General features: G+C 40.9%; 2 protein-coding genes across 2 annotated transcripts; both read right to left on the bottom strand.

Annotated features, from left to right (window-relative positions):
* Positions 1-26,181: 26,181 nt before the first annotated feature.
* LOC107806384 (LIM domain-containing protein WLIM1) lies at positions 26,182-27,537 on the bottom strand. The gene is made up of 5 exons (XM_016630528.2): positions 27,250-27,537; positions 26,961-27,057; positions 26,847-26,881; positions 26,671-26,760; positions 26,182-26,573 (listed from the first exon to the last, which is right to left on the bottom strand). The coding sequence occupies exons 1-5, from the start codon at positions 27,382-27,384 to the stop codon at positions 26,367-26,369; spliced, it is 564 nt and encodes a 187-aa protein (XP_016486014.1). The 5' UTR covers positions 27,385-27,537; the 3' UTR covers positions 26,182-26,366.
* A 20,311-nt stretch (positions 27,538-47,848) lies between these two features.
* On the bottom strand, positions 47,849-48,373 carry LOC107816845 (uncharacterized). The gene has a single exon (XM_016642591.1). The coding sequence runs from the start codon at positions 48,371-48,373 to the stop codon at positions 47,849-47,851; it is 525 nt and encodes a 174-aa protein (XP_016498077.1).
* Positions 48,374-72,089: the final 23,716 nt, after the last annotated feature.

The following is a 72,089-nucleotide window of genomic DNA, read 5'->3' as shown; positions in this document are numbered from 1 at the left end:
TTAAACTCTGCGCGCCATGCATCTCTAAGACTCTGAGGAACATACTCCCTTAAGAACAAAAATTGAGCCCAAGTGAGTGTAGATGCCTTAGCGAGACTATCCAACTTATATGCCCGCCACCACTGGTAGGCTGCTCCTCTAAACTGGAATACCGTGAAAGAAACCCCACTAAAATCCACAATACCCATAGTACGAAAGATACGGTAACATTCCTCTAGAAAACCCTGAGCATCCTCTGAAGCTAAACCGCTAAAAGTAGGAGGGTGGTACTTTTTGTACCTTCTGAGCCTGAGTTGCTCCCCCTCTGAAACTGCTGTCCTAATCTCAGGCCGAACTGGGACAACTAGCTGCATTGGTATAACCTCTGGGCATGGTCAACTTGGTCCCGTGGCTCTGGAGTACGGGCGGCGGGAGTCTGTTCTCCTCCCCCGGCCTAAGATGTGGCAGGAGCAAGTGGAATTAACCCTGCCTGAGCTAGAGTGCCAAACATGCTCAAAAACTGGGCAAGAGTCTCCTGAAGTGCAGGAGTAGTAACATGCGTCTCAGGTGCCTGTTCTCCAACTGGATCGTGCAGGTGCTCTGGATGCATCACGTTGTCTTCCCCGGCCTTTGGCTCAGCCTCTGCCCCGACCCCGGCCTCTTGCGGCTCCAACAGAGGGCGTGGGTGTCTGATCATCTGATCCAGTTGTGCGTGTCCTCGCCATCTGTAAGAGAATAAAAAGATAATGGTTTAGAATATTTCAAGCTAAATCAATGTCGCATGATAAGGAATCAAAGAAGTGAATATTTTCCTAACAGTTCCATAGCCTCCTGAAGATAAGTACAGACGTCTCCGTACCGATCCACAAGACTCTACGAAACCTGCTTGTGACTCATAACATCTATGAATCTAGAGCTCTGATACCAACTTGTCACGACCCCAAATTCCCTCCGTAGGAGGTCATGATGGCACCTAGTCTCTAAGACTAGGTAAGCCTATCAATACGGAATAATAATAAATATCTGAAATAAATAAACTACATTCAAACTATTACAACTCCCAAAATCTGGTAGATTTCGGAGTCTGCGGTCGCTGGCAGATATAACTCGAAGTCTCCGTACACAGGTAACTCACTGAAGTCTGGGTTGGCAAGATGTACCTGGATCTACACAAAAAGATGTGCAGAAGCGTAGTATGAGTACACCACAGCGGTACCCAGTAAGTGCCAAGCCTAACCTCGGTAGAGTAGTGACGAGGTGAGGTCAGGCCCTACTGGAAAATAAATAATGACATGGTAAAATGTTTAACAATATAATACGATAAAATGACAATGGAAATGAATTAACTAGTATGTCACCATTTAATTACACCAAATAATGGCAATTAATACCTCGTGAAAATAAAACAGAATTCTTTTCAAGTTTCAAGAAAATCACAACAATAATCAAAGGCAACTGAGGCCATAAATCAATTTCAGCAAGGGCATTCCCAAGGTACCGCCTCGTAGTCCAAATCATAAATAAATTTACAATATCTCATTTTCTTATATCACCGCGGGAGACTTCAAAATTTATTTTAAAGAAAATATTTTTTCCGAAATAGCATCCTGTGTTTTAGCCATCCTTATCACACCGCATGACTTCTAGTAGTTTTCTCTACTAGCCACGCGTATCAAGCCATCCTTATCTCACCGCATGCGTTTCAACACCCAAACCTTATACCACTGCATGCGTATCAATATCACAATATATCACAATTTACACCTCAAGTGCCCAAATATTTTAATTTGCCAAAATAAATCAACAACAATATTTTTCCACAATAAAGAGCTCACGGCTCCATCACAATGAGTACGAAAATCTCACCAAAAATATTCGGGAATAAATAACTCAACAAAATAATATTTCAAAATTTTAATACGTTGCTTCAATACTAAATTTAAAATGTCAGATAATTATATTAATAATATTTAATTTAAAGAAAATCAACCTTCAAATAATGCCCCGAATAAAAAAACCAAGTTTCAATTAAACAGGTAAAACAATTAGTAGGAAAAGGTCAAGCAAATTTAAAGTATAAACATTTAAATCAATGATGAAGAATATAACAAGGTAAAATTATTTAAATGATATGCAACAACGATCTAAACAATTTAAAGACATAATCTTTCATATTTAGCCCGTGTACACACTCGTCACCTCGTGTACACGACTTTCAATATATTTCAATTTATCACTTCAATACCAATCCTTGGGAAAATTTTCTCCACACAAGGTTAGACAAGTCACTTATCTCGACTTGCTCCAATTTAATCACGTAATATGTCTTTTCCTCGATTTTCCGACTCCGATCGACTCGTATCTAGTCATAATTAATTCGATACTCTCTGCAAGCCTACGTGATCGCGAGCCTTCTCACGCGATCGCGAAGCATTAAGTGTGTGGCCCAATTTTTGCTCGCGAACGCGGTCTTAGCCACGCGTTCGCATAGCACAGCTTGCCAAACCTACGCGATTGCGGACTCGCCCACACGCTCACATAGCACAAAATTTCAGCTTCCCAATTAACCTTACGCGATCGCATACCTTCTCACGCGATCGCGTAGAAGGAAACCAGAACCTGCAGAAACCAGAACTTCAGCTATCAAGCCAAGTCCAAAAATGATTCGTTAAGCATCCGAATTCACCTGAGCCCTTCGGGACCTCAACCAAATATACCAACAAGTCCTAATACATCATACGAACTTAGTTGAGTCCTCAAATCACATCCAACAACACTAAAAAAATGAATCACACGTAGATTCAAGCCTAATGAATTTGAAACTTTCAATTTCTACAAACGACGCCGGAACCTATCAAATCAAGTTCGATTGACCTCAAATTTTGCATGCAAGTCATAAATGACATAACGAAGCTATGAAAATTTACGAAACTGGATTCCGACTCCGGTATCAAAAAGTCAACTCCTCGGTCAAACTTCCAAACTTAAATTCCCATTTTAGCCATTTCAAGCCTAATTTAACTACGGACTTTCAAATAAAATTTCGAACACGCTCCTAAGTCCAAAATTACCAAACAGAGCTGTTGGAATCATCAGAATTCTATTCTGGGGTCGTTTTCTCAAAATGTTGACCGAAATCAAACTTAACATTTTAAGGCCAACTTAAGGAACCTAGTGTTCCGTTTTCAACCCGAACACTTCCAAATCACGAACCAACCATCCCCGTAAGTCATAAATTTATAAAAGCACATAAGGAGAATTTCATTTTGGGGAACGGAGGTCATTACAGTCTATCAACTAAGGGTCAATTGTCACTAACCATTTTCACAGACAAGATTATATATAGAGTGATAATGGAGTTTCTAAGTTAAAAGCATATTGTAACTCATACGTTACAATCTCTTGGTGTGGCCAAAATAATGAGAAAAAAAATTAATGAAACACATTTAAGGAAGAGATAAATAAGGTATTTTTATTTTTCTGCAGTTTTTTTAAGGGAAACTAAGAGAAAAAGGTCAAAAAAAAGAAGAGAGAATAGATAAATAGGAATCATAGCAATAGAGTGCCACATCACTTTTTCTATTCTCTCTCTTTATATATATATATATATATATATATATATATATATATATATATATATATATATATATATATATATATACTCCCTCCATTCATATTTACTTGTCCACTATTCTAAAAATAGATTTTCACTTTTACTTGTCACTTTTAGCATATCAAGAGAAGATAATTATTTTTTTCTGTTATACCCATAGTATTAATTACTCATCTCAAATCATTTTCTCAAATTCATTAAAAATATACATCAATTAATATGAATATCATGATAAATCATACACTTTATTTATTATTTTTTAAGGATGAAGTATATAGATAGAATATTTCAAAATCCGTGTCTTCAAAATTTTCGTTGTCTTCACTCGAGCGTTTTATATTCATGTGAAAAAGAATTAATGCGATGCACATTTTACCACCTTTTTTAAAATTAATTTTGCATTGTATTCATCGATTTTACCACATGAAGTCACGGCCTTAGAGTTGCTTTATGCTTGTTTTATACTGAGACAGGCGTTTGGAGTCCAAGATTTCTTATACTATGTTTGTCCTTCTTGAGATATAGTAATTCATGAAGGTAGAATTTGCCAAATAGTGCTGATAGATGAAGAAAGACAAAGACTACCAATCTTTTGAGATAAAACAACCAATTCACAATTACGTTAATACCAAATTCATTATCTAATTAGTAGAAACCAGATGAAGGTGGAGTTTTTGGGCATTTCTGAGTACTAAAACGTGAAAATAGTACGGGCTAACCAGTTTTCGGACTAATAATTAAAAAATAATCAGTGTTTATAAGGTCATTAAAAAATAGTCATTGTTTTGCTTAAATACGGAAAGTTCCAGCATAATATGGTGGATTATGAAGCTCATACGTATAAACTTCTAACATAGCTCATTATGAAATTTAAGCATATTATTTTCAGCATATTATGCTAGAATCTACATGTAAAAAATTCAACTTTAACATATTTATACTGGAATTTTTTTGGATTTTTAAGGGTATTTTTGTTTAACTTTTATCTTTATATGAAAAATAATTAAATTTCGATTATTTTTGAAACTATGACTATTTTTCAATTCTCAGTTATAAATCTGACTATTTTCCCCCCTACTAAAACAACTATAGTTTCCTTCTTTTCCTTTTTTTTTTTTTTTTTTCAAATTCTGCTCTATGCAGCCACCTAATGTAAGCTGCCGTGATACTTACTACTTAATTGAAAACTGATTTTATGATTTTTAAGATTTGCCCTTTATACGGGGGAAGGAATCGGAGGGGAAGAGGATAGTGAGAATTGGTGACGAAAATTAATTTTGTTATTTTTATCCAATAAGTGTTGTCAATTTAGGGTTCGTGTCATGATGGATAAGGAATTTGGGCTCAAAGAAATTATTGGGCCAACTAGGAGAAGCAGAAGAACTAAACGATCACCACAAAGGCTTTTGGGCTATATCTGAGATCCGGGTTGACGAGTCGAATACGTTGTAATGAATAATTAAATAGGGGAATAGTAGCAATAGTATAATTAAGCTGAATATTGTATAAACTTCCCCACTCTCTGATTTTTTTTCCCCACGTCTAGTTCTCTCTGTTGCTCTGTCTTCCCCTACTTTCTTTCTGTTCCTATCCTAATGTCGTTAATGTCTATCATGTTGTTTACTATTTCCATGTACTGAGTGTTGCTATTAATCAATATTAATAGTTGTTTGAGAGGTTCATAACAGTTCGTTCGAACATTAGTAAAACTCTAAATCTACGAGTTTAAAATTCTGTATCAACCCCGGGCTCTATCACTATTGGAGCAAAGCTCACTAACTTTGATCTGTGTATATTTATTTATGTGGACAAATCAAAAATTAAGCTGAGTTTAGAGCATCATTATTGATAAGTTATGTGCCTTTTTGTGTTTTCATGATCTAACAAACTTTATGATAAGAACTAGATCGAGAACCTGTTACACATCCTCAAAGTGCTCAAGAACAACAAGTCTCAAGTCGGGCACAAATTCCAACAACTAGAGTAAAAAAACAACAAAGGGAACATATGGACATCAATTCCCTTACTGACTGTACCGGTCAACTCCCCACAGCTGTAAAGTCGTTGCGACTGTTCCTCTGCACACACGCAACAGTGTAACAATCACTTTATGGGGAATGCCTTGTACCAGATATTTGCTTGCATCATCCAAGTGACATCACTTGGATACTATTAACATGAAGCAAAGGAAAAACACACATTTACACATATGAAAATTAAGTGAGTTTCCTCTCAAGTGTGTTTCCATCTTGCAAATGACTTCCAGGCCTCAAGAACAAAGAACAAACAGAATGAAGGACCAGTTTCCAACACTGTATTATTATATGTCCTTAGTTGTGTTGTACTTTTGTTAAAATGATCCACTTGTAATTCCAACTTAGCTTAGTTAGAAGCATTGTGTAGGAAACTATTTGTAAAACCATAAACCTTGTGTTTGTGTCTTGGCTAGAGTTAGTCGAGTTGTGAGCTTTGTAATAGAGTTATTACAAAAAGGCTTGTAATAGAGTTATTACAAGTGACTGAGAGATTAAGAGTTTAAATCCTAGGTTACAATAGGTTGTAATCTGAAGTTGCTCGGTTAGTGAAGTTGAAATCTTATGAGTGTAGGTCATGATTTTTAATTCCGTGAGCTGGGAGTTTTTCACGTAAAACTCTGATGTGTCAGTTACTTATCTATTATTGTGTGTGTTAGTGAGAACTGAACAGAATTCTCGACCTCGACTATTGACTCCACTGTTTGGCGTGTAAAAATGAATGTTTTGAAGTATTTTTGTTGGGTTTTGGGTGATGAATTACTGAATTTTTCAAGGGAAAGACGAAAAAAGAATGACACGAGTAGAAATTTTCTTAGCGTAGAAGAAAAAAAAAACTCTCAATTCCCTCCTTTTATTTTTATTTTTTTTAAGATACTGCATGCAGAAGGTTGCCAAACGCCCTTATCATGGGGACTTCAAACATTTTCAAAGATTGATCAGAAGTTCCTAACAGGGAAAAGGCGAATAGAACCTTGAACTGAATTACAACTTTTGGAACTGTTTTTACAGAAAAAAAACGTAAAATAAAACAAAATTCTGCCCCAGTTTTAGAGTATTGAGAATATAGATTTTTTTATTGTGATGGGACCGAACCTAGGGTAAGGTTGCCTACGTATCTTTTCAGAATCAGGTTGGACGTAGTTCATTGACTCAAAAGATTTGTTGTTTAATTTTTCTCTTCTTTTTTTTTCTTTTTTTTTTCTTTTTCATTTTTGCTTTTACAAGTACACGGGTTCCAAAAAGAGGGAAAACAAAGACGACAAATACAACTCAAAAAGGGTTAACAAAAGGGTGACACCTATTTGAAATAATGAGCAGTGATAGCCTTCGTCATCTCGATCTGAGAAAATCATGCGTGAAAGTTCCGTGGTGGGTATATATCGAACATAATATCTTTTGACTGCATCTGCATTAATAGTCATGTCTGGTACCAGTCCTTCTTTATCTACCAAGTGCAAAGCCCCTTTTGGTAACATCTTTCTTGATGATGTAGGGTCCTTGCCAGTTCGGGGCGAACTTTCCTTTAGCTTCTACCTGGTGTGGAAGGATGCATTTTAAAATGAGCTGGCCTACCTCAAAGTTCCTTGGGCGCACTTTCTTGTTATAAGCGCGTGTCATTCTTTGCTGGTATAACTGGCCAAAACACACTGCTGCTAGCCGTTTTTCATCAATCAGCAGTAACTGTTCTAATCGGGTCTTGACCCACTCAGTGTCTTCAATCTCCGATTCCACAATGATTCGGAGAGAGGGAATTTCGACTTCAGCTGGTATTACAACTTCAGTTTCATATACCAGTAGATAAGGAATTGCACCCACTGATGTGCGAGCAGTCGTGCGGTATCCAAAAAGAGCAAAAGGCAACTTTTCATGCCATTGCCTGGACCCTTGGATCATCTTCCTAAGAATCTTCTTGATGTTCTTGTTAGCCGCTTCAACGGCTCCATTAGCTTTTGGCCGGTAAGGGGTAGAAAGGCGATGCACAATTTTAAATTGCTTGCATACCTCCTTCATTAGATGACTATTTAGATTGGCTAAATTGTCAGTGATAATGGTCTTTGGGATACCAAAACGATAGATGATGCTGGAATGAACGAAGTCTACCACTGCTTTCTTGGTGACTGCTTTGAAAGTAACTGCCTCCACCCACTTGGTGAAGTAGTCAATGGCGACCAGAATGAATCTATGCTCATTTGAAGCCTTTGGCTCGATTGGACCAATCATATCCATTCCCCAAGCAACGAAAGGCCAAGGAGAGGACATGGGATGAAATTCCAATGGGGGCGAGTGAATCAGGTCGCCATGAATCTGGCATTGGTGACACTTGCGAACAAAACTGAAGCAATCTCGCTCCATAGTAAGCCAATAATACCCTGCCCGCAGAATCTTCTTTGCCAAAACATATACATTCATGTGAGACCCACATACACCCGAATGCACTTCACTCATGATTCGTTCAGCTTCTATGGAATCTATGCATCTCAACAAGTTTAAATATGGGGTCCTTTTGTATAAAATTTCCCCATTCAGTAAGAAACCACCAGCGAGCCGCCTTTTAGTTCTTTTTTGATCTCCCTTTGCATCCTTTGGGTACTCCCTTATTTTTAAGAATCGTTTTATGTCATGATACCATCTGGTTCACCATCTGGTTCTGGTTCTGGCTCAATTGTATTGCAGTAACCGTGTTGATTCTGAACTTGGATTTATAGTGGATCGATATGAGTGTTGCCTGGATAAGGGAGCATCGAGGCTAAGGTAGCCAAGGCGTCAGCTAGCTCGTTGTGAAACATGGGAATGTACCTGAATTCGATGGATTTGAAACTTTTGCCCAGGTCTTGTAAACATTATCTGTATGGAATAAGCTTGATGTCTCGAGTCTACCATTCGCCTTGGGCTTGCCGGATAAGCAAGTCGGAATCTCCCATTAAACATAGTTCATGCACCTCCAGATCGAGGGCCATTTTCAGACCCACGATACAAGCTTCATATTCTACCGTATTATTGGTACAGAAGAACCGAAGTCGGGCTGTTGCAGGGTAATGATGTCCAATAGGTGAGACGATGATTGCCCCGATCCCAACTCCTTTGATATTGACAGCCCCATCAAAATACATTTTACATACATGGTTGTCGTCCGGAACTACTTCACAAATTGAGTTGACCTCTTCGTCTGGGAAGTATATGCTAAGTGGCTTGTACTCATCATCAACTGGATTCTCTGCCAAATGATCTCCCCAATGGTATCTCTCGCTAAGCCATCAAAAGCCTGGATGCGAACATTGCTGGGTCGGATTCTGTTTGTATTGATCTTTATGCTTTGTAAGGTAGATAGAGGGCATACATCTACACTCGAGCCTCTATCAACCATGACTCGCTTTACATAATGCCCCTCACATTTGACAATCAGGTGCAAAACCCTATTGTGTTCGGGTCCCTCACCTCAAAAACTCTGTTGGCCATCTTCTCTAACTGATTCAGTGTGGTATTCTCTGAGACATATGCCTCATTCAGGATCTTGATTAGTACACGAGCATGCTCCTTTGAATGTATGAGCAGAGATAGTAGAGAGATTTGGGCAGGAGTCTTTCTCAACTGGTCAATGATTAGGTAATCCTGAACTTTCATCCTTTTCAAAAACTCTTCCGCCTCTTCTTCAGTGACTGGTTTTTTTATTGGCATTTGGCTTTCTCTGATTTGCTTGGCCTTCCTCAACTCTTCTGGAGAGTAACACCTCCCTGATCAAGTCAAACCTCCAGTTTTCCCCACTTCTTCTATGATTTCCTTACCTTTGTAAGTCATCACAGTTTTGTTGTATTTCCAAGGAATGGTTTTCGTGTTTGTCATAGGGGTTGCACGATAGGTTTGATTATGATCGACTCTGTTATACCCTTGGGCTTGGAACATTGGAGTGAACTTCCAACCTTGAGTTGGGAGCAAATAAAATTGCCTTTTCTGAGCTCGGGGCGCCTTTCACAATCAACGACACATCTCAGCTTGGACTTACTTCTAGTTTGGTTCCCTCTTGAATCGTTCCCGCTGTCATTTCTACTCGGCCAACCAGCTTGTATTCTTGATCTCGGCCAATCATTCCCACAAAATGAACATCATTGTGTACTGGCAAGTGGTTATTGCTCACATTAGGAGGGTCCTCGCCATTTGTCACTAGAATCAATTTTTCAGCAATGAGTCTTTCTATGGCTCTTTTCAGAGTCCAACAGTCATTAGTGTTGTGCCTCGAGGCACCTGAATGATATTCACATCTAGAGTTTGCTTGAAATCCATGTAAATCAGGATGCGTATGGTGGGGAGCGATGGGTCCAATCACGCCCATCTACTTCAACTTCTGGAACAGACTAGAGTATGATTCAACCAATGGAGTGAATTTTCCACCGGCCTCTGCTCTCAACCATAATCCTGCCCGGGACGAGCATTGTAGGCAGAGGCGGATCTAGTATATAATGTACGGGTTCAACTGAACCCATAACTTTTGACGCGGAGTAAAAATTTATATGTAAAAATTCATTAAAATTACAAAATAGTAGATATGAACCCATAACTTTAAAAATATAATGGGTTCAATGTTAAAAACCTTAAAATTGAACCCATAAGATTTAAATCCTGGATCTGCCTCTGATTGTAGGGTGTCGAAAATTTTGCTACTAAGGTTAGGGGATCCTTGGAGCTGGTTCCCGTACCTGTTGATTGGGAGGCCGGCCATATGATTGAGCATTAAACACTGTATATTATGGTGGGCCCACAGAGTATTGAGGAACTGGCGGGGGAAAATAATGTTAAGGGTAGCTGGATTGCTCCTGCTGAACTTGCACATTAGGGTATGATGCCCCTCTTTGAACATCCCTGGATCCCGAGGTCATCATGTACCCTTCTTCTCTCTTTTTTCTATTTGCCAAACTTCCCGACCCATTTTGGATTGCTTGGGTAGTGGCTTTGAGAGCAGCTTGACTTACAATTTTGTCAGTCTTGAGGCCATTTTCGACCATTTCCCCTATTTTAATTGCTTCTGCAAAAAGGTCTACCCATACTCACTAAAGCTTTCAGTCGGGTTTTTCTTCATACTGGACAGGGAATTGTGATATGGTGCAATATCAATGTTGTACTGGATTTGTTTGACGAAGGCCTGGGCCATGTCATCCTAGACATGCCAGTGAGAGATATCTTGGTCAATGAACCATTCAGAGGCTACCCCTACAAGACTTTCCCCAAAATAAGCCATCGGCAATTCTTCTTTTCCACCTGCACACCTCAGCTGGTTGCAGTACCTTTTCAAGTGGGCAATAGGGTCCCGTGCTCACCATATTTCTCAAATTTTGGGGTCTTGAACCCTCGTGGCAAATGGATGTGAGGGAACATGCATATATTACTGAATGAAACACTTTTGTGACCCATAGACTTTGTATGTTCTGTTCAAGACTTTTAATTTTCCTGTCCATCTCATCCGACTCAACCATCTTGGCAGGCTTTTCATTTTCCACTGGTGACTCGTACTGAGGAGTTTGATTGTATGGAGTTGAGACCCTAAAAGCCATATTTGGAGAGTAGTAGTGGCCATCATAAGCATGAGATGGTGGCTCGTTGTTTGGCCTCGTCATATGAGGTAGTGGTGGGATTGTATATACCGGTGCGCCAGACACGACGAGAGGAGTATTCTTGACCGATACGACAGGAGGTCGCACATTAAAGGTACCAGGGGCAACATAGAGGCTGTAGTTTGGCACATACCCTGGTGGTAGAATGTGATCGCTCATTGCATGGAGCTGTGGTTGAGTAGCTAGGGGTACGGTGGAAGTTCCCTCTGAGGGACCCTGGGGTGGAGGCTGACCGAAAACCCTAGCTTGATATACATCAGACAATTGCTGTCTTAATTTTCTTATTTCCTCTGACTCTTGCTCAACTGATTGACCCTGGGGGGTCGTCACTGATCAGCTCGATCTTATCATTGTTAGCCATTACTACCTTTCCCTTAGATCTGGTGATGTAATGATGTGTTGCTAGTTTCACCACAAACCAACCACCTTAAGCTTACTTTAAAAGAGGCAACAAACGTGTTAGGGTTAAGCATTTTACATATACAAATCACACATAAATATGATATGCTCCTATAATTATCACCATCTCTAACATGCGTTTGGAAGGCTTCATGTTTCATTCCGGCTTATAAGGTTGCTGCTTATTGACGTTCTTATTTCCTTCTTGTTTTTCTTTTTTTTTCTTCAAATTTTCCAATAAGCAAACACACACACTTTGTTTTTGGTTTACAACATTTTTCAAATTAAAAACTTTTTGGATTTTCAATATATAATTTTTTGTTTTGATTTTGTTTTTGGTACAAGACGTTGAAATGAAAATGCGCAAAGAAAACTACAACAGACTCGACCGAACTAAAACAGATTCCATAAAACTAAAGTCACAAACAGACTCCCTATAGACTCAAACTAAAAATACACATACTAAAACATCTTAGAAAGTGAATGTAATAGAGAAACTCAAAATTTACAGACTATCCTCTTGAAATCATCTCGGTTGGGGGCGATTTGGTTGGACATATCTTTGTACAGGGCCTCCAGGTCTGTAGCAATGTGGAGACCGAGGTTGATTGTGGATTCGATAAACATTTTCTTTTCCATTTTGTCATAATCTGCACACCCTAGAGCGGTGTACTCGGCTATCTCAAGTATCCTCCTGGAACGCAAACATTCCATCGATCTGCCGCCTACAGTCGTCGTCCAAGTCCAGTGCATCTACCTCACGGTCCAATGCTGAGTTCCTTTGTTTCGTGGCTTCTGTGAAGTCATTTTGCTTCCGGCCTATTACCTCATTGAGATAGTGATATTTCTCCATCTCGAATTTGGCTAGTTGGTGATTCTTACTTGACTCAAATTTCTCCCTTTAGAGATCAAACTCCATTTTTTGCTAGTGCATTGCATCCTCAACAATGCTCAGGTCTTCTTGTAGCTTGTGTATTTTAGAGAGTTGACCTCTCTCAGCTTCTTTAGGGCTGACTTGACCCTGTATGCCAATTGTTCCTCCAAACATGCCAGATTCATATGAGCGGTCTTTAAGTCCTCATCCCTAACCTGTAGGGAGGCCCAATAGTCTTTCTTAACCTCTGATCGGATCTGAATTATGTTGGCCTGATATTGGGCTTGTTGTTGAAATATGGTTTCTCTGGCTTGCTCCAGTTCTTGCTTTAACATTTGTACGACAAGGTGGTCACTTCTTCTGTTGGACCATTCTGGCCTATCTGCCAATGATGAAGTGTCGTGAAACCGCAAGGTACCCGGAGACCACATCCCCTATGTCGCGATCTTCTACCATATCACGGAAGTCAAAAATTTCGCTCCCGAACTAACTATTCATGACTTCCTTGTCATCGACTGGCTCTTTCGGAGAAATGTCATAAGCGAACTTGCTCATGTCCCTTGTTGGTGGTATTTCTTGCCGTCAGCCTAACTGGCACAATACCCGAAGCGGAGCATAAGGTTGGACGCCGTTGAGCCCCATTAATATCAGAAAAGGTTGATGAGAGGATTCATAAATAACGTATTTTGCAGAAGACCAATGGTAATTCCAAGTGTCTCGGTCTGCAGTCAGGGTGAGAAATAACTCTTTCCAAGCTCCAATTCCTTCAGGAAACTCACATGTTTCTATCCACTCTTCATGATTTTGAACAAAATTAGACCAATGCGGGTCGAAGTTCTCGATGACAAGATGACGGTATAAGTGTTCCAAAATCCACATCTGCAGCAATATGTTGCAGGCTTCGAAATACTTTTGTCCCTCTCGGCACTTGGTCAAAGCCCGGAACGTACTCGAAAGAATCATAGGGACAAGAGTGGGTTTTTCCATAGTAGTCAAAGCTTGCACTACCCCAGCTAATACGCCCTTCTACATCTGGAAAAACCATACGGCCCAAAAATATGACCATATAGGCAAAGCGCATGTGCACCTTCCATGTTTCTATGTCCCGCCGTTTTTGAGTTGACCCAAGTTGTTTTCAAAAGCATCTCTATCACTATATCTGTCAAACAGAAATTTAAATGTGACCCATCAATCGGATAATCCCTGATACTTTCCATGATTGATCTTCAAGAGTTCCAGAAATTTGTGTGCCCGTACTCTCTTTGGTACTATAGGCCTATCACGGGGAAGATATTGGCCTTTTCTCATGAAGCGTGCGACCTCTTCTAGGGTGGGCATCATTTCACAATCATTAAAGCGAAATACATTGTTATCCGGGTCCCAACAGGGAATTAGAGCTTTTATCAGATCATTTCTTGGTTTAATCTCTATCATGTGAACAAGATATCCCAAGTAGCGTTTTATTTGTTTTTGTTCATGACCATATATATCATTCCTCCAAATTGATTGAAGTTTGGGTACTTCATTGACAACAAAAAATTATGGTATCTCCTCGTCCATAGGTCTCTTTTCAGATTGTTCACTCGTTGTACTCATGTTGTACCTAGACAGGGAGAGAACGGGGTTAGGGCCTATCTAGATAAAAATAATATTACTTTTGGACTGCTTTGATATTGTTTGAACTGTATATATAAATTGTCTTCTCTCACACCCATTTGAGTCTTCTAACCACCTCCACAAAATTTTATGTCTGAGATAAAGCCAGTGTGCAGACCTGCTCCTGGTGAAGGATTTAATCACACATGTTTAGGCGGGGAGAACCACCAGTAAAGCCAGAACCGTTCTATGGCCGGTACGCTGATGCTCCTCGGCTTGGGTTGTCCGCCCGAGTAAGTCAGGTCTAGATACCTTCTCCTATAATATTTAAAAGCCTAGAAGAACAAGCCACATTCTTGGTTATCCCTAGTAGGATCGTTTTGTTGCATCATTCGACTTAGCGAAGCTCGACACAGGGGTCGGGCTCGTATAGGACAAATATCCTTTTTGAGACCATCATGTTCATTTATGTGCTACTTGCTACATCATTTGGAAGGCTTATTGCATTATTGACCGACTTTAGGAAAATTAGAGCGGAGTTGGAAATAAAAAAAATCATTTCCCCCGGTTCAGTACAGATACCCAATTGTTACTAACATTTTCAAAGTGGTTCGGTGGAAGTTTTTTTAAAAAATAAATAAATAAATAAAACCTTCCTAGGATGTGCTGAAGGGTTGTTTACGTTAAAATAACCATTTTGTTTCATTTTTTAAGGCCCCTCATGTCACGTTGTTTTACCAAAACCTTCCTAGAGTAGATGTTTGCTTTCAAATATTATTTGCGCAAACTGCATGTACATATGTTTCGCCTTTGAGGTTGGGCACGTAGGTAACCTGTCTAGGGCTCATTTCTTCTCCGTCTTAATTGGACGGTCCAGTCAATACTAATCATTTGACTCATAGTTGACCGGTATTTGAAATAGGGTCATCCCAAAGTGGGATTTGCGTGCCAATTAGGTCTAGATAGGATTTAACCTCGTTCTCTCCTTGTCTAGATACAACATGAGTACAACGAGTGAATAATCTAAAATGAGACCTAAGGATGAGGAGATACCACAATTGTTTGTCGTCGATGAAGTACCCACACTTCTATCAATTTGATGGAATGAATAAAGACAAATAAAATGCTACTTGGGACATCTGGTTCACAATATAGAGATTAAACCAAGAAATGATGTGATAGAAGCTCTAATTCCCTGTTAGGACCCGGATAACAACATATTTCACTTTAATGATTGTGAAATAACGCCCACACTAGAAGAGGTCGTGAGCTTCATGGGAAAAGGACAATATCTTCCCCGTGATAGGCCTATAGTACCAAAGAGATAACGGGCACGCAAATTTCTGGAACTCGTGAAGATTAATCAAGGAAAGTATCATGGGTTATCCGATCGATAGGTCACCTTGAAATTTTTGTTTGATAGATATAGCGATAGAGATGCTTTTGAAAATAACTTGGGTCAACTCAAAAATGGCGGGACATAGAAACATGGAAGGTACACATGCGCTTTACCTATATGGTTGCATTTTTGGGCCGTATGGTTTTTCCAGATGTAGAGGGGTGTATCGAGATCCGATTAGCTGGGGTAGTTCAAGCTTTGACTACCATGGAAAAATCCATTCTTGTCCCTATGATTCTTTCGAGTAAGTTCTGGGCTTTGACCAAGTGCCGAGAGGGACATAAAGTTTTCGAGGGCTGCAATATATTGCTGCAAATGTGAATTTTGGAACACTTCTACCGTCATTCTGTCATTAAGAACTTCGACCCGCATTAGTCCAATTTTGTTCAAAATCATGAAGAGAGGATCGAAACATGTGAGTTTCCCGAAGGAATTGGAGATTGGAAAGTGTTATTTCTCACCCTAACTGCAGACCGAGTCACTTGCAATTACCATTGGTCTTATGCAAAAGACTTTATTTGTGAGTCCTCTCATCAACCTTTTCTGATATTAATGGGGCTCAACGACGTCCAACCTTATGCTCCGCTTCGGGTAATGCGCCAGTTAGGCCGACGCCAAGAAATACCACCAACAAGGGACATGAGCAAGTTCGCATATAACATTTCTCCGAAGCCAGTCGATGACTAGGAAGTCATAATAGTTGGTTCGGGAGAGAAATTTCTGAGTTCCGTGATATGGTAGAAGAACGCGACAGAGGGGATATGGTCCTCGGGTACCTTGCTTGGTTTCAAGACCCTTCATCATTGTCAGATAGGCCAGAAGGGTCCAACAGAAGAAGAAGTGACCACCTTGTCGTACAAATGTTGAAGCAAGAACTGGAGCAAGCCAGAGAAACCATATTTCAACAACAAGCCCAATATCAGGCCAACATCATTCAGATCCGGTCAGAGGTTAAGAAAGATTGTTGCGCCTCCCTACAGGTTAGGGATGAGGACATAAAGACCTCTCGTATGAACCTGGCATGTTTGGAGGAACAGTTGGTCGGCCCTAAAGAAAGCTGAGAGGGGCCGACTCTCTATAATACACAAGCTACAATAAGACCTGAGCATTGTCGAGGAAGCAAATCACCAGCAACAAATGGAGTTTGTTCTCTAGAGGGAGAAATTTGAGTCAAGTAAGAATCATCAACTAGCCGAATTCGAGATGGAGAAATGTCACTATCATGAGGTAATAGGCCGACTACAAAATGACTTGACAGAAGCTATAAAACAAAGGAACTCAGTAGACCGCGAGGTAGATGCACTGAACTTGGCCGACGACCGCGGGCAGCAAATTGATGGCATGTTTGCATTCCATGAGAATATCAAGAGGAGAATACTTGAGATAGTCGAGTACACCGCTCGAGGTTGTGCAGATGGTGACAAAATGTAAAAGAATCTGCAGTCAACCTCGGTCGCCATATTGCTATAGACCTGGAGGCCCTGTACAGTGATATGTCCAACCAATTGGGGCAGGGATCGCCCCAACCGAGATGATTTCAAGCGGATAGTCTGCAAATTTGGAGTTCCTCTGTTACATTCACTTTCTAAGATGTTTTAGTTTGAGTCTATAGGGAGTTTGTTTGTGATTTTAGTTTTGTGGAATACATTTCAGTCCGGTCGAGTCTGTTGTAGTTTTCTTTGCGCATTTTTTGTTTCAACTTCTTGTACCAAAAAAAATAAAAAATATTATATATTGAAAATCCAAAAAGTTTTTAATTTGAAAAATATAGTAAACCAAAAAGAAAAGCGAAAGGAAATAAGAACGTCAATAAGCATAAACCTTATAAGCCGAAATGAAACATGAAGCCTTCCAAAAGCATGTTAGAGATGGTGATAATTTTAGGAGCATAACATATTTACGTGTGATTTGTATATGTAAAATGCTTAACCCTAACACGTTTGTTGCCTTTTTTAAAGTAAGCTTAAGGTGGTTGGTTTGTAGTGAAACTGGCAACACATCATTACTTCACCAGATCTAAGGGAAAGGTAGCAATGTCTAACAATGATGAGATCGAGCTGGTAAGTGATGACCCCCAGGGTCAGTCAATTGAGCAAGAGTCGGATGAAATAAGAAAATGGAGACATCAATTGTCTGATGTATATCAAGCTTGGGTTTCTAGTCAGCTTCCACCCTGGTGTCCCTCAGAGGGAACTTCCACCGTACCCCTGGCTACTCAACCACAACTCCATGCAATGAACGATCACATTCTACCACCAGGGTATGTGCCAAACTACAGCCTCCATGCTGCCCCTGGTACCTCTAATGTGCGATCTCCAGTCGCATCGGTCAGAAATATTCCTTTCGTCGTGTCTGGCGCACCGGTATGTACAATCCCGCCACCACCTCCTGTGACGAGGCCAAACAACGAGCCACCATATCATTCTTATGATGGCCAATATTACTCTCCAAATTTGGCTTTCACGGTCTCGACTCCATACAATCAGACTCCTTAGTATGAGTCACCAGTGGAAAATGAAAAGCCTGCCAAGACGGTTTAGTCAGATGAGATGGCCTGGAAAATGAAAAGTCTTGAACAGAACATAAAGAACATACAAGGGCTAGGTGGTCACAAAAGTGTTTCATTCAGTAATCTATGCATGTTCCCTCACATCCATTTTCCTCCAGGGTTCAAGACCCTAAAATTTGAGAAATACGATGGATACGACGACCTTATCCCCCACTTAAAAAGGTACTGCGATCAGCTGAGGGGTGCAGGTGGAAAAGAAGAATTGTTGATGGCATATTTTGGTGAAAGTCTTGTGGGGGTGGCCTCCGAATAGTTCATTGACCAGGATATCTCTCACTGGCATGTCTGGGATGACATGGACAGGCCTTCGTCAAATAATTCCAATACAATATTGATTTTGCACCAGATCGTAATTCCCTGTCCAATATGAAGAAAAAGCCGACTGAAAGCTTTAGGGAGTATGCCATCAAGTGGAGGGAGCAAGCGGCTAGAGTTAAGCCACTCATGGATAACCACAGGCTGATCACTGTTTTTTGAAGGCTCAAAAGCCTGATTACTTTCAGAACATGATGTCCGCGATGGGTAGACCTTTTATAGAAGTTATTAAAATAGGGGAGATGATCGAAAATAGCCTTAAGACTGGCAGAATTGTAAGTCAAGCTGCTTTCAAATCCACCACCCAAGGAATCCAAAATGGGTCGGGAAGTTTGGCAAATAGAAAGAAGAGACAAGAAGGGTACATGATGACCTCGGGATCCAGGGAAGTTCAAAGAGGGGCATCGCACCCTTATGTGCAAGTTCAGCAGGGGCAATCTAGATACCCTCAACATTATTATCCCTCGCCAATTCCTCAGTACTCTGTGGGCCCACCACACTATACAGTGTTTAATGCTCAATCATATGCTCGACCTATCAATCAAAAGGTACGGGCACCAGCTCCAAGGTTACCCCGACCTCAGCAACAAAATTTTCGGGCACCCTACAATGCTCGTCCCATGTAGGATTATTGTTGAGAGCAGAGGCCAGTGGAAAAATTCACTCCATTCGCTAAACCATACTCTAGTCTATTCCAGAAGTTGAAGCAGATGGGCGTGATTGGACCCATCGCTCCCCACCATACGCATCCCGATTCACATAGATTTCAAGCAAATGCTGGATGTGAATATCATTCAGGTTCCCCGGGGCATAGCACTGATGACTGCTGGACTCTGAAAAGAGCCATAGAAAGACTCATTGTTGAAAAATTGATTGTAGTGACAAATGGCGAGGACCCTCCTAATGTGAGCAACAACCCGTTGCTAGTACATAATGATGTTCATTTTGTAGGAGTGATTGGCCGAGATCAATAATACAAGCTGGTTGGTCGAGCATAAATGATAGCGGGAACGATTCAAGAGGGAACCAAACTGGAAGTAAGTCCAAGCTGAGATGTGTCGTTAATTGTGAAAGGCGCCCCAAGATCACAAAAGGCAACTTTATTTGCTCCCAAGGTCTCAAGGTTGGAAGTTTCCTCCAATGTTCCAAGCCCAAGGTTGTATGTCCTTGGAGGCCACCCTATCACAAGGCAGAATCCGGGCGGTATGAAGGATATAGCAGAGCCGATCATAATCAAACCTGTCGTGCCTGTGACAAACACGAAAACCATTCCTTGGAACTACAACAAAATTGTGATGACTTACAAAGGCAAGGAAATCATAGAAGAAGTGGGGAAAACTTGAGGTTTGACTCAATAGGGGAGGTGTTACTCTCCAGAAGAGTTGAGGAAGGCTAAGCAAATGAGAGAAAGCCAAATGCCAATAGAAAAAACCAGTCACTGAAGAAAAAGCGGAAGAGATTTTGAAAAAGATGAAAGTTCAGGATTACTTAATCATTGACCACCTGAGAAAGACTCCTACCCAGATCTCTCTACTATCTCTGCTCATACATTCAAATGTGCATGCTCGTGTACTAATCAAGATCCCGAATGAGGCACATGTCTCAGAGAAGACCACACTGAATCAGTTAGAGAAGATGGCCAACATATTTTTTGAGTTGAACAGAATCTTCTTTACTGATGATGAACTTCCCCAAGAAGGAGCCGAGCACAAAAGTGCTTTGCACCTGATTGTCAAATGTGAGGGGCATTATGTAAAGCGAGTCATGGTTGATGGAGGCTCGAGTGTAGATGTATGCCCTCTCTCTCCTTTGCAAAGCATGAAGATCAATACAGACAGAATCCGACCCAACAATGTTAGCATCCATGATTTTGATAGCTTAGCGAGAGATACCATTGGGGAGATCAACCTCACCATGACAATTGGGCCGGTTAATTTTGAAATTGTTTTCCAAGTAGTGGACATGGAAACTTCTTATAACTTTATTCTTGGAAGGCCATGGATCCATACGACTTGAGCTGTGCCATCCACTTTGCATCAGATGCTCAAATTCTAACACGACAGGAAATAAATTATTATTCACGGAGAAGACGAGTCATCCATTTATAAAGACTCGTTAATCCCGTGTATTGAGGCCAAGGAAGGATGTGAGTCTATTGTCTATCAGGCTTTCAAAGTGGTTGTTGTGGACCGTGTTGAGGAAGGAAAGCCCATTCTGCATCCTCGTCTCTCCGCCACATCTCTAATAGTGGTTGCACGTATGCTGAGACAAGGTTATGAGTAAGGAAAAGGCTTGGGGGCATCATTGCAAGGTATTTCGAAACCCATTTCTCCGTTCAGTAATAAGAGTACTTTTGGTTTAGGCTTCAGGCCAACACAAGCAGACGAAGACAAAACCAAGCATCGCAAATAGCATGGGTGGGTCTTGCAACAACCTATCCCTCACATTTTCTACACTTTTGTCAAGCCACGACTCCAAGAGGGCAAAATTCCTCAGCGCAGGCAAACATTGATGAAATCTGCCATGGCCTCAGCCATATATTTTCTGAAGTGAATATGATCCAGGCTGGTGAAGGCACTAGTTCTACCGATATGCAACTAATTGGCCCAGACACCATGCTCAACAACTGGGAAACAACTCCTCTCTCCATAAGGAACGAGTCTTGGTAGTTTGCTTTTGCATTTTGTTTTTGTACTTTGGGTTACTTTCAAGGTTGTAATCCAAACATCTCAGTATAATTATTTTATTTTGATGTTAACCCTTCTATCCTTTCAACTTCAATGAAATACAATTTAGTTTCGTATTAAGTTTTGTATCTTTTCCTTTTCCTAATTCTTGTCATTTTGTTTCCATTTCAGTTTTGTTAATGTCGGCTTTAATAACATGACACGCATGCGGAATTCACACCCAGATCTTAGAAAGCTGTCTAAATTCGAAATAATACATCAAGAGGTTGAATATAACACATCAAAAGCTTCCCACGTATCCTGATTTTCCACCAGTCAAACAAAAGCAACGTAAATTTAAAACGGACATGAGTGACAAAATCAAAGTGGAAATAATGAAGCAACTGAGCGCCAATGTGGTCAGAGCTGTCCGATACACCACCTGGGTGGCAAATGTTGTACATGTGCCAAAGAAGGATGGAAAAACAAGAATCTGTATTGACTACAGGGACCTGAACAAAGCAAGTCCAAAGGATAATTTTCCTTTACCAAATATCCACATTCTTGTAGATAATTGCGCAAAGCATGAGATACAATCATTCGTGGATTGCTATGTTAGGTACCACCAGATTCTAATAGATGAGGATGATGCAGAAAAGACCGTTTTCACCACTACATGAGGTACTTATTGTTACAGGGTCATGTCATTCGGTCTGAAGAATGCAGGGGAAACTTACATGAGGGCCATGACTATCATTTTTCACGACATGATGCACAAAGAGATTGAAGTATATGTCGTTGATGTCATCATAAAATCAAAGACATAGGCTGATCACATGCGCGATTTGAAAAAGTTCTTCGAACGGCTTCGAAGGCATGACCTTAAACTCAATCCAGCCAAGTGTCCATTTGGGGTTCCTTCTGGGAAACTCCTCGATTTTATAGTCTGTCGGAAAGGCATCGAATTGGATCCATCTAAGATAAAGTCCATTAGAGATCTGCCACCCCCGAAGAACAAAACGAAGGTCATGAGTTTGCTCGGGAGGTTGAACTACATCAGTAGGTTCATTGCTCAGCTCATAACCACATGCGAGCCCATCTTTAAGTTGCTGAAAAAGGATACGGATACCAAGTGGACAGACGATTGCCAAAAAGCTTTGACAAGATCAAAGATTATCTATCAAAACCCCTTGTATTGGTCCCACCTGAACCTGGTGGGCCTTTGTTTTTATATCTATCAGTGATGGATAATTTCTTTGGATGCGTTCTGGGGCAACATGATGCGACATGCAAAAAGGAACATGCTATCTATTATTTGAGAAAGAAGTTCACCAATTATGAGGTTAATTACACCCTTTTAGAAAGGACATATTGTGCCTTGACTTGGGTCGCTCAGAAGCTGGGGCATTATCTTTTGGCCTATACTACTTACCTCATATCCAGAATGGATCCTTTGAAGGAAATCTTTTGGCAGGCTTGCAAAATGGCAAATCCTGCTCACAGAGTTCGACATCGTCTATGTCACTCGCACCGCAATGAAAGCACAAGCTTTGGCAGATCATTTGGCAGAGAATCCAGTTGATGATGATTACAAGCCACTTAGCACATACGTCCCAGACGAAGAGGTCAACTGAATAGAGGAAGTAGTTCCGGACGACAACCATGTATAGAAAGTGTATTTTGATGGGGTTGTCAATATCAAAGGAGTTGGGATCAGGGCAATCCTCGTCTCACTTATTGGACAGCATTACCCTGCAACGACCCGACTTCGGTTCTTCTGTACTAATAATACGACAGAATACAAAGCTTATATCCTGGGTCTTAAAATGGCCCTCGATCTGGAGGTGCATGAACTATTGGTTATGGGAGATTTCGACTTGCTTATCCGGCAAGCCCAAGGCAAATGGGAGACTCGAGATATCAAGCTTATTCCATACATACAATGTGTAAAGACCTGAGCAAAAGATTAAAATCCATCGAATTCAGGTACATTCCTAGGTTTCACAACGAGCTAGCCGACGCCTTGGCTACCTTAGCCTCGATGCTCCCTTATCCAAGCAACACTCATATTGATCCATTGCAAATCCAAGTTCGGAATCAGCATGGTTACTGCAATACAATTGAGGCAGAACCAGATGGTGAACCATGGTATCATGACATAAAACGATTCTTGAAAACAAAGGAGTACCCAGAGCATGCCAAGGGAGATAAAAAAAGAACTATAAGGCGGCTCGCTAGTAGTTTCTTCCTGAATGGGGAAATTTTGTACAAAAGACCCCAAATTTAAACTTATTGAGATGCATAGACTCCATAGAAGCTGAACGGATCATTTGGGGGGTATGTGGGCCTCACATGAATGGATACGGTTTGGCGAAGAAGATTCTGCGGGCAGGGTATTATTGGCTTACTATGGAGCGAAATTGCTTCAGTTTTGTTCACAAGTATCACCAATGCCAGATTCATGGCGACCTGATTCACTTGCCTCCATCAGTGTTTCATCTTATGTCCTCTCCTTGGCCTTTCGTTGCTTGGGGAATGGATATTATTGGTCCAATCGAGACAAAGGCTTCAAATGGTACACAGATTCATTCTAGTTGCCATTGACTACTTCACCAAGTGGGTGGAGTCAGTTACTTTCAAAGCAGTCACCAAGAAAATAGTGGTATACTTCGTTCATTCCAGCATCATCTGTCATTTTGGTTTCCCAAAGATCATTATCACTGACAATGCGGCCAATCTAAATAGTCATCTGGTGAAGAAGGTATGCAAGCAATTTAAAATTATGCATCGCCATTCTACCACTTACCGGCCAAAAGTCAATAGAGTCGTTGAAGCGGCTAACAAGAACATCAAGAAGATTCTTAGGAAGATGATCCAAGGGTCCAGGCAATGGCATGAAAAGTTGCCTTTTGCTCTTTTGGGATACCGCACGACTGCTCATACATCAGTGGGTGCAACTCCTTATCTGTTGGTATATGGAACTGAAGCTGTAATACCAGTTGAAGTCAAAATTCCCTCTCTCTGAATCATTGTGGAATTGGAGATTAAAGACATTGAGTAGGTCAAGACCCGATTAGAACATCTAATGTTGATTGATGAAAAATGGCTATCAGCAGTGTGTTTTGGCCAGTTATACCAGCAAAGAATGGCACGCGCTTATAACAAGAAAGTGTGCCCAAGGCACTTAGAGGTAGGCCAGCTCGTTTTGAAATGCATCCTTTTACACTAGGTAGAAACTAAAGAAAAGTCCGCCCCGAGCTGGCAAGGACCCTACATCATCAACAAAGTATTACCATAAGGGGCTTTGCACTTGGTAGATGAAGAAGGACTGGTATCAGACATGACTATTAATCCAGATGCAGTCAAAAGATATTACGTTTGATATATACCTACTGCGAAACTTTCACGCATGATTTTCTCAGATCGAGATGACGAAGGATATCACTGCTCATTATCTAAAATATGTGTCACACTTTTGAGCTGTATTTGTCATCTTTGTTTTCCCCTTTTTTGGAACTTATGTAACTTGTAAAAGCAAAAATGAAAAGGAAAAAAAGGAAGAGAAAAATCAAACAACAAATCTTTTGAGTAAATGAACTATGTCTGATCTGATTCCGAAAGGATACATAGGCAGTCTTACCTTGGGTTCAGTCCCATCACAACAAAAAATTCATATTCCCAATACTCCAAAGTTGAGGCAAAAGTTTGTTTTATTTTACAGTTTTTTTTCCTGTAAAAACAGTTCCAAAAGTTGTAATTCAGTTCAAGGTTCTTTTCGCCTTTTCCCTGTTAGAAACTTCTAATCGATCTTTGAGAATGTTTGAAGTCCCCATGACAAGGGCGTATGACAACCTTCCGCATGCAGTATCTTCAAAAACAAATGAGAGTCTTATCGGTGAAAACCTGTATGGCCACTATAAGGCGATAGAGAGCAGAGAAATGAGAGAGTTTTATTGGTGAAAACCCAGATGGGCACCATAAGGCGACGATGGTTAGAGAAATGAGAGAGGTCAGTTAGCGAAAAGCCGCAAAGGGCGTTATTAGCCGAATGAGAGTCTTCGATACTCGGGCATAAGCACAACCAAGACAATTTCAAAATGAACATTTGTGACGAATTTTGAGAATTAGACAGCTCAGACGGATCAGGAGTCTAGTCCAAAATGCATGTCATGATTCATTGAAGTGGGCACACCTCCAGATAAGTCTCCCTATCCTTCTCCCTAAAAGGGTCACCTTTTGTTTAGACACAATTTCTTTTTTTTACTTTCAATTGCTCTTATGTTTTTCCCATAAATATTTTTTGAGTCCCTTTCGGTCTAATCTTGCATCAAAAGTGAAGCAAAGAAATGGCTGCAAAACTGGCTACAGTTTTCTCGTAATACTGAGCACAATTTGGGGCATATACAACATTAATAAAGGCACGAATCCGTCTGTGATCTCTTTTGCTAAGCCGAACAAAGTGTCTCAAAGAAACTGAAAAGGTCACCTAAGCAAGACTTGATTCATGGGAAAAGTTGATAAGCACTACATACACAAACTGATATTGGGTGCAAGACAACTAAGTTTGATTTTAAAGGAAAAATTTCCTCGCTTTAGGGACAAGGATTAGCGGTACTTTGGATATCTGGGTATGAAACAGTCGGGGCAACAACAGAAAGCCAATGTCTCCAGAAAGCGATATAGAGTATTCCGAGTATTTTGGTACCACTCTCATAGAATCAGTTCTTCGACAACGGAGTGGCCGTGAATTCAAACTCCTTAGGGCATCAAGGCCACAAACCGACCACCACTCTGAAAAATCACAATTTTTCTTTGTTTGGAGTAGGAACAAAGCAGTGCAGAATGGCGATTGTCAAAGGACGAATGTCACCAAAGTATAATTTTCCGTAAAATCTCCATTTTCTTTTATTTTTAGCATGCATCACTACTGTTCATATAGACTACCTATACAGTTTGATGGACCCTAAGTTGGGTAAAATGGTGAATACTTCTAGAAATCTGGTGCTAAGAAGTTGATACTATTATAAAAGTATTGGCTAAGTTTGTGAAATATAGCTCGTTGTGTTTCACAGGTTCAGTCTATTACGCACCGACAAGAAGCAAAAAAGTTAACACAGACACCTAAAATATGATTCAGAATATTCAAATTGATAGAAGCAGATGAGAGAAAACTAGGCTGCAGAAGGAAGTACATTCATGGAAAATCCTGAAGTCTGCAGATGAATAACCATTATTCATATTCTAGATCAATAAAGCGGACAGTAAAAATGCAAGAAGAAAAAGATGAAGATGAACTACGTGATATACGGTTGGGAGTTTATGATTCTGCGATGACTTTAACTGAGTTCTTGTCGTGATCACCCTCGAGCTGGCTTAAGTTTCCTTTTTCCTTGATCAGTTGAATATGGTGATGCTTGCAGTAGAGGCGGCCCTCGTGTGCAATATAGTTGGACGGGCTAATTGTACAGCCACCATGGCTACATTTGAAGCAGCTTTTGTGGTATGGTGTTCCATTCACTGATACCTATAAATAGAGTCGAAATCCAAGATCTAGAGTCAATTAATTCAGAACGAGTATGATCTTATTATATATGTATGTTTAATTCTTTCTGCATATATACCTTTTCTGTTGGATAGACAGTATTCTTGCAGCCAAAACATTTCTCTCTTGTTCCAACAAACATGCTTGAGACTTTAGCTGCCTGTGGTTTCTGTTTTAAATATTCAACATAGATTAGTTATTTACAAAATATGCTCACATATGTCAACAAGATCGAGTTATTCATTTGTCACTTACCTCATCTTTCTCTGGCTTCACAATTTTGGGTGTCCCTGGAATAATTTTAATCTATCAGTAACTTTTTTCATTTGTAAAAATCAATTTTGAGTTATGTACTTTTTCTCTAAGTACCTTCAAAGCTTTTGTCCAGACTTCCAGTTCTTTTGAAGAGCTGATCAAAGTGAGGTCTACAGTAGAGAACTCCCTCAAAGGAATTGTAGTTGCTTAGCTGCAATTGAAGATAATAATAAGCATTGCTAATTAAGATGGAAAATTGGATTAAGAAGTCTAAATCTACTTTCTTTCTGAAATCTATTTTCTGATATGTTTTTACGCCACAGAAAATGAATGACTGAATACAAATCTGAACAATGAGCTCTACTGAATTGGCTTAAAAAAAAACAAAATGTAAGAAACAAACCTTGAGAGTACCCTTGCAGTGATGGCATCTGAAACAAGCTTTATGATAGACTCTATTGTCTGCAGTTAATTTATCAACCAAATACACTGTCTTTTCACATGCCATACATTTCTGTGTTGTTCCTGCAAATGCCATTGTCAAGTTTTTAGAGGTAGTAAACTAGTGTTTTCTGAGTCTTTCCCCCTCTCTTTCTTGATTTTTGTGGCAGAGAGCTCTCGGTCTTGGAATTGGAAAGGAGAATGGGGGCAAGATAAGAGGAAGAATGTAGATAAAAAGTTATGGTGAGGCAAAAAGGAGCAATTTAACTAATTGAGAAATGGACATTTGATTGTCATTTTATCCCCACTATGAAGCATCCAACTACCCCACTTAAGGCCTTTTTCTTTTTAGGCTTCCCCTAAATTTTTACACAATTTTGTCATTTGATTTAAGGTATATATCAAGTTTTGGCTAGAAGGGAAGCCTTGCCGCAATGGTATAATTAAGAGGCTTGAAAAAATCCGGTATGAAAAAAATCTTTTGTAAAAATTTAAGATAAAATTGTGTACAATGTGGACCAATACGATCTTTCTCTTTTCCGACCCTTGTGCATAACGAGAGTTTTATCGAGTTTTTGCTTCTTTTGAAGGCAAAAATATAAATGTATAGTTACTGAAAAGAAAATAAATCAGTGAAAATGAGGATGAAGTCAGTCATGATTGTTACTTGCGTAGCTATCAAAGTTCACATGCTGTGTTGGAGCCCAGTTGGTAAAATGCGACTGTCTTTACAGCTTCAACTGATTTGCTACTGATATAGTAATATCACATGAATTACTATCACCTACTCTTATGAGATATCTACTGTCATCAAAAGACCGTTAATTTTTTTCCTTCTTGAATTATTTGGTTGTTTTGAGTGGACCATATTGTTGTCATCAATATGAAAATAAAGTTTTGTTGGACCATATGCATACAGTTCCGTTAGACTGATTTTCAAATTCAAATACCAAGCCAGTGGCACTCACTCTTTCCCCATCCAAAGGGGGCACATGTCGCAATCATAAATTGATATGCCGTCAATAAGTTATTACTAGTTTAAGTATTTTTTATACTTACGATGTTCGACACATTTACCTTAATTTCACAAGGTCACATTTACCTTTATTTCACAAGGTACTTGCTACCTAAACATTGTTTATCTAGTATCTTAATGTTATTGATACATTAAAATCTTTGAGAATTCAAATGCATGCTATTTTGCTGGACTCGTCTAACATTTAATTAAAATGCTACAATCTGGTTTCTTTCAAGAGAGGGAGAGATGTAATTTCGAAGTCGTTGAGAAGTTGAGGTCCTTTTAATAATTTAAAATGGTAGCCATATTCCTTCCGAAGGGATCAATTTTTTCTTTAGATCAGTAAGGTTTGGTGGAATGGTATTTAACTATCAAGTGAAAGAGAGCTTTTTCTATGACGAATATGATAAAAAGGGACACCTTTCGACAACCAAATAGTTTCTTATGATAAGTCTGTTTAACTCAAAATATAGATCTTGGTCCAACCAATTAGATTTAAATTAAGAAGAGTCAATTTTAGCCAATAATATTCTCCAAAAGATAAGGTAATCGATTTTATGACAGATAATGTGTATATTTTACCGAATAGTAATGAATGTGAGCAACAATAACAGTATTCAATGGTCCAAAGAGATGAAAGATAGCAGTAAATAGTATTAAATAGCAATTAATGATATTTAAGTAGATAAAAACGTGTGAGTCACCCAAAAAGGGGTGGGATATGTGAATATTCTTTCTCACAATGAAGAATGATTGATGAGCCTTAGAACACTCAGGTTGTTCTTGGATCAAGTGGAAAAGCTAGACAAGAATCTTAGTAAAAAGAATATTTTCGTATGCTTGTAATATGGTCAGATTCTCTCTATAAAGTCAATGTGTTTTCTTATAAGTGAATATCACATGTCCCCTATCATTGTGTCTCTTTCTATTTATAGGGGACATATTCCTAGAAAGCCTAATAGTACATGTGCAGAGAATATCTACTAGAATATTTTTTTTAGTGTCATATCTTAAAGCTAACCGTTATAACTCTGCCTAGGGTGCTTAACCTCGACCTTGATCTACGAAGACTTCTCGACCTTGATCCTTGCTTACTCTTCGACCGCGACCTTCATCATTTTTGGAACCATTTCGACCTTGGGAAGGTCTTCATTGGAGTCGTGTTGATGACACACGACAGTCTGTGAATGCCTCCTTAATGTTAACATGGTTTGATCATATTAGAGATAATTTTTGACTCATACAGTTAGTCCCTCCGCTAATTGAAGTCGTCCTCGCAGGTGAGCTCAATGAGCGGATACTGTCGTTTTCGGTCGAACTTATCAAGTAAGCTGCAAGAGTCATAATCGCCTTGTCGAACAGGCCACGTGGCCCTCCGTGGGCCACATATTTCAAATAACTCAAGTTTCCCGGGCAATTTGTTGGAGTTATCCTGTCTAGGGATTGGATTGACATCATGACATCAGACGTCATTATGACGCATATTCCCGATACATTGCCTCGATTCGTGCATGATCTTTGATTGTATCTGCCATTTTGATTTTGGTGCCAATTATGACGAGCCGTTTTCGGGTTTAGTGCCATGATCTTTATAAATACAGGTTTTTGGACTTGAGTTTGAAGTTTGTTTCTTCTAACTTTTTAGAGCACCATCCTTCTTCTCGCCATTTTCTTCTATGAACTTTCTTTCCTCACTCTACTTCCCTACACCATCTCCATTCTTTTCCGCTTGTTATTCGTCTTTATTACTTTACATCATGTCTGACTTATCATCAAACGCTAGTGAGGGGTGTCGCGTTGCTCCTTTGGCAGTTATGTTTCCTTCTCATAGGGAGGGTGCTTCCGCTATTGTTGATTATGAATCATTCTCGTCAGTGGAGGAAATAATTCCTCGCACTCCTGACGTTAGGTCCGACCTCACTCGGTCACCGGACGTCGCGCCTGGGATTTTCCAATCGACGATGACGCCTAAAGAATTGGCAAAACTCAAGGCCAAGTTCAGCCTTCCAAACCATATCGAACTGATCCCGGCTGGTGAGGACGTGGTGCAGGTTCATTGTCCCGGATACTGCGGTCTATACACTTATCCCTTCCTCATCTTTTATTCTTTCCTGCTCCTTCCATTGGTGGAGGAATTTTGTTGTCACTACGGCATCTGCGCTGCTCAGCTTGCGCCGTATGTCTATAAAATTATTAGGATGTTGACCAAATTTGCCGAGCTGGCCAGGGTTGAGCTGACGCTGCAGCATTTGGTTCATCTCTTCGTCCCTAGCTTCTATAGGAAAACGATGATGAATCTTCAGCACCGTGGAGGCAAATATTTGGTGGTGAAGATGGACAATAAGGCCAGTAACCAGTTCTGGCTCAATATTTTCTATGTAGGGACTGAGCACGTGTTGACTAATGCCGAGGGCTTTCACGAGGCTTGGAATTACCCACGTAAGTGCTCAATTTTTGTTTGCGTTCCTTTACTTGCTCGGAATTAATTGAAGGACTTCCCTTTCCTTGTAGCCAATAATCAGCCTCCCCTTTAGTCACGCGCTCTTCTGATTGGGTCGAGCAAATCCTCCCCCACGTCATGGGAATTCGCAACTGGCCGAGCTTCATCAAGAATTTCAGACCGGCTCTTCCTTCGACAAGTAACCATTTCTATTTGCCCGTGGTCATTTCATTTTTCATTGTACACCGACTCGATTTGGTAACTTCATCGTTTGTTTCTTTCCTAGTCAGGGGGTCTTATCGAAGGAGCCGGGCACTGGTGCCATCTTTATGGAGGAAGGCTACCGCACCTTCGGCCTCCACCACTATCGCAACTACCACCGCTTCTGTGTTGACCCCTCCCTCGGCGGCCACAGTTCAAGAACCTGTTTCCGTTCCATCCATTGCTTCCGCTCCTCGACTTTTTTCACTAGTCGATGAGGATGATGATATCTTTCCTGAGGATGGTAGTCTAATGCCTCGTAAGAGGAGAGCCGTGGATGCGGGAGGAGAAAGGCCAGTAGCCGTCGACTTGGAATAAGGCGACTTCATTTTTCGTGAGATGTCCATAGTGCATGTTGGAAAGAGCACTGAGGTGGACTCTGAGGTCCTGTATTTGGAGGAGATGAACGTGAGTGCATCGATGCATCCTGCGGGGGAGACAGTCAAAGGCGGGATGCCTGACGATGGCCTCGCACTTCCGAGGCAAGAGGAGGTTTCGTCTTCTAGGGCGGTAGTGGATGTCCCCTCTTCTGCTAATGGCAGAGAGAAGGCCATTCCTGAAGAGGACGTTAGGTCCGACTCCGATATGGATCTGGCCGAGTTGAGGATGATCGACGAGGAACTTCCGATCTGGTCCAACTCGAGGTGAGGTTGGAAGGGGGTTCCATAACTATTACGATTCCGATGGATCGTAATCTGCTTGTAAATACCGAGGGAGTAGTCCCTGCCTTCGGTCCTCTTTGTTCTGAGGTTGAGGGTACGACCCTCGAGATGATAAACGACATCACTTTGTCGAATAACATTGCTGGTCTCGCCCACTAGGTAAGTACGACTATCATCTGTTCTTTTCCTTATGCTTTAGTTTCTTTGTAAGTTCTAACCCCTTTTCTTTGTTTTGTAGATGTTTATTCTAGAGATTGAGAGTGCTCGACGGGAGAGAAGACATAAAGAAATTTACGTGAAGCTAAAAGACAAGTATATAATATGCCTTGGAAAGTACCAGGAGCTCCGATGTCGGCTTCGCGAAGGTGGCGACGTGCGGGTCCTGAGGGAGGACTTAAAGAAGAGGAACAAGGAGCTTATGTAGGCTGTGGAGAAATTTAGTGTCCTTGAAGGGACGTTGAGGAGCAAAGAGGAAGATCTTGAGCTCAGCAGGGGCATAGAGGCACAATCTAGTGATCTCCAAGACCAAGTGGTTCAGCTACGAGTCCAACTTGAAGAGTGTCAGTTCAAGGTGGAGGATCTCAACGGCGAGGTCGCCGAGAAGTAGGAGGGGCTTGATAAGGTGTAGTCTGCACGGTCGGAGGCTCGGAGGAGGGTGGAGTTCCTTGAATTGGCGAACCGAACCCTTCGTTCTGAGCGACAAAATGACTTATCGATGGCGAGGGCTAAAGAAGAACGGCTCGATGAAAGGATTTGGGATTTGGAAAAAGAAATCTTTGATCTTTATGATCGAGTTGCTGCTCTGGAGGCTGAGAAGGCCAAACTTCTTGCACGGCCTTCTGTCTTCCCCAACGTCCCCTATGAGTTGTACGAGGAATGGATTCATACCGAGGCCCAACTGGATGTGCTTCGTGAGTTGCATGTGGTGGGTTCCATTCCTATTGCGGACTTCGAGGATGCTCGGGTCAAGGCTCGCGCGGCTCGGGTTTCTTGTGGCTACGACTCGGCTACGCCTCGCCCCAGCAAAGAAGATGAGGACAGGGAGAATGCTATATTTTTCCTTAAGGATGAGGCCTGATACGATTCTGTTTACCCTCCGGGCGAGGATGGAAAGGGTACTGGAGATCGGGGCGGTGACGGCATTAAAGACCGAACCAGTGAAGACGTTGTAGGTCGTGATGGCGATTGGCAGTAGTAGTTTGTTTTTATAATTTTGTGTATTTTTGCTAGCGTCTTCAAGAGCCTTTGTAAGAAACCTTTGTCTATAGATATCAAAGTTGGGTTTTTCTTTCATTTATGCCTTTCTTATTTGCCGTGATTTATTCCTATACTTTTTTTGTTTTGCTCCTTCATACTTTTGTTGTCGTTCGTTGGTTGGTCGTAGTCTTTGGGTTGAATAGCTATAGGATAAATCACCCCCTTTGTCTATATAGATCAAGTATGTTTGGGGATCGATCGGTTAGGTTTGAACGGTTGGACTTAGCTTCTTCTTCGGTTAAGTATAACCTTCTATCAAAACGTGGCCGAGGGCTAATAGGTGTAATTCGAACTTGGTCAAATTTGACCTCTTTAAATCGCGGCCAAGGGCCGGTATGTGTTGTTCGAATTTGGTCAAATTTTAACCTTTTGTTAAATATAGGTATTGTTTGAGTTGGGTCGAACATGACCTTTTATTAAGGTGTGGTCGAGGGCCGGCAGGTGTTGTTCGAGCTGAGTCAAACTTAACCTTTTGTTAAATGTAGATGTTGTTTGATCTGGGTCAAACTTGACCTTTTATTAAGGTGTGGCCGAGGGCCGACAGGTGTTGTTCTAGCTGAGTTGAACTTAACCTTTTGTTAAATGTAGGTGTTGTTCGAGCTGGGTGGAACTTGACCTTTTATTAAGGTGTGGCCGAGGGCCGACAGGTGTTTGTTCTAGCTGGGTCGAACTTAACCTTTTGTTAAGGTTTGGCCGAGGGCCGATAGGTTATTTCGAGCTGGGTCAAACTTAACCTTTTCTTGAGGTGCGGCCGAGGGCCGATAGGTCTTATTCGAACTGGGTCGAACTTAACGTTTTGTTAAGTCAGTTTTGATAAACATAAGTTTCTACTACTTTGACACTGTTGTTCTGATTACATGATTGGATAAAGTTACAAACTTTGGGCGTTGGCTGGCGTTCCAGTCCTAGTCTATCTAGTCCCTTAATTGTTCGACTTGGAGAGTATTGAGGAGTCTGGCAATGAAAGAGAAAAAGGTATTTCCTTCGCATAATTCGACTCGAAGTGTCCGTTTCGTCGCCTCGTTAAAAACCTCCTTGAGAAAACCCTAATGAGACAAAACTCAAGTGAGGGAAAAAGTGTACGACTTGGGGGCACTTCTTCTTTTTAGAAGTTGAAGTATTTGAGGTAGTTGATGTTCCAATTTTTTGGTAATTGTTTTCCTTCCATCGTATCTAGTTGGAATGAACCCATATTTGCTTTGTCTATAATTTTGTACGGGCCATCCCAGTTTGTTCCCAGTTTGCCTTCCCGCGGATCTCTGCTTGCTTGAGTTTTGGCTTTGAGCACGTAGTCCCCGACTTTGAGCGGCTGGACCTTTGCTTTCTTGTTGTAGTAGCATTACACTTGCTGCTTTTGAGCGACCATCCTTATGTATGTCATATCTCATCGTTCGTCGATCTCATCGAGTTCTTGCCTTCTACTATCGTCATTACTATTACCGCTTTCGTGAGAGTACCTTAGGCTGGGCTCTCCAACATCGACTAGTATCACTGCTTCGGGCCCGTAGACCAGAAAGCAGGGCGTCTCCCCTGTGCTTGTTTTCGGGGTGGTTCTATACGCCCATAGTACTTCTGGGAGTACTTCTGGCCACAGTCCTTTTGCGTCTTCGAGCTTTTTCTTCATGATGTTTAATATGGACTTGTTGGAGGATTCGACCTGCCCGTTACCCGCTGGGTGATATGGGGTTGAAAGTATTCTCTTGATATGCCATTTCTCGAAGAATTTGGCGGTTTTCTTTCCCGTGATCTAGGGTCCGTTGTGGAAACTAATCTCTTTGGGTAGGCCGAATCGGCAGATAATGTTTCTCCATATGAAGGGGATTACCTCTTGTTCGCGTATTTGGGTGAACACTCCTGCTTCCACCCATTTAGAGAAATAGTCAGTTAAAACTAAAAGAAACCGTACATTACCTTTTCCTGCTGGGAAGTGGCCCATGATGTCCATTCCCCACTTGATGAACGGCCACAGAGAGGTGACTGAGTGGAGATGTTCGCCCGCTTGGTGAATTATTGGGGCATATTTCTGACATTGCTCGGATTTCTTCACAAACTCTGAGGCATATTTTTTCATAGTGGGCCAGTAGTATCCCGCCCTTATGAGACACCTAACGAGTGCTCGATCGTCGGTATGAGTGTCGTAATGGCCTTCATGAACTTCTTCGAGGACGTGTTGGGTTTGGTTTGGGCCTAAACATTTTGCCAGAGGGCCGCCGTAAGTTCTTTTATATAGGTCGTTGTGGAGGAGGTTGTATCTGGTTGCCTGCATTCTTAGTTTTTTGGCTTCATTCTTGTCGTTTGGGAGTGTGCCGTCCTGCAAGTAGGCGATAATACAATTACGCCAATCCCAGGTTAAACTTACAGATCTTACCTTGATTTGGTCTAGAGACGAGTTGAGGAGGTGGACTACACTTTTATCCCCGGTCGTGAGGCTTTTGGTGGCTGCGGCCAATTTGGTGAGGCCGTCTTCTTCAACATTCTACACACGCGGGATCTAGTCGAGCTAGAATTTGTTGAACTTGGGCAGCACATACAGATTTCGGTCCGATATTTTCTTAACCTTTGTTCTTTGATTTGGAAATTCCCTGTGATTTGGTAAACTACGAGCTGGGAATTACAATGGAGTTTTAACCGCTTCCCCCATACTTGAGTGCTAGTCTCAATCCTGCAATTACGGCCTCATACTCGACCTCATTTTTAGTCATATATGGGAATCTTATGGACTGGTGAATTACTTCGCCGGTAGGGACCTCGAGTACGAGTCCCATTTATGATCCGGAAGCGTTGGATGTGTCGTCGGTGTATAGGACTCATAGGTCTTGTGTTTGGAGGGAAGCTTGGATGGCTTCCTTCTCGACCTCAGACATTATCTTTGTACTAAAGTCAGCGAGCACTTGCAACTCTATCACCGTTCGCGGCTGATATGTGATATCATGCTTGCTTCGCTTGATGGATCATTTGGCCAGCCTCCCCAATAATTTGGGTTTATGTAAAGGGCCTCTCAGAGGAAAGGTGGTAACGATCGAGATAGGGTGGCACTGGAAATAGGGTCTAAGCTTTCGTAAAGCTATGACGAGTGCCAGGGTTAGTTTCTCGAGGTGTGGGTACCTCATCTCGGCGTCGATAAGTGTTTTGCTAATGTAATAAATGAGAGATTGCATACCTTTACTTTCTCGGATCAAGACTGCACTTACTGCCACTTTGGAGACGGCCAAGAAGACGAGGAGATGTTCTCCGGGTTGGGGCTTTGAGAGTAGGGGCGGTGATGATAGATACACCTTCAGTTCTTGTAGAGCTTGTACGCACTCGGGCGTCCACTCGAGGCTATTATCCTTTTTAAGTACGCCAAAAAATCTGTGACATCTATCGGATGACCGCGAGATGAATCTCGATAGGGGTGGCTATTCGACCAATTAACCTCTAGACTTGCTTCTTTGTAGTCAGGAGCTCTAGTATCCCTTCGATAGCTTTGATTTGGTCTGGGTTGACTTCGATCCCCCACTGTGACACTAAGAAGCCCAAGAATTTTCCCGAGGCTACGCTAAACGCGCATTTCTCTAGGTTTAGTTTCATTCTGTACCGTCTCAGTATGTCAAAAGCTTCCTCCAGATGGTTGATATGGTCCTCCGTCTTTACGGATTTGACCAGCATGTCATCGATGTATACCTCTATGTTTTTGCCGAGCTGATCTTTGAACATTTTCGTGACGAATCGTTGATAAGTAGCTCCTGCGTTCTTCAGCCCAAATGGCATGACCCTATAACAATATGTTCCTCAGTGGGTGATGAACGTGGTTTTCTCCTGGTCCTCTTCTTCCATAAGTATCTAGTTATAGCCCGAGTATGCATGCAGAAAACTCAACAGCTTGTGCCCGGCAGCCACATCGATGAGTTGGTTGATATGCGGTAATGGGACCAGCTACCACGTCGATGAAGTCCACACTCATCCTCCACTTCCCGATTTTCTTTTTGACCATCACTATGTTAGAGATCCACTTAGGATATTTCGATTCCCTGATTGAGACATTTTCTAATAGTTTATTCATGTCATGCCCCGAACCTAGGAGCGAGACAAGCACCCGGTGCCTCACCTAACCTGGCGTACCAAAATTGCGACTAAGGGACTCTGAACATATAATGTCATACTTTGGCCATGGGGCCACCTTGCAAGACAATTTGCGAAGCAAAATATAAAACTGAATGGAAACTAGCACTAACTAAACATCAATATAAAGCTAGGCCGACAAGGCCGTCATAGCTACTACAGCTGACAAACCATCAAATATACATACCAGGCCTACAAACCCAACATACTGCACTAACCAACAGGATATGTCTACAAGCCTCTACTGATAGATGTACTATGATCGGAACAGGGCCCCGACCTACCCATAACATATATACAGATGTACACAACACTCTAGACCTGGCAACTCCGAAAGACGTGGAGCTTATCGATCAGGCTGAACTCGGGAAACACCTACTGAGGAGATCTACTCGTCTGTCTATCTGAACCTGCATGCATGAAATGCAGCGTCCCCGAAAAAGGGACATCAGTACGAAATAATGTACCGAGTATGTAAGGCAATAACATAACTGAAAATCGAAACTGAACTGATAATATAATAACTGGAAGTAACTGGGAGTCAAAGATGATCTGGAGATATACTTACCTGCTGATACTGACTCAACTCCTTCAATATAGTAAGTAAAATAATTGTACGGCCTTATAAGGCTCGGTATATATAACTGCTCTGCCATAGTAGGCTCGCTCATAGGCGCTCGGCCATACTAGGCTATGTATCTCGACCATGCTGGGCTCGCTCATAGGCGCTCGGCCACAGTAGGCTCGGTATATAACTTTCCATCTGATCAGAGGTTGCCCAATAGGGGCCTGCCCATCGATTATAGCTCGATGGTAATGAAAATACTGTAATACTGTATATATAGGCTTGCTGCTCTCTTGACTAGAAGAAGACAATACTAAAATTGAATATAGAGTCTCGATAAGGAATAATATTGTAACTTATGAGACTAGAATAGTGTGAATAAATTCATGAATATGAACTTCTCTTTTTGTCTCATTACTAACACATGTAGCTACGAGATCATGCCAAAATGAAGGAAGGATTAGCCTTAACATACCTTATCACAATCTTTCCAATCACCAAGTTGAACTCACCTCTTTGCATCTTAATCTACAAGAATGATAATAATACTATCGTTAAGTTACGAAAGGTACAACTATCGCACAACGAACGACAAACCTATTTTGTATTAAAACGGGCAGCATCTCCCCTATAATCCTTACTTCCTCCAAATTCAAGATAACACCAACAATACAAGAACAGAACAATAACAACATATATACATCATTTTCCAGCCCTATATACACCATCAAATACTACAAAACAGCCCAACACACCCCAATCTCTTCATACACAAAACGACCATCGTAGTAGTGTCAAATGACCCGAAAATGTTATGACGAACGACCAGCCAACCACCCTACATTTATATGGTGTTTCTACACCCCCTTCCTCCTCCAAAACTCCACAAAACAGTAGTAAAACACGCAGCCCAACAGCAACACAAAACAGTCCACAAAACAGTCCGCTACAAGTAAATAACTCGAACTCACGGCTTCCGATCACCGTCCCGTGAGTTCTCACAAGTATAGAACGACTTACCATGAATTTATAGAAGAAAAACTGGATGAAAGAGAGCAGTAAACTCACCTTATTTGTTGGATAACTCAGCTCCTATCTTGGTTCTTCAAACTCTAGGTTTTACCTCCAATTAGAACTTGAAAGGGAGAGAAAATCAATTAGGGTTTGTGGGAAATTTTTGGGAGGATTCTTTGCAGAGCTTATGTCTGGTTATTATGCTCTATTTTAAGTCTAATATATGAAGAAAATAGGCCCTTAAAAGGCCTCTTTGTACGACCCGAAATGGCCCATTTTTGGGCTTTCATTTAAGCAAGTAGGTGACACACCTACTTGTCACCTAGCAGCTTGCGCAGTATCGCACAAATGCCCACATCTTTCTACTCCAATGTCGTATTGACAAACGGTTTAATGTGTTGGAAAATAGACTCATAGATCTTTAATTTGATGGGTGGAACACCCCATGACTCTAAGTATATTGGGAGAAAATTGCAGTTACATTTGACCCAAAGTTTCAGTAAAACTTATGAATGTAACTTGTGATGACTTTCATCGACTTTTGTTCCACAACTCGCTTGACTTCAAAACATAACACACGGATGTCATATGACTAATATAAATCATAACATAATATCCTTATCATGTTAATCACCCTAGTCTCACCCCAAAGGTACATGTTATAACATTTCCAACTTGTCGACTTTCGACGAAACATTGTTTTATTTAATTGCTTTAGCTTCTGAACTGTCCAACCCTCTTTGTACTTGTTGTTCATGATCTTCAATATTTGTTACCTCAGAGGTAACATGATTAACTTACTTTATATACTTTTAAATATTATCTCATTTTTGGTCCTACATTAGTTTGCTTACGACGCATTTTTACGTACGAAAATATAGGGTGTAACATCACTCCCCCTTTGGGAACATTCGTCCTCGAATGTTTACTCTTAGAGACTTTGGAAAATTTTCCCAAAGTATCCTTCGTACACTAGGTTAAAACCAACCTGCACGTAGCCAGAAACATACTATGCATGCCACATATGGCCAATCTTTATAAATAGCAGCAATTTGCCTCACCGACCATAAATCATAAATATTGAAAGTGAAAAATAAAAGCTTACCTGATGACCTGCTAGCCTACATAGAGCTATGTTGTAGCGTCCCATCTCGAACCATATCTTCAGTTTGACATAGGTGGGGGTATTTAGACTTCATTTCTTCCTCCGATTCCCATGTCATCTCTTCTACATTCTTGCTCCTCCATAAAACCTTTACGGAAGCTACCTCCTTATTTCGTAGATTGCGGATTTGTCGGTCTAGGATGGCAACTGGAATTTCCTCGTATGACAAGTCCTTTGTAATCTGTACATCATCCGTGGGCACCACTCGGGTAGGATCTCCAATGCACTTCCGTAGCATAGATACGTGAAAAACCGGATGGACAGACTCCAATTCTGAGGGCAACTCTAACTCATAAGCTACTTGGCCCACTCTCCGAATGATCCTATAAGGCCCAATATACCGTGGGCTAAGCTTGCCTTTCTTGCCAAACCTCATCACGCCCTTCATAGGTGATACCTTTAAGAATACCCAGTCATTAATCCTGAACTCTAAGTCTCATCGCTGCACGTCAGAATATGACTTCTGACGACTCTGAGCTGTCAACAGTCGCTCCCGGATAAGCTTTACTTTCTCTATAGCTTGCTGAACCAGGTCTGGCCCATGTAACCCAGATTCTCCAACATCAAACCACCCTATAGGAGATCTGCACTTACGCCCATACAAAGCCTCGTACGGAGCCATCTGGATACTGGAGTGGTAACTGTTATTATATGCAAACTCGATAAGAGGTAGATGTTCATCCCAACTTCTTTTAAAATCCAACACACATACTCGTAACATATCCTCGAGTGTCTGAATTGTGCGCTCGGCTTGTCCATCAGTCTGTGGATGAAAAGCTGTGCTGAGATTCACCTGAGTCCCTAGACCTCTCTGAAATGACCTCCAAAAATGTGCTGTAAACTGAGCCCCACGGTCAGATATAATAGAAACTGGTACTCCGTGTAGCCGCACTATCTCCTTAATATATAACTTTGCATAATCTTCTGTTGTATATGTAGATCTGACCGGTAGGAAGTGAGCTGATTTCGTGAGCCTATCGACTATCACCCATATGGAATCGAACTTACGATTAGAACGAGGTAAAACCATGATAAAGTCCATGTTTATCGCCTCCCATTTCCATGTCGGGATCTCTATAGTCTGCATTAGCCCTCCGGGCTTCTGGTGCTCTACCTTCACTTTCTGGCAACTAGTACATTGGGCGACAAACTCAGCAATGTTCTTCTTCATATCGTTCCACCAGTACACATCCTTAATGTCATGATACATCTTCGTCGATCCAGGATGGATGGAATATCATGAATAATGTGCCTCTGACATAATCCTGTCTCGTAGCCTTGCTACATCTGGAACACACAAACGACCCCTATATCTGAGAACCCCATCTCCCTTGAGCTCTAACAATGGCTTCTTCTGCTGCGGAACTCGCTCTCTCAACTCGACCAACTCTGGGTCCTCGTACTGCCTTTCCTTGACTTCAGCTATGAGGGATGATTTTGCAGTGTTTTGGATTACAACTCCACCATCCTCAGAATCTACTAACTGAACCCCCAACGAAGCCAATTGATGAATATCTCTAGCTAATTGTCTTTTCTCGGGCTCTACATGTGCTAAGCTACCCATAGATCGGCGACTTAAGGCATCTGCTACAATATTAGCTTTCCCTGGATGGTAGAGAATGTTAACATCGTAATCTTTCAATAACTCAAGCCATCGCCTCTGTCGCAAATTCAACTCTTTCTGCTTGAAGATATATTGTAGGCTTTTATGATCAGTAAATACATCAACATGAACACCATATAAATAATGCCGCCATATCTTAAGTGCATGGACAACCGCAGCTAACTCGAGGTCGTGGGTCGGATAATTCCTCTCGTGCTTCCTCAACTGCCTTGAAGCATACGCAATTACCTTCCCATGTTGCATCAGGACACATCCTAACCCGACACCTGATGCATCACAATACACGGCATAACCCTCTAGACCCTCTGGAAGTGTTAGAACTGGAGCTGAGGTCAACCTGTTCTTAAGCTCTTGGAAACTCCGCTCGCAAGCCTCTGTCCATTGAAACTTAGTTTCTTTCTGTGTCAACTTCGTCAATGGTGCCGAAAGGGAAGAAAAACCCTCTATGGACCTCCGATAGTATCCTGCTAAGCCTAGAAAGCTACGAACCTCTATCGGAGTGGTAGGTCTAGGCCAAGATTTCACGGCCTCAATATTCTGAGTGTCCACCTTTATCCCTTCATCTGATACAATATGCCCCAAGAATGCTACATACTTTAACCAGAACTCACATTTAGAAAACTTAGCATACAACTTACGATCACGGAGGGTTTGGAGTACCGCTCATAGGTGGTTCGCATGCTCATCCTCTGAACGGGAATAAACCAGAATATCATCAATAAATACTATAACGAACAGATCTAAAAATGGTCGGAATATGCTATTCATCAAGTCCATAAATACAGCGGGTGCATTAGTCAACCCGAAGGACATGACAAGGAACTCGAAGTGGCCATATCGGGTCCTGAAGGCTATCTTCAAAATATCTTTTTCCCGAACTCTGACCTGGTGGTACCCCGACCTCAAATCTATCTTTGAAAAGCATCTAGCCCCTGCAACTGATCAAACAAGTCATCGATCCTTGGAAGTGGATACTTATTCTTAATAGTTACCTTGTTCAGCTACCTATAATCGATACATATCCTCAGCGAGCCGTCTTTCTTCCGCACAAGTAGTACTGGTGCACCCCAAGGTGAGGTACTGGGCCTGATGTAACCTTTCTCCAACAAATCTTTTAACTGCTCCTTCAACTCCTTCAATTTGCCAGGTGCCATTCTATACGGAGGGACGGATATTGGTTGAGTTCCTGGAAGCAAATCGATGCTAAAATCAATCTCTCGCTCTGGAGGAATACCTGGAAGCTCATCTGGAAACACATCTGCATACTCTTTGACTACGGGAATAGACTGAAGTGTAGGTATCTCAGCATCTGCATCTCTAACTCGCACAATATGATAAATGCACCCTTTTGCGATCATTTTCCTCGCCTTCAGATAGGAAATAAACCTACCTCTGGGTGTTGGTGTATTACCTACCCATTCAAGGACTGGCTCACCCGGAAATTGAAATCTGGCTGCCTTTGCTCGGCAATCAACTGTGGCATAGCAAGCTGCCAACCAGTCCATGCCCATGATAGCATCAAAATCCATCATCTCTAGCTCAAATAGGTCAGCTGAGGTCTGACGACTACAAATTGTCACCGTACAACCTCGGTAAACCCGTCTAGCAATAATCGATTCTCCGACCGGTGTAGATACCGCAAAAGGATCACTTAGTATTTCAGGCACTATACCAAACTTCCTCGTGATAAATGGGGTAATATACGATAAAGTAGATCCTGGGTCTATCAAAGCATAAGCATCGTGAGAGCAAATGGTTAATATACCTGTCACAACGTCTGGTGAAGACTCCTGGTCCTGTCGACCCGCTAAAGCATAGATACGGTTCTGATTACCACTTGAACTGGAACCTCTACCTCTGCCCCGACCTCTACCGGCCGAAGACTGAGACTCACGCCCTGAAGGATGCACGGACATAGATGATCCTGTTGCTGAACTCGCTGGTTGTGCCATTCCCCCCGAATCTCTATTTGGGCAATCTCGCATCATATGCCCCGGACGCCCACATATATAACAAGCATCAGAACCTGCTCGGCATTGGCCCAAGTGTCCTCTACCACAGATGTCACACCGTGGAGGAAATGACCATGTCTGCGCAGATCCTCGCTGTCGCTGCAAACCCGATGCCCGTGAGCTCTCACCTGGTCCTGACTGAGTATAGCGGTCATACCTGTAACCCTGTAACCGAGGTGGTGGAGGCCTAGGTGGCCGTCCGAAGTACTGGGTCCTATAACTACCCTGAGATTGCTCCTGAGACCTGGGAAATCTCATCCTCTTACGTTGCCCTTACTCAGCCCTCTCTGTACCCTGCTGCCAACACCTACCCCTTTCTATATTCTGGGCGAATGCCTGAATCCGGGAGATATCCATACTATCCTGCAATGCAGCAGTGGCACATGCCTCGGTTAACTCTGGGGCTAACCCTGCTATAAACCTGTGAATCCTATCCCGCATAGTAGTAACTATGGATGGTGCATATCTGGCCAATGAGTCAAAACGGAGACTATACTCTCGAATACTCATATTACCCTGCTTGAGGGCTAGAAACTGATCGACTCGAGCCTGTCGGATCTCCCGTGGTAAGTACTGGTCAAGGAAGGCATCTGAAAAATTCTCCCAAATAGCTGGAGGTGCATCACGTCCCCTGGACCTCTTCCATCCCTCGTACCAAAGGATGGCTATATCTCGGAGTCGAAAAACTGCTAGCTCAACTGCCTCTTTCTCCGTGGCATGCATAACACGAAAGATCCTGTGAAGCTGATCTATGAAATCCTGCGGGTCCTCCCTCTGATCTGTCCCCGTGAACTCTGGGGGACTCAAAGCAATAAACTCTCGGACCCTTGAACTCCCAGACCCCTCAGAAGTTCCTGCACTAGCTGATGCCCTAGCCTGTTGCTGGGTAGCTACCAACTGTGTCAACAAATGCACCGCACTCCTCAAGTCCTGATCTGATGGAAGTGGAGGGGGAACTGGATGTGCGGTTTCCCTAGGAATCTCCGTAGTTGGTGGAGGAGCCGGTAATGGCTGAGTAGGGGTTTCGCCTTGAGCCTCAGACTGGGCCCCATCTACTGGGGGTACCCTGCTGGTCCCCTCACCTGCTGCTGTATCTCTCATCTGGCTAGCCGTAGTCTTCCTAGTCACCGTCATCTGTGCATGTAAACACCAACACATAAGTTTAATTCAAATTTCCTATAACTCAGTTCTATAGCACGATTTAGATTTCAAAGAAGGGTAACCAACTCCTAAATGCCCTGTAGTTCCCTGCTTATATAATGTGGTGCACAACACATCTATAAACAAGACTCTACTAGACACGGCTTGTAGACTTCCTAGGACAGAACTACTCTGATACCAAGTTTGTCACGCCCCAAACCTAGGAGTGAGACAAGCACCCGGTGCCTCACCTAACCTGGCATACCAAAATTACGACTAAGGGAATCTGAACATATAATGTCATACTTTGGCCATGGGGCCACCTTGCAAGACAATTTGCGAAGAAAAATATAAAACTGAATGGAAACTAGCGCTAACTAAACATCAATATAAAGCTAGGCCGACAAGGCCGTCATAGCTACTACAGCTGACAAACCATCAAATATACATACCAGGCCTACAAACCCAGCATACTGCACTAACCAACAGGATATGTCTACAAGCCTCTACTGATAGATGTACTATGATCGGAACAGGGCCCCGACCTACCCATAACATATATACAGATATACATAAGATGTACACAACACTCTAGACCTGGCAACTCCGAAAGACGTGGAGCTTACCGATCAGGCTGAACTCGGGAAACACCTACTGAGGAGATCTACTCGTCTGTCTATCTGAACCTGCATGTATGAAATGCAGCATCCCCGGAAAAGGGACGTCAGTACGAAATAATGTACCGAGTATGTAAGGCAATAACATAACTGAAAATCGAAACCGAACTGATAATATAATAACTGGAAGTAACTAGGAGTCAAAGATGATCTGGAGATATACTTACCTGCTGATACTGACTCAACTCCTTCAATATAGTAAGTAAAATAATTGTACGGCCTTATAAGGCTCGGTATATATAACTGCTCTGCCATAGTAGGCTCGCTCATAGGCGCTCGGCCCTACTAGGCTATGTATCTCGACCATGCTGGGCTCGCTCATAGGCGCTCGGCCACAGTAGGCTCGGTATATAACTTTCCATCTGATCAGAGGTTGCCCAATAAGGGCCTGCCCATCGATTATAGCTCGATGGTAATGAAAATACTGTAATACTGTATATATAGGCTTGCTGCTCTCTTGACTGGAAGAAGACAATACTAAAATTGAATATAGAGTCTCGATAAGGAATAATATTGTAACTTATGAGACTAGAATAGTGTGAATAAATTCATGAATATGAACTTCTCTTTTGTCTCATTACTAACACATGTAGCTACGAGATCATGCCAAAATGAAGGAAGGATTAGCCTTAACATACCTTATCACAATCTTTCCAATCACCAAGTTGAACTCACCTCTTTGCACCTTAATCTACAAGAATGATAATAATACTATCGTTAAGTTACGAAAGGTACAACTATCGCACAACGAACGACAAACCTATTTTGTATTAAAACGGGCAGCATCTCCCCTATAATCCTTACTTCCTCCAAATTCAAGATAACACCAACAATACAAGAACAGAACAATAACAACATATATACATCATTTTCCAGCCCTATATACACCATCAAATACTACAAAACAGCCCAACACACCCCAATCTCTTCATACACAAAACGACCATCGTAGTAGTGTCAAACGACCCGAAAATGTTATGACGAACGACCAGCCAACCACCCTACATTTATATGGTGTTTCTAAACCCCCTTCCTCCTCCAAAACTCCACAAAATAGTAGTAAAACACGCAGCCCAACAGCAACACAAAACAGTCCACAAAACAGTCCGCTACAAGTGAATAACTCGAACTCACGGCTTCCGATCACCGTCCCGTGAGTTCTCACAAGTATAGAACGACTTACCATGAATTTATAGAAGAAAAACTGGATGAAAGAGAGCAGTAAACTCACCTTATTTGTTAGATAACTCAGCTCCTATCTTGGTTCTTCAAACTCTAGGTTTTACCTCCAATTAGAACTTGAAAGGGAGAGAAAATCAATTAGGGTTTGTGGGAAATTTTTGGGAGGATTCTTTGCAGAGCTTATGTCTGGTTATTATGCTCTATTTTAAGTCTAATATATGAAGAAAATATGCCCTTAAAAGGCCTCTTTGGACGACCCGAAATGGCCCATTTTTGGGCTTTCATTTAAGCAAGTAGGTGACACACCTACTTGTCACCTAGCAGCTTGCGCAGTATCGCATAAATGCCCATATCTTTCTACTCCAATATCGTATTGACAAACGGTTTAATGCGTTGGAAAATAGACTCATAGATCTTTAATTTTATGGGTGGAACACCCCATGACTCTAAGTATATTGGGAGGAAATCGCAGTTACATTTGACCCAAAGTTTCAGTAAAACTTATGAATGTAACTTGTGATGACTTTCATCGACTTTTGTTCCACAACTCGCTTGACTTCAAAACATAACACACGGATGTCATATGACTAATATAAATCATAACATAATCTCCTTATCACGTTAATCACCCTAGCTCACCCCAAAGGTACATGTTATAACATTTCCAACTTGTCGACTTTCGACGAAACATTGTTTTATTTAATTGCTTTAGCTTCTGAACTGTCCAACCCTCTTTGTACTTGTTGTTCATGATCTTCAATATTTGTAACCTCAGAGGTAACATGATTAACTTACTTTATATACTTTTAAATATTATCTCATTTTTGGTCCTACATTAGTTTGCTTACGACGCATTTTTATGTACGAAAATATAGGGTGTAACAATTCACCTCCTCGTGGATGACATCGTTGATGAAGGGATTGAATTTTTGTCTGACTTGCCTTACCGGAAGGTAGAATGGATCAGCCTTTAAATTTATGTGTGGTGATATCCTTGGGGATACCCGACATATCTGCATGGATGAAGGCAAACAAATCCGCATTAGTTATTAAGAATTGACTGAATTTACCTGGTTCTTAGAGTTTGCAGCCGATGTAGTCCTTTTTGCTATAGTCACTGGGATCTAATTGAACGGGGTCGAGGTCCTCTATAGTCGAATCTGCAGCTTCAACCATTTCAGGATCCATGATGATGTCCCTGGTCTTTTCTTGTGTCGACCTCGACCCTGTTGATTGCTATGCACTTTTTTCCTTATCTTTTTTCTGTTGGGTTGTTGTTCCATCTAAGGCGATGTGGTAGCATTCCTGGGATGTGCGTTGTTCTCCCTGTATGCAGAATATCCCCCAAGGTGTTGGGAATTTGATTACTTGGTGTAAGTTGGAGGGAATGGATCTCATGAGATGTATCCACGGTCGCCCTACTATGGCGTTGTACGCGGTGTCCTAGTCCATAATGTGGAATGTCGTCTCCAATGTTACGCTGTCGGCCAAGACTGGGAGTGTAATTTCTCCCAATGTCTGCTCAACTACATTATTAAAACCGGTTAGCGTGATGCAGCGCGACACTATAATGTCCTCAAGTCTCATCTGGGTGAGGACTCGGGGATGGATAATGCACACTCCACTTCCATCATCCACCATGATGTGTTTGACATCAGTATCTAAAATGCACAAAGTAATTACGAGAGCGTCATTATGAGGGAAAGTCAAACCGTTGGCATCTAACTCATCGAAGATGATACTTTCTTCGAGTCCGTCATACCATTCGTAGGTGATGGATCTTTTGAGCTTGTGGGTGGCAGTGAATATAATGTCGTTGATGGAGGTGTCATCGCTGCCGTTGATTATCATGTTGATAGTGCGAGATGGTGACAGTGAATTTGGTGGGCCTTGGCGTTCACGTCCTCTGGCAAAGTTGTTTCTCCCCTTGTCGATCAACAGCTCTTTGAGGTATCCCTGCTGCAACATGTTCATAACCTCTTGCCTGAGGGCAATGCAGTCTTCTTATTTTTGTCCGTGCTCCTGGTGAAATTTGCAGAGGGCGTCAGATTGTTTGGAGCTCGTGTCGGACCTCAACTTGGGTGGCTATTTCACCTTCGTTCCGAGTTTTTCCAGGGCATAGACTATTTATGTAGGTGACTGATAAGTGGGGGTTTTGACTTCTTTTATCACCTTTTAGCTTTTGTTTTAGTCCGAAAGTATTGAATTGTGTTTCCAAAACTAATAAAATTGTGCAAATTGCAGGAATACTAGAAGTTTGGTCTCCCTAGATGAAATCCGACTAAAAAAGGAGTATTCCGAAGCACAAGGCAATAAAGGGTGCATAAGCACAAATGTGCGGTCCGCAGAATTCCATATGCGGTCGCAAACCAAAAAGAAATACATAACAGGACATTTAGCAATGTGCCGCACATGAATTGTGCGGTCGCAGAACTGGCTGAAGAGTCAAAGATCAGAGAGTATGCAAAAAGACCAAGTCCAACAGCCTCTGTGAAGTGCGGACCGCACAAGAATTGTGCGGCCGTAGAAGATTGCCTCGCGGCCGCAGTCCAGAAATGTGCTGCCGCAGAACTTACCTGCCTGCCAACTGAAGAAATTTGCGGACCGCACATGGAATTGTTCGGCCGTAGAACCTCCCGAGGGTCATTTTTTTCGCGATTTTTAGCCCTGTATAAATAGACAAGCTTCACAAAATTAGTTCAAGTTTGAACATATAAAGTTGATGTAGCCGTTTCTCTTTGCTATTTTAGGATGTTTTAGCTTATTTGAGTATTTTAACATTAGATTTCATCATTTTAATCTTCCATTATGAGTTTAATTAGCCTTTCATATTTATTTTCTTCAAATCCCATAATGATTAACTAGATTTTATTAGGGTTGTGACCCAACCCTAGTGTGTAAACCTTATGGGTGATTAATTTTATGCTTGTTTATGATTGGGTGTTGATTATTTAGCTTAGTTCATGCTTCAATTTTAGAATTAATGGTTGCAAACATTGATTCATGCCTATTTGACTTAGTCTCTACTTGAGAAAGAGGGACCTAGTCTAGGATAACTTAGTTAACAAGGAATTGTCTTAATTGAGAGATTAATTAACCTAATTAAAGGGTTCAAACTAGAGATTGTAAGAACCAGATTTGAGCTCTTATCAACTGTTTTGGTTGACAGCCATTTGGACTTGAGAAAGCCAAATTTGGAAAAATCACTCTCTGACCGAGAGGTATACAATGGGTAACGTAGAGTTGAGAGCTATAATACACCCCAATCAACAAAACAAGTATAAACATCTTTATCCAATTAGGTAAACACCTTTTATGGTCACAACCCTAGGCCTTTAATCAAATTGGAAAAACCTCAAAAACATTAATCTATAATTTAATTTCTTTAGCTTGCATTCATTAGAATAACAGTAGAAATAGAAAATAAAACCTTGTTGTAGAAGTGCAATCTTGTCACGCTCTGACCTCGGGGAGCGTGATCGGCACTCAATCGAGATACCCTAGTTAAGTAAGTGTACTAGATGCCTTCTACCCAACCTTGCCCATTAACACTTTAAGAATCAGTACAAGAGATAGACATGAGAAGAGTCAAGTGTTCCCCATTATTCAAAAGAGATTCATTTATGACTTCCAAAATATTACAAGTTTATAGATATGAGGAAAAACATGTTTGCCACATACCAATACTTCTAGTTCATTACCCAATATCAAACACCACCCACAACCTGTCTACGGAGCCTCTAAGTACAACAGAAAAGAAGAATGGAAGTGTCGGAGACAAGGCCCCGACTATACCTCAAAGTTAAAAATACAACGTCAAATGACACAAGGTCCAGAACAGAGTTGGGCTCACCAAAACCTGTTACATAGAGAGTGACTGCTAACGAGGACCAAAGCTGCCCGCTGATGAACCACTTGCATCCATTGAAGATGCAGCACCCCGGGCAAAAATAGACGTTAGTACATGTGGAATAGTACTAGTATGTAAAGCTAAATGTCCTCTTTCGAAATAGAACGCCAATATCAGAAGGGGAAACACCATTGAAGCAACAAGTAACCGTCAATGATACCCAAATGCCAAGTTAAAACATAACAATTTTTAAAAATACAAAAATAATATATATTTTTGGTTGGGAGATCGTTAGCACCAATATACCAAGTGTTTTTAGCACGGAGTCCGATCATGCCCGATTGGCTAGGATATCTCCCCACGACAATGTAGTTTGACATGTGATGCGAAAAAAAGGTGTTACCAAGAGTAGTACCACTATGTGCGCAACATGGTGTCCAATCTCCACCCGATTGGCTAGGCCGCCTTTTCACATATGCCATGTGAGTTGACTTTCCAATTCACAACTAATATCAATCTCATCCCAATTAAGCAGAATGATCACAATCATATTAATATTTCAATCCCATCCCAAATAAGGGGAATAATCACAATCCACTCTTACACCGGCACATGTAGTTTCGTGTGTGGGCCTTATGACCCAGCCTTCCTCGGTTTGCTAATGATACTCCCAAAAATATTTTTGTTTTGCACACAAGGGAAACAAAAATATAAATATTTTTTTATATTCACCTCATTGCCTTTCACACTATATATAGCCTCGTTAGTAACTTCAATCATTCACAACATCATTATTATTTCATTAGCCCTCTTGGTCATACTTATGATTCTTCTTTCATGGCACGGTGGCTGTATTTCACATTTCACTCTTTTATTTCTTTACTTTCAAGGATCATCAACATAAATATCAACATATAGAATATTCCGGAAATCACAACTTTAAGTTCATTAGTAATGAAGGCTTTAAACACATTAGATCCCTTTTCAAAGTATGGAGCACAATGACTTGTAATCACAACACAAGTAAAAAAATCATAAGCGAGTAATACACCGTATCTTTTTAAATACTTCTTCACAAAAGGGCAATACACAAATTCAAGTCTTGAGTACGTAAGAACTCAAATCACATTGAAAATAATTATAAAGGAAGGCATGGTGATTTACGATTTAAACACGACGTCAAATCAAATGCACTAGCTACAACAACCATGGCCACATTTTATATCTCACTTTAGCTCTTTCACTTTCAAACATACTTATCGGTCATCAATAGTAAGAGCACTTGGGATCAATGCCTTAAGCATGAATATGAACAATAGGGGTCTTAGGTGCATTGAGTTTTCTTTCACTATTGGGCATAACAACTTGCAATTCAAAACATGATTGAAATCATAATATTCTGACACATTGGTCACATTTAAATACACTCTCGAAGGAGAGCACAATATGATAGGAGCATCCGGTACACATTTCTAGTACATATATTTCAACACAAGTTTATTTGGAATAGTAACGTTTATACGGGATAACTCGGAACATGAGAATTAGGAACTTGGGCCAACCATACTTAAAACTTATGGGAACATCATGGAATTCGATTCCAAGAGAGAAGTTTAGACAACATACCTTGCATGAGCTTTCCTTAAATTAATACAATGCTCCAACACTTATAGCAATAACAATCTATATAAAGATATCGAAAGTTGGTTAATAATTAGGAGGATTCCCATGGTGTAACTCTCTTAGGAATTTTGTCAAGCACCTAGTATGCAAAATAGACTACAAAGCTCTACGAGGGTAATCCCTTCCTCCCTCAACTAATTTCAACAAGAAACTACCCAAAATAGTTCATTAACCCCACATACTACAAGCTATTATCACATGCATGGCCTATTTCCAATCCCACAATACACTTAGACCCTAAAATAACTTGAATGGGTGATATAGGATAGGAACTTACCCGGATAAATAGTGGTCTAGTGAGTGGCTTCCTTGATTCTTGAATATTGGTGCAAGAATGGGTGTTTAGAATGCTAGGCCTTCCCCTTCCCTCTCTAAAATATTCTTACCTCTCTCTAAATTTACCAGACATTCGTTTCAAAATGAGCCTCAAAGGCTATTTATCAAAATGGGTTCGGGTTATAAAAATAGGAAAATGGACCCTCCGAACTCAGGTCTGGGGTAGCAGAATGGACCGCATAACAGATATGCAGCCCGCAAAATTGGCCGCGAAAATGATACCAAGAACCGGTCTGGTCTGGACCGGTCTGTGACAGGTCTGCGGTCCGCAGATCACTTATGCGGCCGCAGAATCATCCCACAAAATTCTTCACGTCAAATCTGTGATGGAAAATGCGGACTGCGAAATGAATATGCGATCGCAGAATGGACCGCAAAACGACCTTCAAAATTCAACCATTTTTCCGATCAACTCTGCGACGGGTATGCGGCCCACAGAATGGATCTGCGATCACGAATCTGACCGCATAACTGGCCCTTCAGCAAAACTTTTCCACCAATACCTCGATGCATTCTTCAACCCAAAAAGTCCATACATCTATACACATCACCTACCTCGGCACCACAAAACTTGAATCCCTTAGCAAACTTTTACGGGGCCTTACAAATCTTAGATAACCCAGTTGCTTGCTTCAAATATATACTCCTAACACCCTTCATAACTCCATGTGAAATTCGACCCCGACTCTTGTTGGATACTATTATTGCATATGATCGTATCATATCTCCTATAGAGGTGTGTTGTGGACTTCATCAATTTTTGGCGCCGTTGTCAGAGAGTTAAAACGGTGTTAGCTATATATTTGGGTGTGTTTTTGGAATATCGTCTTTTTCTTCCATGTTACTAACTTGTGTGAGAAATCGTAGGTACAACCATGGTGAACAATGAGATCGAAAATTTGCCTTTGGGGGATGTGGACGTCGAGGATGATCAAGTTGATGAGCTTCTTCTTGAACCTCAAGCCAATAGAAGAGGCCGAGTGCCTCATGACAATGTCCCCGTTCCACCCCCACCTACACCACGAGTGACTCTACATCGAATATTACCCAATGAAGGATATGCAAGTACAATAGTCCCTCCCGTATTAGGGTGGGCAACCTTCAAATCACCAATGTGATGCTCACTTTGCTTAAGCAACGAGGTTTCTTCACCGGTGCTCCAACTCAAAATGCGTACAAACATTTGAAGGGATTTGTGGACACTTATTGGGGGAGAAAATAAACAAATGTGTCCGATGATGCATTGAGGCTAAGGCTTTTTCCCTTCTCTCGACCAGGGAAAGCTTTAGATTAGTTGGAACGATTACCGAACCATTCCATTCACATTTGGGATGAGTTGGCGGAAAGGTTTATTTCTAAGTTCTTCTCTCGGGGGCACATGGCTACACTTCGAGATGAGATTTTGGCATTCAAGCAAGAGCCAAATGAACCACTACACGAGATATGGGAACGCTATTGAACAATGGTTAAGGAATGTCCCAACAATGATATGACGGAGAATATGATTCAACAAACTTTCTATTGTGGGATTAACACAACCAACCAATATGTAGTGAATCAACTTGTCGGTGGGAATTTCATGACTACACCTTATGCGGAGGCGTGTGAGATTTTGGATGAGAAGGCAGAAACGTCATCGGCTTGGCAATCTCGGGCTAATGTTTCACAAGGTGACCCAAATATGATTCACCTTCACAAAGAATTGCAAGACCATGGGCAAGCCATTGCCGAGTTGATAGCTACCATGACGCCATAGCAAAGGCCCAACTAAATCAAGTGCAAAATCCTAATAAAGTCAATGCCATGGAGGGAGTGAACATGATAGTGAGCAAGAGGAGGACTAAAGGTCCACAAGTGCAAAATCGAGTGGAGAATTATGTGCAAGAAGATAGTGGTTTTGATAAAGATGATTCTTATAATGAACAAGAAGAGGAGGTGCAATATGTGAAAAACTTTCAAGGGAAAAGAAACAACTTCCAAGTCCCAAACCAACAACAATGGCGACCTCAAAACAATCAAAGCAATTGGAATTCTAACAACCAAGGAAATTTGAGTGGCGGCAACAATCAAAGGAATTGGCATAACAACAACAAACAAGGAACTTGGAGTGGAAATAATCAAGGAAATTGGGGGGGGGTGTAACAATCAAGGAGGATGGAACAACAATCAAGGCAACTGGGGGTCGAGCTTTCAAAGGCCCCCAATGTATCAACAACCGAACAACCTTCCTCCTTATCCTTCCCATGGTTCAAGTTCTTCAAACAACGAGATGGGGCGTATTGAAAACATGTTCAAGCAAATGATGGAAAAGAATGTCGATTCGGATGCCCAACTTGCCTCACACAACACATCAATCCACAACTTAGAAGTTCAAATGGGGCAAATCTCCCAAGCTCTAAATTCTCGTCCTAAGGGGGCACTACCAAGTGACACGGTAGTAAACCCAAAGGGTGGGAACAACGCGAGTCATGTCATGGCCATTACTACAAGAAGTAAAAGAGGTGGGAATGCACCCACCTCAAGTCCAAGGCAACTTATGGATGATGAGCAACTGGTGCAAGAAGAAGAGATTCCGAGTAATGAGGTGCAACCTAATAATGAAGTCTGGATTGATATTGATGATAGTGTGGAAGAGACTCAAAAGGAGGTAAACCCGTCTAGGGATCATATTATTGACATACCGGAGCCGGAGGTGCAAAAGGCTAAGGCACCATTGCCTAAGCCTCCACCTCCATACCCTCAAAGACTTGCCAAGAAAAATGGTGAAAACCAATTCAAGAAATTTATTCAAATGATGAAGAGTCTATAAATCAATGTGCCATTAGTTGAAGCTTTGGAGAAAATGCCCGGTTATGCAAAGTTTAGTGACAAAGAAGCAGTCAATAAATTTTGAAATGATCAAAGTCACTCATCAAGTGAGTGCAATTATGCATTCAATGGCTCCTAAGTTGTAGGATCCCGGTGCTTTCACGATTCTTTGTACAATTGGAAGTGCGGAGTTTGCTAAAGCTCTTTGTGATATTGGGGCAAGTATCAATTTGATGCCCTATTCGATTTTCAATACTTTGGTGATTGGGAAACCAAGACCCACCTCTATGAGATTGCAAATGGCCGATAGTACTATGAAGAGACCCTTGGGAGTGATTGAAGATGTCTTGGTTCGTGTTGATAAATTCATTCTTCCGATGGATTTTGTCATTCTAGATTGTGAAGTTGATTATGAGGTGCCGATTATTCTTGGAAGAACTTTCCTTGCTACGGGGAAGGATCTTTGTGATGTTGAAGTTGGAGAACTTACATTCCGGGTTGGTGATGAAAAACTGGTTTTCCATGTGTGTAAGTCCATGCGGCAACCAAATAGCAATGAGGTGTGCTCTTTTGTGAAATTGGTGACTGATGTTATTGTTGATGACACAAGTGCTATAATCAATGTTGTGATATGTTGGAGACCGTCTTGCTCAACTGTGATGATGACGAGATGGATGGCTCTATGGAATGTGTGGGGTCGTACAACTATGCACCCCGAAAATTGTCTTTGGATCTTGAAAATAGGATAACTCCTCTTACAAAGCCTTCTATTGAAGAGCCTCCTACCTTGGAGTTGAATCCATTGCCTCCACATCTTCTGTATAAATTTCTTGGTCCTTATTCTACTTTACCGGTTATTCTTTCCTCTTGTTTGACTAACGTGCAGGTAGATTTCACATTGGCGGTGCTACAAAAGAGGAAGAAGTCTATTGGGTGGACATTGGCGGATATTCGGGGGATAAGCCCTACCTTTTGCATGCATAAGATCAAGTTGGAGGATGTCGCCAAACCATCTATTGAACATCAAAGGGGACTCAATGAGTCTATGCAATAAGTTGTCAAGAAGGAGATTATCAAGTAGTTGGATGTCGGGGTTGTCTACCCTATCTCCAATAGTTCGTAGACTTCTTCGGTTCAATGTGTCCAAAGAAGGGGGCATGATGGTGGTCACCAATAACAAGAATGTGTTGATTCCTACAAGAACGGTGACCGGATGTAGGGTGTGTATGGACTATCGCAAGCTCAACAAAGTCACAAGAAAGGATCACTTTCCACTTCCTTTCTTAGATTAAATTCTTGATAGATTGGCTGGCCGTACTTTCTATTACTCTCTTGATGGGTATTCGGGCTACAACCAATTTTTTATTGCTCCGAAAGATCAAGAGAAAACAACCTTTACATGTCCCTATGGTACTTTCGCCTTCAAGCGGATGCCATTTGGTTTGTGCAATGCACCAGTGACTTTTCAAAGGTGTATGATGGCTATCTTTATGGACATGGTGGAGGACTACCTTGAAGTTTTCATGGATGACTTCTCAGTGGTTGGATATTCTTTTGATAATTGTCTTGAAAATTTGGATAACGTGTTGGCTAGATGTGAAGAAACAAATTTGGTTCTTAATTGGGAGAAATGCCATTTCATGGCCGAGGAAGGCATTGTCCTTGGCCAAAAAATTTCAAAGAATGAAATTGAAGTTGACAAGGAAAAGATTGAGGTGATTTCTAAACTTCCACCTCCAACTTCGGTGAAAGGTGTACGGAGTTTCTTAGGCCACGCGGGATTTTACCAAAGTTTCATCAAAGATTTCTCTAAGGTGGTGAACCCATTGTGCAAGCTTCTTGAGAAGGATGCTAAGGTCAACTTCAATGATGATTGCATGAAATATTTTGAATTGTTGAAGTTCAAGTTGACAACTACTCCCATCATCATCACTTCAAATTGGAGTGTCCCTTTTGAACTCATGTGTGATGCAAGTGACGTAGCGGTTGGGGCTGTTTTTGGGCAACGTATCAACAAAAATTTTCATCTGGTCTACTATGCTAGTAAGGCCATGAATAGTGCCCATCTCAACTATACCGTTTCGGAGAAAGAGCTCCTTGCCATTGTGTTTGCAATTGAGAAGTTCCGCCCGTACTTGATGGGTGCAAAAGTCATTGTCCACACGGATCATACGGCGCTTCGATATCTTATGAGCAAGAAGGACTCCAAAGCTCGGTTGATTAGATGGGTGATTTTGTTGCAATAATTTGATATTGACATCCAAGATAGAAAAGGGAGTGAAAACTATGTGGAAGACCACTTGTCTCATTTGGAGGATGGGGGGCCGCATGATGGCCTTGAAATCAATAACTCATTCCCCGATGAGCAACTCTTGGCTATTTCAATGAAAGAGGTGTCATGGTTCGCGGATCTAGCAAATTTTCTTGTGTGTGGAATCATTCAGGATGAGTTCTCGTCAAACAAAAGGAAGAAACTCAAACGGGATTGTCAAGATTATTATTGGGATGAACCATACCTTTTCCAGATTTGTACGGATGGGGTGATTAGAAGATGTGTACCGAAAGAAGAGCAAGGTGAAATTCTTGGGGCTTGTCATTCTTTGCCATATGGTGGTCATCATGGTGGCGCAAGAACGGCAACCAAAGTTTTTAGTTGCAGCTTTTATTGGCTCACTCTTTACAAGGATGCAAGTGAGCTAGTGAAAAGATGTGATGAATGTAAACGGGCCGGTGGAATCTCAAAGAAGAATGAAATTCCTCTCACAACCATCCTGGAGATTGATATTTTTGATGTGTGGGATATTGATTTCATGGGCCATTTTGTGAGTTCTTCTGGAAACACTTACATCTTGGTCGCTGTTGATTATGTGTCCAAATGGGTTGAGGTCATTTCTTTACCCAACAATGAGGCGAGAAGTGTGGTGGCTTTCTTGAAGAAGAATATTTTCACATAGTTTGCGGATCTAGCAAATTTTCTTATGTGTGGAATCATTCCGGATGAGTTCTCTTCAAGTATGGTGTTACTCACAAAGTTACGACTCCTTATCACCCACAAGCTAGTGGGCAAGTGGAAGTTTCCAACCGTGAGATAAATAGTATCTTGTCCAAAACGGTGAATGCTAATTGGACGGATTGGTCCAATAAGCTTGATGATGCATTATGGGTTTATCGGACGGCTTACAAAACACCTATCGGAATGTCGCCATACCGGTTGGTGTTCGAAAAAGCTTGTCATCTTCCAGTGGAACTAGAGCACAAGGCCATGTGGGCTCTAAAGAAGTTGAATCTCAATTGGGGTGTAGCCGCTAACTTGAGGGTTGTACATTTGAATGAATTGGATGAGTTCCGGTACCATGCTTATGCAAGTTCGTCCTTGTATAAAGAAAAGATGAAATATCTTCATGACAAATACATTTAGAACAAAGAGTTCAAGGTGGGCGATCTTGTATTGTTGTTTAACTCAAGGTTGAAGATGTTTCCCGGGAAGCTAAAGTCTAAATGGAGTGGTCCTTTTGAAATTGTGGGTGTGACACCTTTTGGTGCATTAGACTTGAAGAACAAAAACAATGAAGTATTTCGAGTCAATTGTCACCGGGTGAAGCACTATTTGGGAAAGGTTGGAGATAGCCATGTTGTGGCGGTCATTTATTTCAATTGATGGTATTCTGCGTCGTGCCGCGACGTTAAATCAAGCGCTTCTTGAGAGGCAACCTATGTTCGTTTTCCTTTTTTTTTTGTAGTTAGGTGTAATTTTTTCACTAACTTGATTTGAAGTGTGCCACAGGGCCCTGGCTAGGTGTTTCAAGAATTGCGGACCGCAGTTGATTTGTGAGGACAGCACATTTATAGTTGTTGCAGCAAAAGTGCAATGCGGCCTCACAATTATCTTGCGCACCACACAAATGAAAGGTTTAAAATGTCAATTCTCTGAAGTTTAGTCTGTTAGAGAAAAGGTCGATGTGCGATCGCAAAAGGAAATTTGCGGTCGCAACATGAAATCTGCGGCCGCACACAAAATTGTGCGAACCGCAGATGAGATGTTGAGTTATGGTCACCAGGTAACAGAGTGCGGATCGCACATGAAATTGTGTGGCCGCACTCGCTCCTCTTTCCCTTATCCAACCAACTCGTATAAATAGAGGAACAGGGGCATTTGTTACGTTTTTTCACTCTCTGAGCATAGAAATAGTGCCCTTTTGAAATTTCTTATTGATTTCATCTGTCCACACACACAACATCCTTGATCAGTTACTCATTACACTCATTCATCTGGTATGCTTCAATTTCTTGTTAATCTATTTCTTTTAATTTGTAGATTTTTAGGCCATTTGTCATTAGAATTCAATTGTGGATCCATGTGGGGGTAAATCTGTAATGGGTTAAATAATACATGATCTATGGGGGGCTGGGTTAACATATTTTCATGCTTCTATGATGTTGCCATGTCAAATTGTGCACGAAATTGAAAAATCTAGAATGAAACAACTGAACTGTTTGTAATTTTTGAATTCTACGGCCGCACCTGAATTTGTGCGGTCCGAAGATATAGATTTTAGGGCAGCATTAGTGAGGAAGGGATCTGCGGACGCAAGGTAAAATGTGCGGACCGCAGAATTCCCATTGTGGCCGCAGAAATGCACTTTTACTATCATTAGAGAATCCCTATTTTGGGACTCCAATGTGCGGCCGCAAGTTTAATTGCGCGGACCATAAAAAATGTGTTGCGGCCGCACATCAGCCAATTCTCTGTCATCAGAGAGTTGGCATTTGTTGGGTCTCAGAGGTATGGCAGCACTTGGAATTGTGCGGACCGCACTCGACTTTTGTGGCCGCAAAACAAAATTGTACGGTCTGCAAGTCATCATCTGCGGCTGCAAGCAAATTGTGCGGACCGCAGATCTGGTTTCCTGCAAGCATGCTTTGATTGTGTACCCTCACTGTGTCTTGTGGTCTATAGCTTATTTGCATATCTCCTGTGTCTGTTTGAATACTAAATTGCAACTAACAATTTCTTTTGCTTGATACAGACAATGGTTCGATCTAGAGGACGCAGCGACACATCTAATGGGAGAGGTGAACATTCTCGGGGTCGAGGTAAGAGTGCCTTGCTCCTTGGCCAACAAAAGACAATTACAAAGAAAGCTACAGTCGGCAGGGAGAGGTACAGATCTCTCCGACACAAGCTCATATATCCCGTCTAGGGAAGCATCAAAGGGCAACTCAGGCTCTATTTAGGAGCAGCCGGCCGTACAGTCAATGCTTCCAAGGAGATACCAACTCAGGGACGAGCTGTCCTCATCTTATAGCACTTCCGAGGAATCAGAGAGTGCTAGTCAGGCTTCTGAGCCATCGGCTTCACCTGTCCCTGAGGCACAAGATACACCAGTTCAGGATATACTGATGGCAGAGGGGGAGATGCTACAGCTGTCGGCCTTGAAAGGTTGAAGAAGAAAGAGGTTTGGGAGTATTGATTTGTTAGCTTGGCTATCTTCACTAGCTTTCGCACATGGTGGCCAGTGAGGTCGCTAACCCTTGAGCGACAGTTTCTATTGAACGATTTGGAGAGGTACAACTCAGCAGTGTTGAGACAGTTCAGAGAGCACAAGGAGTGGATGTGGTTCGCTCAAAGTGTAGTGGATGACAAAGAGTATCTGGTCCGTGAATTCTATGCAAATGTGTCTCACATCAAAAAGGGGACAAAAGTGACTAAAGTACGTAACCTAAAAGTGAGATTTGATCAGCATACACTCAACAAGTACTTGGGCTTCGAAGATGTTAGAGGAGAAGTATGCATTGGGATACACAACCCGACCGTGGTTAGAGGAGATTCTAGCAGCACAAGGGTCATTACCACCATGGATTACCGCTGGGGTTCCTATCCACCTGAACACTCTGAGTTTCGAGGCGAAAAGGTGGCAAACCTTTGTCTGCAGCAGACTGGACCCGAGCCAGAATGAGACTTACCTTTCGATTCCTCGGGCAGTTCTAGTTGCTTCTATTATGGTCGGGTACCCTATCAATGTGGGTGTCATGATGTCGGCAAACATCTCAGTGATTGCTCGACAAGATAACTCATCCTACTCGTATCCCAACACTATTACAGAATATCTCACAGATGCAAGGGAAGAGCCGAGGGATTATGACACAAAGGTGAAGCCGAAGAAGCCTTTTACTTGGTATTCACTGATGGATGCGAACAATCCGAAGAAGAAAGTTCGGCCTCCTACCACCGCGGGCCAGTCTGATGAGCCAGTTATGGTAGCTGCTGAGGCAGTTGATGTTCCATACACTTCAGCCAAACCTTCCTCCAATACCATAGCTATGCCTCCGTCTTCCTCCACAGATCCTACCTCGGCTTTGAAGCCAGTGCCTATGCCTACTGCCCCACTTTTTGCGATGTGAGTCTCCCATATATTGGAGAGCCTCAACAACTGGATGCAGACAACTACTACAAAGCTGTCTGACTTATCCAGTACTGTTGCAGTGCAGTCTTCTATTCAGGCACTTCAGTTTCACTCGACAGTTGAAGAGACATTGAAGAAGCTCCTAGAGAACCAAAACACTATTATGGCTACCTTGGTACGACACGTGTCAATGATCGAAGAGCTGGGAAAAGAAGTAAAGAAGATGAGAAAGTCCCAGGCCAACAAGAAGTCAGTGGACAAGCTCCGAAGACAGGTAATCAGGCTCGCTACAGCCGAAGATCTCCCCTTTGACATGCTGCTTGACCTAGACCATTATGTCCTAGATCCTACAACACTATCTGCACCGGTGGCACCAACTGGCCAGTCTGAAGAGCCAGACCTTGCTGCCGGCACTCCTGAGGCAGTGCGTCACATGTTCGCCAACCCAAACACACCCAGAGTTGAGGATGATGAGATTCAGTTGACTGAGCTTGAGGGCGATGACATTGCTGGGGACACAGAGATATCCAAGGAGCCATAGAGAGATTTTTTCACTCTTTCCCCTCTTTTACTTTTATTTTGTTAAGCATTAGGGACGATGCTTATCTTTATTCGGGGTGTGGAGTTTATTTATTATATTTGATACATTCTGAGATATTTGGCCTGTAATAACTTGATATTATTCTCCCTTTTCTTATTATGTATATATATTCTGTCTCTTTCTCTCATTATGTATATTCATTCTATCTTCGGTAGTTTTTGCTTATTAGCTTCTTTATTTTTGTTTCTTTATTATTTCTTTATTTGATTTAGTAGTTTTTTTGTTTGGTTTAGTAGCTTCTTTTTTATGATTTAGTAGATAATAAGCCTTTAGTTTTCTTAATGCCACAGTTCTTTCCAAAGGTAGTTGTTGTGTGAACTGGGTGACTTGTCCCAACGATGGATGGCGTGACAACCTTCTTAAGGGAATGAGTCTGTTTTGTGTTTAGGTAATAACAATAGTAGTAACAAATAAAAAGACCTAATTAAGTCATGCTCGAAGAGTCAACTATGCTTCAATTGGCACCAACACACTTAACTACGTGCTTTTGGTTAGAAACAAGTTTTTTTGAAAGAAATACCTTTAGTTAGTGACTTTATGACTCTTGTGTTAACTTTGGCAATCATCGAGTGGTTTAATTAGACCATAGTGATCTTTAAACTTGAATGTGGTCATTGTGGGCCCTCGACTATGTCCTCTTTTACAATCTAGTTACGTGAGGGGTGAGATAAATTGTTGCTAGACCAAGTATCCGTGCGAAGGGTCTAGAACTTGCCCCGAGTGTGTTTCAAGGCGAAATCCTAAGTTTTACTTGGTTTGAGAAGTGATTGTAGGCTCTCCTTGGCCCACTTGAGTTTTCTATTTCCAACCAATGCCATTATCCCTAGTCAACCCCTTTGAGCCTATAATCTTTCTCATTTGATAACCATGTTACAAGCCTTTACCTGTTTGGTCATGACCCTCTCTTGGCACCCGAGCTTTCCTTAACACTCTTGTGAAACAAATAGCTTAAAACGTAATTTTGGGGGAGAGATGAGGAACTTGAAAAAGGTATCAAGGCACAAAAAGAGAAAAGAAATGATCTCTATGAGAAGAAAGGGCAAGAAAAGAAAAGAACAAAAAGAAAGATGCAAAAAGTGAATAAGTGGAGCGGTTGAAGGGATTCAAAAAGAGGTAATGATCCTAAGCATGGAGAAATCAAAAAGGGAGAAAAAGGATGAATTGATCAAGAAAGAGTGATGCGAAGTCTCTCTAGTCCCTAATGAAAAGAAAGTGCCTCTAAGAATTGGCAAAGTGTGAGCCGAGAAATGAAAGATGGAGTGCTTAAGGAAAGGTGTAACCACTGACCCATACGGGTATCCTACCCTAACCCAAAAGCCTTCATTACATCCCGAAAGAAGTACTACTTGGTTTCAAACTGAGTGAGCTTATATTAGTGGCGATCTACAATGAGGGGCAAGCCTATGGTACTTGAGGCCGTACTTGTGACATTCTCTTGAGAGAGATGAGTGAACCTTTCATAAATCTTTGGATTGAGTGCTAAATTTCTTAAGTGATCTAGGTAAATGGAAAGTAGAGGAGGACAAGTTTGGAGTCCACCATGACCTACATGATAGAGTAAGAGTCCTTGATAAGTAAAGTCAATGCTTGAAGCTCAAATGTCACATTAGAACTATATGTTCAAGAATGTTTAGCTTGTCGCCTTGTTGATAATACATGAGTAGTGTGGGTAATTGCTGGTTCCAACAGATGTGTGGATGGCTCACTTTTGACTCGCTAAAATAACCCTTAACTTTTGGAGGAGGGAACTAATTTATTTGCTTAAGGACAAGCAAAGACTTAAGTTTGGGGGAGTTGATAAGTGGGGATTTTGACTTCTTATTAGCACATTTTAGCTTTTGTTTTAGTCCGAAAGTATTGAATTGTGTTCCCGAACTAATAAAATTGTGCAAATTGCAAGAATGGTGGAAGTTTGGTCTCCCGAGATAAAATCTGACTCAAAAAGGAGTGTTCCGAAGCACAAGGAAATAAAGGGCACATAAGCACAAATGTACGGTCCGCAGAAGGAATTCTGCGGCCGCAGAAGAAATTACGGACCGCAGAATTCCATCTGCGGCCGCAAACCAAGAAGAAATACCTAACACGACTTTCAGCAATATGCCGACCGCATAAGAATTTTGCGGCAGTAGAACTGGGCTTAAGAGTCAAATATCAGAGAGTATGCAAAAAGACCAAGTCCAAGAGTCTCTGTGAAGTGCGGACCGCACAAGAATTGTGCGGCCGCAGAACATTGCCTCACGGTCGTAGTCCAGAATTGTGCGGCCGCAGAACATTGCGTCGCGGCTGCAGTCCAGAAATGTGCAGCCGCAGAATTCACCTGCCTGCCAACTGAAGAAATCTGCGGACCACACATAGAATTGTGCGGCCGCAGAACCTCCCGAGGAGAATTTTTTTCCCCGATTTTTGGCCCTGTATAAATAGACGAGTTTCATAAAATTAGGTTAAGTTTGAACATATAAAGCTGTTGTAGCCGTTTCTCTTTGCTATTTTAGGCAGTTTTAGCTTATTTGAGTATTTTAACATTATATTTTATCATTTTAATCTTCCATTATGAGTTTAATTAGATTTTCATCTTTATTTTCTTCAAATCCCATTATGAGTAGCTAGATGTTTACTAGGGTTGTGACTCAACCCTAGTGTGTAAACCTTATGGGTGATTAATTTTATGCTTGTTTATGATTGGTGTTGATTATTTAGCTTAGTTCATGCTTCAATTTTAGAATTAATAGTTGCAAATATTGATTCATGCCTATTTGACTTAGTCTCTACTTGAGAAAGAGAGACATAGTATAGGATAATTTAGATAACAAGGAATTGAGTTAATTGAGAGATTCATTAACCTAATTAAAGGGTTTAAACTAGAGATAGTAAGAACCCGACTTGAGCTCTTATCAATTATTTTGGTGGACACCCATTTGGACTTGAGAAAGCCAAATTGGGCAAAATCACTCTCTGACCGAGAGGTATTGAGTGGGTAACGTGGAGTTGAGAGCTATAATACACCCCAATCAACAAAAGAAGTATAAATATCTTTATCCCATTAGGCAAACACTAAGGTTATAGTCACAACCCTAGGCCTTTAATCCAATTGGAAAAATATCAAAAATATTTATCTATAAACTATTTTCTTTAGCTTGCATTCATTAGAGTAATAGTAGAAATAGAAAATAAAACCTTATTGTGGAACTGCAATCTTAGATAACCCATTTTCTTGCTTCAAATATATACTCCTAACACCTCTCATAACTCCCTGTGGAATTCGACACTGACTCTTGTTGGGTACTATTATTGCATACGACCGTATCTTATCACCTATAGAGGTGTGTTGTGGACGTCATCAGTGAGACACAAAAATTCTGAGCATATAATAAGGGGGGCATACCTCTCTCATTCCGGTGAGTCACCATCCTCGGCCTGGATGAGCCTTCATTATAACGGAAAGAAGGCAGAGCGAGGGCCCTGACATATGGTTGATGTTGTTCCCTACTGGGTTGTGAGATCGGGTGATCCCTACTTATGTTTTCTCTTCGTTATTTCCTAGGCTTGACTTGTACCGATACGAGCCATCGAGTTGGTCCATTGAGGTCATCGTCATCTGCCCGGACTTCGGCATAGTAAGCATTGTGGATTTTATTCTAAGTGGTTGGAGGATACTTCATCAACCGGCTCAGCAATTTTCTGGTCGCTCTTGAGCCCTCTCTACTCAGCCCGCTCTGAAAGGCTGTGACTTCCATCCCCTTGGACACATTTGATAGGGTCATTCTTACCCTGTTGAATCGGGCGAGGAAGTCCATCAGCCCTTCTCCTAAGGATTGCTTGATGGCGAAGATGTCGTATACTCTTGTTTCAGTTTTTTGGCTTCGGCATGCGCTGTTATGAACTTGTCAACCATTTTTTCGAAGGTTTCTATGGAGCGGGCTGGTAGCTCTGAGTACCATGTTAATGCCCCTCCCATAAGGGTTTTGCCAAATTTCTTCAGCAAAATAGACGACATATTCCATGGTGAGGTCGTTGCCCTTCACGACGGTGACATAATGAGTCACGTGATCTTCGGGGTCAGTCGTTCCATCGTATATCCTGAGATACGACGGAATTTTAAAGGTCTTTGGTATGGCATACGGGGCCTCTTTCTCGCTGTAAGGTTGCTCTACGAATCTTCTCCATTTCTTCCATCCTCATTAGAACAATGGCAAGGACGTTGCCACCTACACTATTAGTAATATCGTTAGTTATACCTGGTATTCGAGGGTCTGGTTGGTCGCCCTGTTCGTCCGCCCATTGCAATGAGTGGGATCTTGCAGTCTATGTAGTTGTGTATAGGGTAGGTTTGTTGAGCACGCTTACTAGCATATCGGTCAACCACGCTTCGAGGAGCTTTTTCATGGTCGGTGGACGTGGAGGCCCCTTTTCCATGTGGTTTTGTTATGTTGCAATGAGGGTAGGCGACCTCTCGCACCTGGGGGAGGCAGTCGGTGTCATGTCATCGCCTAGCATTTCGCAACTCTCGTTGATAATGTTAATGAGGTTGCCAAGGAAGTCACCTGTCACTTTAGTCCTATCTCCTTGGTTACCTGCCATGTAGGTTTCCATATGTGCAGAGAAAGAGAAAAACCTTATGGTTTGTTAGGTTAGTGACTCACGTGAGTTGTAGATCTGAAGGAAACTAAAAAATTAGCTGAAAAATTCCCACAGACAGCGCCAAACTGTTTGACCCAAAATATAGATTTTGGTCCAACCAATTAGATTTAAATAAAGAAGAGTTAATAATCTCCGACAGATAAGGTAATCGATTTTATGACAGATAATGTGTATATTTTACCGAATGGTAATGAATGTGAGCAACAATAACAGTATTGAATGGTCCAAAGAGATGGAAGATAGCATTAAATAGTATTAAATAGAAATGAATGGCATTTAAGTAAATAAAAATGTGTGAGTCACCCGAAAAGGGGTGGGATCTGTGGATATTCTTTCTGACAATGAAGAATGATTGATAAGGCTTAGAACAATCAGGTTGTTTTTGGATCAAATGGAAAAGCTAGACAAGAATCTTAGTAAAAGGGTTATTTTCGTATGCTTGTACTATGGTCAGATTCTCTCTATAAAGTCAATGTGTTTTCTTACAAGTGAATATCTCATGTCCCCTATCATTGTGTCTCTTTCTATTTATAAGGGACATATTCCTAGAAACCCTAATAGTACAGGTGCAAAGAATATCCACTAGAATATTCTCTTTAGTGTTCTATCTTAAAACTAGCCATTATAACTCTGCCTAGGGTGATCGACCTCGACCTTGATCTACAACGACTTCTTGACTTTGATCCTTGTTGACTCTTTGGCCGCGACCTTCATCGTTTCTGGAACCACTTCGACCTTGGGCAGGTCTTCATTAGAGTCGTATTGATGACACACGGCAGTCTGTGAATGCCTCCTTAATGTTAACATGGTTTGATCATATTAGAGATAATTTTTGACCCATACAATATCGAAGAAACAATTATTGATGTAGACAAAACCACAGTTTCACTAAGGTTGATTAACATATTAACAGCAGTAAACTGAAAGTAATAACTAGTAGTACGAGTTAATTTTTTGGATGATCACCAAATTACTTTTTATTTTGGACAACAAAAGTATCCAAATATTGCTTTTTGACTCGGAAAATAAAAAACATCCATTTGGAATACAATGTCATATTAAAAACTTAAATAATTAAACTTATTTAACCCATGTCACTTGAGACCCTTTCTTGAACTAAATGTAACAATATGATAACTTACTCATGCATGTTGTTTATCGTACCAATCTAATAAATCCACATTATTATCACTAAATTATAATTAATTAATATACATGTATACCTTGATTTATCACTTAATTATCATACACTAATATAATTTAGTATAAACACGAGATACATGTAAGTTTTAACTGAATTATTGTAGTATGGAAAGAACAGTAAATATTAACTATCAAATTGTTGAAGCCCTTTTTCTGTGTCGGATTACTGACGAGAAGAAAGACATTCCAATGATCACTCTTTATTAATTAGTTGTGGACCAACAGGATGGGGCTTATTTAAAGGGGTTTTCTGCCAGAGTTGAAACAAATTCAAGCAGCCATATGGCAGATCGAATTTCTTTCGCCTTTTTTATAAGAATTATAAAAAGTAAATGGATATTCAATTGAGTTAAAGAGTACAAGAAAAGAAATAATATTAAAACCTAAACCTTATAATTTAATTGGAGAACTGTACAACTTCGAGATGCAAGTCATACTTTCCATCAAGTGATTTTGTGGTTCGAGGGTTCATTCAGCAGCAAAATCAAGTCAAGAAGATACGCAAACTCCATAGGCTCTTCGTTGTGTCTTTGTTGTTTCGCATTTGTGATTTTGCGTTTGCCTTTGCCTTCTCTTTTCATGAAAGTATTTATTTCACAAAAGTTATTATTCTATTTTTGAGAAAGTTTAGCAAATAAACATTCACCAGAAAGTATTTATCCATCCCTATCCATACCTTTTCCCTTACCTATTATTTTTTAAAACCTATCCAAATGACGTCAAATTAAATTACTATAAACCAAGCCAAGCCAAATCAAATCAAGCCAAGCCAATTCAAGTGAAGCCAAACAAAATCAAGCCAAATCAAGTTAAACTAAGTCAAATGGGTATAAAAGTTGGGATGGATGGGAAGCTAGGGGTAATTAATTTTAATTGGGTAGGTACATATTGTAGCTAGTTTTCAAATGGGTAGGAAAGGATAATTACTTTAAGCTTAATGGGTATTTTGTATAAATTACTCATTTTTTATCACTTAAATGTATAGGTATTTACCGGACGGGCTGGACCGGGCTGGTCATGGGAAAAAATTGCACATCCGGTTAGTGGGGTGGGTTGGGTAATGCGCTGGGATTTCGGGCTAGTAATGGGCTGAGAAATTTCGGGTTTAAGTGGGCCCGTTCGGGTTCGGGCCTATCCGGTTTGAACCGGACCGAGTTTATTTTTTAAAGTGTATTATGATTTCTTGTTCAATGTAATTGATACTCGAGTGTTTACAAACTTCTAAATTATAAAATAACTATTTTAAGACATAAAATTAAACTTTTAAACCTTAATGTTTTAACTTTAAAGTGTTAAATTTAAATTTTAAATTTAAAAATTTGAAAATTAAAATTAACTGCTAAAATTTATTTATTTAATAAGACCAATAAATTTGAAAATTTAAATTAACTGCTAAAATATATTTATTTAATAAGACCAATATGTAAGGATAAAACTTCTAAGGCTTTCGTTTCATATTTTTACTGCATAATAATACATCAAATTAACTTGCAAGTTCTATTTTGAATTTTTTATTTTTAAACTTGTAAATTAAAAGTTTACAACGATTATAAAAAATAAGAAAGGGTACATCACATGCTTTGCATCATTTTTGTAAATTTTTCCATATCAACATGAGGTTGTTGGTTTCCAGCATTGCATGTATCGGAACCATAAACCATTATATCTCTAATTTTCTGGTCCTCTGATCCATCTACCTCTTCATATCCTTGATTTCGTCGTTCTGATCTTATCTAATCTCATAAGCGCACTAGAACTTCCAAAGTGTTATTACGTAATGAGTGACATGCATGTCCTAGTTGCTGCCTTGTTTGGCTAAATGCGCTCTCTGATGCAACTGTTGAAATTGGCACATTTAGCACGTCACGAGCCATGGCCGAAAGAACAGGAAATTGATTTGAGCTGGTCTTCCATCAAATTAGCGGTAGAAATTCCTATGTGCGGGGTTCTGTTGCCTTTTGCAAGTAGAATTGGAGTTCATAAATATTTCTGCTACTAGGTTGTTGATGCTCCTCTAGTGTAGACTAAATTAAATAATCTTCAACACCGTCATTTTCTTCCATAGCACTGGACGCGGGTGTAGAAACTGAACTTGAAGGAATACTTGCATTTGCATCTACAGCAAAAGAAGCATCAACAATATTAGCATAATAATTATATAAAGCTTGTATATTTGTATAGATCAGAAATGCAAGTTTCAATATCAGGGGTTTTAATTAGTCCAATATATATATAGGCATATAAAGCAGTGATTAATTGGCGACAAGTAGTCATCTTGATAAAAGGGTTTAAAATAGTACCAATGAGGTAAATAGGGGGAATAGAATAAAAATATTTCTTAAATTTATCTGGCATAGATTCAACAACAGAACTATATCCTTATTTTTTCTTGAAATTATGGAGTAAAAGAGAAATTTCAGCTATATGTACTAAACTATCACGACCCCAACTTTTCTATGTAGGATACCGTGATGACACCTAGTCTCTAAGATTAGGTAAGTCTAACACATGCTGATTTATAAAAGAATTAAACTATTTAATCATTAATCATAAACCATTAAATGACACACATATCCGTAAGCGGCTAATAGTTATACATTTCCCAAAACCGGTAGTACGGAGTCATAAGCACTACTGAAACATACTAAAATTTCTAAACACAATATTGTATTGAATTACAATTTAACAGAAGTATAATGAAGTAAGATGGTGACTCCGAGGCCTGCGAACGTCAAGTAGGTATACCTTCAAGTCACCCGCCGTGCAGACACAACTCAGAACAACACGATCACAAGACCTGGATCTGCACAAAAATATACAGAAGCGTAGCATGAGTACATCACAATGGTACAAAGTATTAAACCTAACCTCGGTAGAGTAGTGACGAGGCCAGGTCAAGACACCTACTAAACATAAAAACTTGTTCAAGACATACATAAGCTAACAAAGGGAAGTAAATCAAAGTAAGACTAACGGTGGAATGATTATTGATTTACAACCAACAATGAAGTAATAGAAATACGAATGGTAGCAAGTAGTAAACGAGTAATAAAGAAACAACATAATTAGAACACCGATGAGATTTAAATGAACTCAAATAAGGAAAAAAAAGGATGACAACTCAAATAATCAAATCACTTCCAACGCATGGACTTACAACAAGAATTACCCCGAGGCACCACACCTAATAAACCACAAGTCATGATCCACAATTTCGAAATCTTACACATATGGCACCTCGTGCCCACAATAACAATCACCTTCGCACGGCAAACCCCATGTGCTACCATGTACTTTGAAACCGTGACAAATATCAATTTAGATGCATGAGAGATGCATTTAAACACCATAAAACATAATAACAATCTTGAATAAAGTAAGGTGTCAAATAAAATAATAATTTTATTTTAGAAATCAAGTAAAGTAAAATAATATACCATTTATACGAAATAGAGTATCGGGTGGGTTTAGTTCAGAAATCAATAAAATTGAGTAAAAGTATCATTTTTAAACAAAACAAAACATAAGTTAAATTAACAAATTAAATATAAAATTTGTTAAGGAAAAATATGAAAACAATTTTAATTAAGGTAAACATCTAACAGGGTAATGAGTACAATATGAGAACCCAATTATAGTGAAAGTGCAATAACCATTTAGAATAATAAGGCACCAACTGAGATAACGAGTTCTATCTTAAGAGGCACATAGAATAAAGCATGTTAATAGTTTTTTTTATATAAACCATTATGCTATCAACAACTCAACAAAATATGATATAGTGACTCCACACAGTTAAATTCACATTGACAATCAATTCACCAAGTTATAACGGAGGCACATATTGGCATGTTAATGCAACACAACAAATCAGGTAGAATGCATGACTCACACAAGAAACCGCAATCGTTCCAACACCAAGATAACAACAAATAACCAAATACAATCAAAATACGGATGAATGATTGAAGGAAGAACAAAGACCGTTCATATCAACAAGTTGTTCCAACATGTTATGTACAATGAAAATCACAACCAAGGTACCGCCTCATATTCACATTTCACAATTTCAATCACAATATTTTCATATATCGCCGTATGAGCCTTACATTTGAAATAGATTTTGAAAATGGTTTTTCCGAAATAGCTACACGTACTTTA

The sequence above is a fragment of the Nicotiana tabacum genome, chromosome 15, assembly GCF_000715075.1.
Source record: "Nicotiana tabacum cultivar K326 chromosome 15, ASM71507v2, whole genome shotgun sequence".
NCBI classification, from domain to species: Eukaryota; Viridiplantae; Streptophyta; class Magnoliopsida; order Solanales; family Solanaceae; genus Nicotiana; species Nicotiana tabacum.
The sequence above is the reverse complement of the archived record's forward strand: the minus strand, read 5'-3'. Positions and strand labels throughout refer to the sequence as shown.

Bases quoted from the DNA above. Each gene is read 5' to 3' on its own strand.
- LOC107806384 (XM_016630528.2), bottom strand. From the start codon at position 27,384: ATGGCATTTGCAGGAACAACACAGAAATGTATGGCATGTGAAAAGACA. The intron at 27,058-27,249 runs GTTTGTTTCTTA...CTTCAATTGCAG, and splicing joins ACTGCAAGGGTACTCTCAAG to CTAAGCAACTACAATTCCTT. The intron at 26,882-26,960 runs GTACTTAGAGAA...AAATTATTCCAG, and splicing joins TCTGGACAAAAGCTTTGAAG to GGACACCCAAAATTGTGAAG.
- LOC107816845 (XM_016642591.1), bottom strand. From the start codon at position 48,373: ATGTTGCAGCAGGGATACCTCAAAGAGCTGTTGATCGACAAGGGGAGA.